This window comes from Triticum aestivum, chromosome 2D (genome assembly GCF_018294505.1).
Source record: "Triticum aestivum cultivar Chinese Spring chromosome 2D, IWGSC CS RefSeq v2.1, whole genome shotgun sequence".
Lineage (NCBI taxonomy): Eukaryota > Viridiplantae > Streptophyta > Magnoliopsida > Poales > Poaceae > Triticum > Triticum aestivum.
In genome coordinates this window covers 113,669,174-113,738,752 of record NC_057799.1, presented here as the reverse complement: position 1 = coordinate 113,738,752, position 69,579 = coordinate 113,669,174, and the positions used below count along the sequence as shown (strand labels likewise).

At 45.2% G+C, this 69,579-nt stretch overlaps 6 protein-coding genes across 17 annotated transcripts; 3 read left to right on the top strand and 3 right to left on the bottom strand.

Annotated features, from left to right (window-relative positions):
- Window positions 1-21,313: 21,313 nt before the first annotated feature.
- LOC123052018 (heavy metal-associated isoprenylated plant protein 23) lies at window positions 21,314-23,915 on the bottom strand. The gene is made up of 2 exons (XM_044475054.1): window positions 23,103-23,915; window positions 21,314-21,874 (listed from the first exon to the last, which is right to left on the bottom strand). The coding sequence occupies exons 1-2, from the start codon at window positions 23,284-23,286 to the stop codon at window positions 21,570-21,572; spliced, it is 489 nt and encodes a 162-aa protein (XP_044330989.1). The 5' UTR covers window positions 23,287-23,915; the 3' UTR covers window positions 21,314-21,569.
- A 1,644-nt stretch (window positions 23,916-25,559) lies between these two features.
- LOC123052017 (mitochondrial import inner membrane translocase subunit TIM44-2) lies at window positions 25,560-32,113 on the bottom strand. Its single transcript, XM_044475053.1, has 14 exons — window positions 31,773-32,113; window positions 30,691-30,797; window positions 30,395-30,469; window positions 30,183-30,258; window positions 29,494-29,538; window positions 28,997-29,407; window positions 28,820-28,921; window positions 28,672-28,736; window positions 28,363-28,431; window positions 28,219-28,291; window positions 27,607-27,711; window positions 27,319-27,390; window positions 27,163-27,225; window positions 25,560-26,148 (listed from the first exon to the last, which is right to left on the bottom strand). The coding sequence occupies exons 1-14, from the start codon at window positions 31,833-31,835 to the stop codon at window positions 26,014-26,016; spliced, it is 1,461 nt and encodes a 486-aa protein (XP_044330988.1). The 5' UTR covers window positions 31,836-32,113; the 3' UTR covers window positions 25,560-26,013.
- Window positions 32,114-34,105: 1,992 nt separating this feature from the next.
- LOC123052016 (50S ribosomal protein L7/L12) lies at window positions 34,106-38,425 on the bottom strand. Of its 11 annotated transcripts, none has more exons than XM_044475044.1 (3): window positions 37,876-38,425; window positions 34,498-34,523; window positions 34,106-34,412 (listed from the first exon to the last, which is right to left on the bottom strand). In XM_044475044.1, exon 1 carries the CDS (start codon window positions 38,376-38,378, stop codon window positions 37,890-37,892), a length of 489 nt encoding a protein of 162 aa, XP_044330979.1. In that variant the 5' UTR covers window positions 38,379-38,425; the 3' UTR covers window positions 34,106-34,412; window positions 34,498-34,523; window positions 37,876-37,889. The 11 variants fall into 11 exon arrangements, with proteins under 11 accessions (XP_044330979.1, XP_044330986.1, XP_044330981.1 ...); XM_044475051.1 differs by having other exon boundaries at window positions 34,498-34,519; XM_044475046.1 differs by having other exon boundaries at window positions 37,881-38,425.
- A 114-nt stretch (window positions 38,426-38,539) lies between these two features.
- LOC123052015 (apoptotic chromatin condensation inducer in the nucleus) lies at window positions 38,540-43,638 on the top strand. Of its 2 annotated transcripts, none has more exons than XM_044475038.1 (6): window positions 38,540-38,725; window positions 39,037-39,114; window positions 39,797-41,532; window positions 41,942-42,130; window positions 42,218-42,369; window positions 42,766-43,638. In XM_044475038.1, exons 3-6 carry the CDS (start codon window positions 39,813-39,815, stop codon window positions 43,240-43,242), a joined length of 2,538 nt encoding a protein of 845 aa, XP_044330973.1. In that variant the 5' UTR covers window positions 38,540-38,725; window positions 39,037-39,114; window positions 39,797-39,812; the 3' UTR covers window positions 43,243-43,638. The 2 variants fall into 2 exon arrangements, with proteins under 2 accessions (XP_044330973.1, XP_044330974.1); XM_044475039.1 differs by having other exon boundaries at window positions 38,627-38,942.
- Window positions 43,639-46,964: 3,326 nt separating this feature from the next.
- LOC123052014 (uncharacterized) lies at window positions 46,965-51,251 on the top strand. Its single transcript, XM_044475037.1, has 12 exons — window positions 46,965-47,260; window positions 47,391-47,478; window positions 47,759-47,858; window positions 47,945-48,018; window positions 48,222-48,290; window positions 48,408-48,485; window positions 48,779-48,903; window positions 49,372-49,444; window positions 49,833-49,891; window positions 49,982-50,359; window positions 50,590-50,692; window positions 50,781-51,251. Exons 1-12 carry the CDS (start codon window positions 47,157-47,159, stop codon window positions 50,991-50,993), a joined length of 1,464 nt encoding a protein of 487 aa, XP_044330972.1. The 5' UTR covers window positions 46,965-47,156; the 3' UTR covers window positions 50,994-51,251.
- A 255-nt stretch (window positions 51,252-51,506) lies between these two features.
- On the top strand, window positions 51,507-54,896 carry LOC123052013 (uncharacterized J domain-containing protein C4H3.01). Its single transcript, XM_044475036.1, has 5 exons — window positions 51,507-51,860; window positions 52,193-52,267; window positions 53,149-53,288; window positions 53,903-54,040; window positions 54,103-54,896. Exons 1-5 carry the CDS (start codon window positions 51,632-51,634, stop codon window positions 54,325-54,327), a joined length of 807 nt encoding a protein of 268 aa, XP_044330971.1. The 5' UTR covers window positions 51,507-51,631; the 3' UTR covers window positions 54,328-54,896.
- Window positions 54,897-69,579: the final 14,683 nt, after the last annotated feature.

The window sequence follows — 69,579 nt, the reverse complement described above, 5'->3', positions numbered from 1 at the left end:
TGGTGTTTATCCCCCACTTCCTCCGCAGACTAGGGTTTCCCCTTCACCCCTTTGTCCGCGTCCTCATGTTCTACTACAGGCTGGATTTTCACGATCTAGCCCCAAATTCCTTCCTCCACATCTCGGCGTTCATCGTCATGTGCGAGGCGCTCCTCCGCATCACCCACTCTTCGGCCTATGGCTCAAGGTCTTCAACGTGAAGCCGAAGGTGGTCGACGGGCAGCATGCGAACTGCGATGGCGCCATGGTGAGCAAGCTCCCCAACACCACCTAGCCCAAAGGGGCCTTCGTGGAGACCGTCAAAGTATGGCAGCAGGAGTGGTTCTACATCACTGAACCTCGTGGCACCACATGGGCGGCCACTCCTGCGTTTAGATCCGGACCCCCAATGCGGCTAGCATCATGGACCAACAAGGGTCTGAACTGGGGGTCGACCGACAAAGTGATGATGTTGCAAAAGTGCATCAAGAATATGATAGAGAAGAAGACCAGTCTCACTGATGTGATTCAGGTGATGCTTTTCCGCCGGACCCTCCCCTGCCAGCGCTGGCCTCTCCATATGTGGGAGTTCAATCCGGAAGGGCCGCGAACCCTGCAGTGATTCTTCGGCACAACGTACGAAGAGATCTGGAAGCTGCTCTTCAAGGCCCAGAAGACGTGGCTGGAGAAGACCGACGACATCAGCCTCGACAGCACAAATCCGGCCACCACGGTAAGCATTTAGTTTCCGAACATAACTTTGGTTCACAAATCAAAGGGTATGCTGAGCCTTCCATCCCTCATTCAGGGCTGGACAAAGAAGGCAGAGCGGATCAAGTGTCCGGCTTCGCTCCCCGAAGACCCAGCCATTCCTCTGCTAACGAGGATGCTGGTCCCGGCGCCATATCAGGCGCCGGAGAAGAAGGCCAAGAAGAAAAGCAAGGAGGCCAAAGGTGGCCTCCGCCGTAAAGGTACTTCGGACGCAATGTCCGGAGAGACCGAAGCTCCTTCCTCCCACGAGGGAGATGAAGACGATGAGGAGGAGGAGGCAGAAAGCGATTCTCCCCTTAAGGGGAGGAAGAAGAAAAGGGCGGCCTCCGTAGACCCGGAGGCGGAGGCGTCCAAGAGGGGGTAGGTATCCCTCTTGGACGGTTCGGACACGAATGCCGAACACTCCCCCACGTGGCGCCCCTGGGAAAAGCCCCTGGCCACATCGTAAGTGCAAAAGGATACTCTAACGCTATCCGGTCTTTTATGATTGTAATTATAACACATCATGTTATGTGTTGCAGTCCGGCCCGTGGCCTCCCCCAACAATCGTCATCCAAGGGGAACTCCCTGGCACCGGAGATGGTGGAGAGCGAGTCGCCTCCGCGAGCCTCTCCGCCTACCACCACGGATGACACCAAGGTGTTGTCCCAAAGGGCCTCTCCGGGCCACGGAGAGGTGAAGGAGGCCGCCAAGATGGCGCCAGAGGGTAACGCCTTGGCTGCCGAGAACATGGGGGGTGGAACCCCCATGGAGACTGACGACGGGGGCCCTGACCAGTCCGGGCCCTAGCCGAACACCATTTCGGAGACCCATGTGGCTCCGGAATCAAGCGAGCAGCCCCCTTTGAAGGAGGGGGAGCAGCCACTCCGACGGTGACCTCCACTAATCCAGAGGCGCCGAACACTCTGGTGGAAGCACTGCAATGTGCTTCCGTCGTGGAGGAGCACCGTACCCTGATGGGTACGGTGGTTGAGAAGGTTCAGTCCGCCAAGAGCGGGCTAAACGAAGCCTTCACCAGCCTACTAACAGGCTTGGAGGTATGCGATGTAATATTCTTAGCCGCTTTTATATAAAAAATATGTCTGCGTATAGATAGTAGCCCCTGAGACTCTGTTCGGTTTTGAAAAACAGCCGAACAGAGGATCAAATAATAATCGTAGGAGGTAACGTACTATTCTTTTGGTAAACATTCCTCCCTGTTAGCAGCGACTGCCCAAGCCGCTGAAGTGTCCGAAATTCAGCGAAAGCTGAAGCTGGCCGATGTGGATATCGTCCGCATTAACAAGCCGTTCGATGAGGCGCAAGGTATGTTTGAAAAATTATTTACACACCTGAAGTAATATGCCAATGCGGAGTTTAAGCTCATGCGTTGCCTTGATCATTATTGCAGGTAGTGCGGCCGAGGTCGAGACCCTGAAGAGCGCCCTCGCCCAAGCCAAGGAGCAGGCAAGGGTGAGCAAAGCGGCCACTGATAAAGCGGCTGCGGATTTAAAGGCCGAGTAGGTCGCCCGCTGCCAGTATGAGGAGCGGGTGACCGAAGTGGAGCAAGAGCTTAAAGACGCCGCCGGCAAGTGCGAGGCCTTAGAGGAGAAGAATAAGGCTCAAGTGGCCGATCTCTCCAAGGCCCTTCAAGAGGTGAAAGAAGCATGGTCCGAGTCTCGGGCGGCTCGTGAGGAGGTCCGGCAGGCCAAACAGATAGCAACTGGTAAGCCCTTTCTTTTGCAGAGTATTTTCGACGGTCAAAGATATGCCTTGCTCACTCGGCTGTGGAGTTCTCCGGACGCCTTTGCGGATCTTCCGAAGAGTGCTGCCAACGCTGCCCAATTCTTCCGGGCCCAGGAGGGGCACACGACGGAGAAGCTCTTCTGGTTGCAGTACCTGGCACTGGAGTGCCCTGCATTATTGAACAACCAGATGATGCAATGGGCGGAGCTGCATAGGATGTCTGGATTGGCCATGAAGGACCTCATAGTCCGGCTATGGCCAACCGAACCCATTCCTAGCAGCTACTTCGGCCTGGTGAAACAACTCGCCGACACCCTGCCCCGAGTTGAAGCTGTGAAGCGCTCGGCGTGCATAGAGGGCGCACGGATGGCCTTTTCCCGTGTTAAGATGCACTGGGCGAAGATGAAGGCCGCCGTTGTGTCGGTCGAGGGCCCACCCGAAGGCAAGCACCACCGCAAGCCGGAGCGGTATTTTGAAGACGTCCTAGAGGGTGCCCGTTTAATAGAGGGTCAATGCTCGACGGATATCATATTTGAGTGAATGTATCCGGGCTGCCCAGACGTTGTTTTATGAACCAAGGCTATGTAATATATTTGTGCCTTTTATTTGAAATTACTTTCCTCCTGTGCGGCCGTTTATTAATATTGAGAGTTTGCCAGTCGTCGACTTCAGCCCCCACGTAGATGCTACGGGGGTGTTCGGATTGGTGCATGATCACACTTGACCCAACGTCTTGGTCCGTAAAGGAGGTGTCTGCGCAGCGAACCGGGCAATCGGACTATGTGGCTTTATCACTTTCACTTAGCCATAGGAGTTTGACGGTGGGGCTAAGGATTAGCCCCTGGTGCGTATGCGGCTATCCCAAGTAGGAAGCCTTAGACGCGTGACTGTACGAAGGCCAGTCCTTTGTATAAGACGGAAAAAATCACAAGAGATTTATATCAAGTCGCCGAATTGATGACCAGCTCTCTCCGCATCATGACAATCAGTTTTTGGCTTTCTCTACTGAGGCGTTTGACCGGACAAACTGGAAACACAGTCGCAGTAGTTCTCCCTTTACTACCTTAGCCGAACGAGCGGAACGTAAGGTAGTAACCACAGGAGCCGGGCAACCCAACTATTGACCAAAGACATGATTCGGAGCCGATGAATATAATGCAGTATTCGGGACGCCGAAGTATACTCTGAAAGGGTTCAGACTTTTTTTGGAAAATATATGTGGCCGAATAGAGCCCCTGGCATTTTAAATCATGGCGAGGTGTATATGCCAATATGACGTGAAGAGGGAATACAGATTATGAAATAAACCAATACCGAATAGGGTTGTACAAAACTGTTTCCATTATAGTCTGATTGATACGTCAAAGTGTGCTCTTACAGAGAATGCCATAGGCATCAAGGCTATTTTACATGCCAAGAATTTGTAAACAAGGGAAAGCTGTATATATGTCCTAAAGAAGAAAAGGTGGTCTTGAAGATCCTTTGGACACCCTGCCGCACGTCTGCGCTGCTTTTCGCTTTGTTGTAGGATCCTTTGATAGGATCGATGGTCGTGTATATAAAAGGGGCCTGGGCAAGGGCCCTTGTACCACCAAAAAGTGATTTAGGTTTTAAAGAACCTGAAATAAAAAGAGAGAGAAAAGAAGAAGATTAAGGTCCGAATAGGGCCGAGCCGCATTATGGACCTTGTCCTCCGTGTGCCTCCGTCCTTGCCCAAGGTATTTTGAGTGCGTAGTTATGCACGCGCGGTACATATGCCTTGATTAGATGGGGGACTGACGGAGGCGAAATTGCTAGTCCAGCTCTGGATGGACCGAGCTGTCGTTCTGCAGGGTAGACCGGACTCGTTTGACAGTGTTCGGGGGATTGATGGCCGATGAAGTGTTCGGCTTGATAAGGTCGCTCTGTATCTCGGCTGCGAGGCTGCAGTCTGCTCCTCGGTATGGAGGGAGTGCTCCATGTTTCCATTGACTATGATAACGCCGCAGGGTCTAGGCATTTTGAGCTTTAGGTAAGCATAATGCGGGACCACATTGAAGCAGGCAAAGGCGGTTTGTCCGAGCAGTGTGTGATAACCACTGCGGAAGGGGACAATGTCGAAGATCAAGTCTTCGCTTCGGAAGTTATCCGGCGAACCGAAGACTACTTCCAATGTTATTGAGCCCATCCAGCGGGCTTCTACGCCGGGTATCACTCCTTTAAAGGTGGTGCTACTAGGCTTAATTCTTGACGGGTCAATACCCATTTATGGATGGTGTCTTGATAGATCAAGTTAAGACTGTTGCCACCGTCCATAAGGACTTGGGTGAGATGGTATCCGTCAATGATTGGATCGAGGACCAGAGCTGCCGAACCTCCATGACGGATACTGGTCACGTGGTCCCTGCGATCGAAGGTGATCGGACAAGCCGACCACGGGTTGAATTTAGGGGCGACAGGCTCTACGGCGTAGACGTCCCTTAGCGTGCGTTTGCACTCCCTCTTGGGGATATGCTTGCCATAGATCATATTCACTGTTTTCACCTCAGGGGGAAATTTCTTTTGGCCCCCTGTGTTCGGTGGGCGGGACTCTTCATCGTCCTCGCTCGGCGGTCCTTTCCCCTTATGTTCGTATTTAACTTACCGGACTGTTTAAAGACCCAACAATTTCTGTTGGAGTGGTTAGCAGGCTTGTCAGGGGTGCCATGAATCTGGCAAGGCCGATCGAGTATTTTGTCCAAATTGGATGGACCATCTTTGTTTCCTTTGAATGGCTTCTTCCACTGACCGGATTTAGAGCCACTGAATCCGGCGTTAACTGATGTGTCTTCAGTTTCTTCATTGTTACTTCGACGCTTATGTTTGTTGCGTCGTGGCCTACCATTGTCGTCCCTGACTTCGGAGGTGCCAGGGTCACTGGTACTGTTGCTTCTACAAGCCAACCAGATGTCCTCTCCCGCGTAGAAACGGGTCATGAGTGCGGTAAGGGCTGCCATGGACTTCGGCTTTTCTTGGCCGAGGTGTCGGGCGAGCCATTCGTCACGGACGCTATGTTTGAAGGCTGCGAGGGCTTCGGCGTCCAGACAATCGATGATTTGGTTCTTTTTAATTAAGAACCTAGTCCAGAGTTTGCGGGCTGACTCTCCGGGTTGCTGGACTATGTGACTAAGGTCATCGGCGTCCGAAGGCCGGACATAGGTACCTTGGAAGTTGTCTCTAAAGGCGTCCTCCAGATCTTACCAGATACCAATGGAGTTCTCTGGGAGGATGTTTAACCAGTGTCGTGGTGGTCCTTTCAGCTTTAAGGGGAGGTATTTGATGGCATTGAGGTCGTCGCCGCGGGCCATGTGAATATGGAGAAGTCTTCAATCCATACCGCGGGGTCGGTCGTTCCATCGTATGATTCAATATTTACGGGCTTAAACCCTTCTGGTAATTGGTGCTGCATTACCTCATCGGTAAAGCATAATGGGTGTGTGGCGCCTCTGTATCGGGCAACGTCACGACGGAGTTCGGATAACATCCGTATTCGGTTTTCAGCCCGGGTGAGGTTATGCATGTCGCGCCAGGCTTGATGGTTGTCGTCTCGCGTTGGGGCACGCCCCCTTGATCCATAGATTGATCTGGCCTGACCGGCTCTATTGTCCAGGTCCTGTCGTAGGTCGTAGGTATAGCCCGGAGCTGCTACCTCTTTGCCTCGACGGCGAGGTGGTAGGGGTTGGTGTTCGGCATAAGCAGTCGCTTTGCCTTGCCCACGTGGTGGTCGGTCTGGTTCATCAGCGCGGTCATACTTGACGGTATTGGCTCAAGGGCCTCGTCGTCGAATTGTGGTAGTAGCCGACGCTTCGGATAACTCTTTGTTGGTCGCTCGAGGCCATATTCTTCGGCGGCTAGGACCTGGGTCCATCTGTCATTGAGGGTATCCTGTTCGGCTTGGAGCTGTTGTTGCCTCTTCTTTAGGCTTCTCGCAGTTGCGATTAGCTGGCGCTTAAGGCGCTCTTGCTCGAGGGGTTCCTCTGGCACGATGAAGTATTCGTTGCCGAGGCTGACATCATCTTCGGAGATCGGTAGATAGTTACTATCTTCCGAGCCTCATTTCCGACCGGCTCGTCGGGGTTCACTTGTCCCTCCTCCCATTCGTCCGGTTCGACCGTGGGCTCAACGTGGTCTTCGGGGTCTTCGGCATTGTCCGGAGTGTTATCGTCTCCGGTGCCGGTATCACTTTCCTTTTCGCGACGTGATTTTGAGCGGCGTCGCTGACGTCGACGTTTTGGTGGTGCATCCTGATACGTCCATTTTGCATCATGCTTTTATATTGATATTTATTGCATTATGGGTTGTTATTACATGTTATGTCACAATACTTATGCCTATTCTCTCTTATTTTACAAGGTTTACATGAAGAGGGAGAATGCCGGCAGCTGGAATTCTGGGCTGGAAAAGGAGCAAATATTAGAGACCTATTCTGCACAGCTCCAAAAGTCCTGAAACTTCACGGAAGTCATTTTTGGGATTAATAAAAAATACTGGACGAAGAAAATACCAGAGGGGGCCACACCCTGGCCACGAGGGTGGGAGGCGCGCCCTACCCCCCTGGGCGCGCCCCCCTGCCTCGTGGGGCCCCTGGTGCCCATCTTCTGCTATATAAAGTCTTTCGTCTAAGAAAAAATCATAAGCAAGCTTTCGGGAAGAAACTCCGCCGCCACGAGGCGGAACATGGCGGAACCAATCTAGGGCTCCGGCAGAGCTGTTCTGCCGGGGAAACTTCCCTTCGGGAGGGGGAAATCATCGTCTCGTCATCACCAATGCTCCTCTCATCGGGAGGGGGCTAATCTCCATCAACATCTTCACCAGCACCATCTCCTCTCAAACCCTACTTCATCTCTTGTATCCAATCCTTGTCCCAAAGCCTTAGATTGGTACGGGTTGCTAGTAGTGTTGATTACTCCTTGTAGTTGATGCTAGTTGGTTTATTTGGTGGAAGATCATATGTTCAGATCCATTATGCATATTAATACCCCTCTGATTATGAACATGAATATGATTTGTGAGTAGTTACGTTTGTTCCTGAGGACATGGGAGAAGTCTTGCTATTAGTAGTCATGTGAATTTGGTATTCGTTCGATATTTTGATGAGATGTATGTTGTCTCTCCTCTAGTGGTGTTATGTGAACGTCGACTACATGACACTTCACCAGTGTTTGGGCCTAGAGGAAGGCATTGGGAAGTAATAAGTAGATGATGGGTTGCTAGAGTGATAGAAGCTTAAACCCTAGTTTATGCGTTGCTTCGTAAGGGGCTGATTTGGATCCATATGTTTCATGCTATGGTTAGGTTTACCTTAATACTTCTTTTGTAGTTGCGGATGCTTGCAATAGGAGTTAATCATAAGTGGGATGCTTGTCCAAGTAAGGATAGCACCCAAGCACTGGTCCACCCACATATCAAATTATCAAAGTACCGAAGCGAATCATATGAACGTGATGAAAACTAGCTTGACGATAATTCCCATGTGTCCTCGGGAGCGCTTTTCTCTATATAAGAGTTTGTCCAGGCTTGTCCTTTGCTACAAAAAGGATTGGGCCACCTTGCTGCACTTTATTTACTTTTTTTACTTGTTGCTCGTAACAAATTACCTTATCACAAAACTATCTGTTACCTATAATTTCAGTGCTTGCAGAGAATACCTTGCTGAAAACCGCTTATCATTTCCTTCTGCTCCTCGTTGGGTTTGACACTCTTACTTATCGAAAGGAATATGATAGATCCCCTATACTTGTGGGTCATCAAGACTCTTTTCTGGCGCCATTGCCGGGGAGTGAAGCGCCTTTGGTAGGTGGAATTTGGTAAGGAAAAATTTATATAGTGTGCTGAAATTTACTGTCACTTGTCACTATGGAAAGTAATCCTCTGAGGGGCTTGTTCGGGGTATCTTCACCCCGACCAGTAGAGCAAAGAGTTGCTCCTCAACCTAGTGAACCTACTGAAAATGTTTACTTTGAAATTCCTTCGGGTATGATAGAGAAACATCTAGCTAATCCTTTTGCAGGAGATGGAACATTGCATCCCGATTTACACTTAATCTATGTGGATGAAGTTCGTGGATTATTTAAGCTTGCAGGTATGCCCGATGATGTTATCAAGAAGAAGGTCTTCCCTTTATCTTTGAAGGGAGATGCATTGACATGGTATAGGCTATGTGATGATATGGGATCATGGGACTATAAACGATTGAAATTGGAATTTCATCAGAAGTTTTATCCTATGCATCTTGTTCATCGTTATCGTAATTATATATATATTTTTTGGCCTCGCGAAGGAGAAAGCATCGCTCAAGCTTGGGGGAGGCTTAAGTCAATGTTATATTCATGCCCCAATCATGAGCTCTCAAGAGAAATGATTATTCAAAATTTTTATGCTCGGCTTTCTGACAACAATCGCTCCATGCTCGATACTTCTTGTACTGGTTCTTTTGTGATGAAGACTATTGAATTCAAATGGGATTTATTGGAAAGAATTAAACGCAACTCCGAAGATTGGGATCTCGACGAAGGTAAGGAGTCAGGTATAACACCTAGGTTTGATTGTGTTAAATCTTTTATGGATACCGATGTTTTCTGTAAATTTAGCACTAAATATGGACTTGACTCTGAGATAGTAGCTTCTTTTTGTGAATCTTTTGCTGCTCATGTTGATCTCCCTAAGGAGAAGTGGTTTAAATATCATCCTCCCATAGAAGTAGAAGTAACTGAACCTATTAAAGTTGAACAAAAGACTATCACTTATAATGATCCTATTGTTCCTACTGCTTATGTTGAGAAACCACCTTTCCCTGTTAGAATAAAGGATCATGCTAAAGCTTCAACTGTGGTTCGTAAAAGCAATATTAGAACTTATACACCTCCTGAGCAAGTTAAAGTTGAACCTAATATTGCTATTGTTAAGGATCTCTTGGCTGATAATATTGATGGGCATGTTATTTATTTCTGTGAGGAAACTGCTAGAATTGCTAAACCTGGTGCTAAAGATAAACATAGACCTGTGGTAGGCATGCATGTTATTTCTGTTAAAATAGGAGATCATTGTTATCATGGCTTATGTGATATGGGTGCTAATGCTAGTGCAATACCTATTTCTTTGTACAAAGAAATTATGCATGATATTGCACCTGTTGAGTTAGAAGATATTGATGTTACCATTAAGCTTGCCAATAGAGATACTATATTACCGATTGGGATTGTTAGAGATGTTGAAGTCTTGTGTGGGAAAGCTAAATATCCTACTGATTTTCTTGTTCTTGATTCCCCACAAGATAGTTTTTGTCCCATTGTATTTGGTAGACCCTTCTTGAATACTGTCAATGCTAGGATAGACTGCGAAAAGGATGTTGTTACTATTGGTTTGGATGATATGTCTCATGAGTTTAATTTTTCTAAATTTTGTAGACAACCTCGTGATGAGGAATTGCCTAGTAAGGATGAAATTATTGGTCTTGCTTCTATTGCCGTGCCTCCTAGTGATCCCTTAGAACAATATTTGCTAGACCATGAAAATGATATGTTTATGAAAGAAAGAAGGGAAATAGATGAAGTATTCTTTAAACAGGGACCTATTCTGAAACACAACTTGCCTGTTGAAATCCTAGGGGATCCTCCTCCACCCAAGGGTGATCCCGTGTTTGAGCTTAAACCTTTGCCTGATAATCTTAAATATGCTTATCTTGATGAAAAGAAGATATATCCTGTTATTATTAGTGCTAACCTTTCAGAGCATGAAGAAGAGAAATTATTGAAAACTCTGAAGAAGCACCGTGCTGCTATTGGATATACTCTTGATGATCTTAAGGGCATTAGTCCCACTCTATGTCAACACAAAATAAATTTGGAGAAAGACGCCAAACCAGTTATTGATCATCAGCGACGGTTAAATCCTAATATGAAAGAAGTGGTAAGAAAGGAAATATTAAAGCTCCTTGAGACAGGTATAATTTATCCCGTTGCTGATAGTCAATGGGTAAGTCATGTCCATTGTGTCCCTAAGAAGGGAGGTATTACTGTCGTTCCTAATGATAAAGATGAATTGATTCCGCAAAGAATTGTTACAGGTTATAGGATGGTAATTGATTTCCTCAAATTAAATAAAGCTACTAAAAAGGATCATTACGCTTTGCCTTTCATTGTTCAAAAGCTAGAAAGTTTATCCAAACATACACAGTTTTGCTTTCTAGATGGTTATTCTAGTTTCTCTCAAATACATGTGTCAGCTGATGATCAAGCAAAGACCACTTTTACTTGCCCTTTTGGTACTTTTGCTTATAGACGTATGCCTTTTGGTTTATGTAACCTGTTACCTTTCAAAGATGCATGATGGCTATATTCTCTGACTTTTGTGAAAAGATTTGTGAGGTTTTCATGGATGATTTCTCCGTTTATGGATCCTCTTTTGATGATTGCTTGAGCAACCTTGATCGAGTTTTGCAGAGATGTGAAGAAACTAACCTTGTCTTGAATTGGAAGAAGTGCCACTTTATGGTTAATGAAGGTATTGTCTTGGGGCATAGAATTTCTGAAAGAGGTATTGAAGTTGATAAAGCTAAAGTTGATGCTATTGAAAAGATGTCGTGTCCCAAGGACATCAAAGGTATAAGAAGTTTCCTTGGTCATGCCGGTTTTTATAGGAGGTTCATTAAGGACTTCTCAAAAAAAATTCGGACCCTGACTAATCTATTACAAAAAGATATTCCTTTTGTCTTTGATGATGATTGTGTAGAAGCATTTGAAATACTTAAGAAAGCATTAATTTTTGCACCTATTGTTCAGCCACCTGATTGGAATTTACCCTTTGAAATTATGTGTGATGCTAGTGATTATGTTGTAGGTGCTGTTCTAGGGCAAAGAGTTGATAAGAAATTAAATGTTATTCAATATGCTAGTAAAACTCTAGACAATGCCCAGAGAAATTATGCTACTACTGAAAAAGAATTCTTAGCGGTTGTATTTTCTTATGATAAGTTTAGACCTTATATTGTTGATTCTAAAGTAACTATTCACACTGATCATGCTGCTATTAAATACCTTATGGAAAAGAAAGATGCTAAGCCTAGACTTATTAGATGGGTTCTTTTGCTACAAGAATTTGATTTGCATATTATTGATAGAAAGGGAGCTGAGAACTCCGTTGCAGACAACTTGTCTAGGTTAGAAAATGTTCTTGATGACCAACTACCTATTGATGATAGCTTTCCTGATGAACAATTAGCTGTCATAAATACTTCTCGTACTGCTCCATGGTATGCTCATTATGCTAATTACATTGTCGCTAAATTTATACCACCTAGTTTCACATACCGGCAAAAGAAAAAGTTTTTCTATGATTTGAGACATTACTTTTGGGATGACCCACATCTTCATAAAGAAGGAGTAGATGGTGTTATTAGACGTTGTGTACCTGAGCATGAACAGGAACAGATCCTATGCAAATGTCACTCCGAAGCTTATGGAGGACACCACGCTGGAGATAGAACTGCACATAAGGTATTGCAATCCGGTTTTTATTGGCCTACTCTCTTCAAGGATGCTCATAAGTTTGTCTTATCTTGTGATGAATGTCAAAGAATTGGTAATATTAGTAGACGTCAAGAAACGCCTATGAATTATGCACTTGTTATTGAACCATTTGATGTTTGGGGCTTTGATTATATGGGACCTTTTCCTTCCTCTAATGGGTATACACATATTTTAGTTGCTGTTGATTACGTTACTAAGTGGGTAGAAGCTATTCCAACTAGTAGTGCTGATCATAACACTTCTATTAAGATGCTTAAAGAAGTTATTTTTCCGAGGTTTGGAGTCCCTAGATATTTAATGACTGATGGTGGTTCACATTTTATTCATGGTGCCTTTCGTAAAATGCTTGCCAAGTATGATGTTAATCATAGAATTGCATCTCCTTATCACCCACAGTCTAGTGGTGAAGTATAATTGAGCAATAGAGAGCTCAAATTAATTTTTGCAAAAGACTGTTAATAGATCTAGAAAGAATTGGTCCAAGAAACTTGATGATGCATTATGGGCCTATAGAACTGCATATAAAAATCCTATGGGTATGTCTCCGTATAAAATGGTTTATGGAAAAGCATGTCACTTACCTCTCGAACTAGAACATAAGGCATATTGGGCCATCAAAGAGCTGAATTATGATTTCAAACTTGCCGGTGAGAAGAGGTTATTTGACATTAGCTCACTTGATGAATGGAGAACCCAAGCCTATGAGAATGCCAAACTGTTTAAAGAAAAGGTTAATAGATGGCATGACAAAAGGATACAAAAGCGTGAGTTTAATATAGGAGATTATATGTTGCTATTCAACTCTCGTTTAAGATTTTTTGCAGGAAAACTTCTCTCTAAATGGGAAGGTCCTTACGTTATCGAGCAGGTCTATTGTTCCGGTGCCATAAAAATCAACAACTTCGAAGGCACAAATCCAAAGGTGGTCAACGGTCAAAGAATCAAACATTATATCTCAGGTAATCCTATAAATGTTGAAACTAATATTATGGAAACCGTAACCCCGGAGGAATACATAAGGGACACTTTCCAGAACGTTTCAGACTCCAAAAAGGAATAGGTATGTGGTACGGTAAGTAAACCGACTCCAAAACAGTTCTAATGGCAATTTTTCTCCGTTTTGGAATATTTAAGAAAATAGGAAAATAAGAAGCAGTCCGGGAAGGACACGGGGCCTCCACAAGGGTGGAGGGCGCGCCCTACCCCCTGGGCACGCCCCCCTACCTCGTGGGCACCTCGTGTGCTCTCCAGACTCCGTTTTCTTGCACGATACTTCTTTCGGTCGGTAAAAATTCATTATATAATCTCCCGAAGGTTTTGACCACCGTACCACGCAATTATCCTCTGTTCTTGTTTCGAGCTGTTTTCTGTCAGGGTTGTCAAGGCCAGGCATCATGTCGTCCCCATCCTCCAACAATGGTGACAACGATGCTTGGCTAATGAAGATAGAGCTGAAGAGGGAAGAACCCATGGAGATCAGCATGGATGAAGGGATCAAGAAGGCCATGGAGGACCAAGTTCCAGCAACAGAAGTCATCCTTCAACTTGATTACAATCTTCTTACCCCAACTGAGATCGAAGCTTTCAAGATGATTGAGTTAGCTCGTATACAAAACAAGTATCTCACACGTGAAAATATTTTGTTGAAGGAGCATATCTTCGCACTCAAGGGCATTATCCGCAAGTTGGAGGATCTCTTACGCTCGATGTGCGACTACCCATCATCACCACCATCTTCTTCACCAGCAAAGGAGACATAATCACATGGGTATGGGCACTCCCCTTGGCAACTGCCAAGCTTGGGGGAGGTGCCCCGGTATCGTATCACCATCACACTCCTATCTTTACCGTTTTTCTTAGTTCGATCCTTTTAGTAATATCTTGATCTAGTAGAATAAAATTTTAGTATGATTTAGTTTTGAGTTTTGCCTTATGATCCTTCTATGTAATCGAGTCCGTGAGCTATATATAATAAAGATTAGTGTTGAGTCAAGGGGTTGATTATTTTGCCTTGATCTTGAGGGAATAAAAGAAAAGATAAAGAATAAAAAGAAATAAAGAGATCATATTGATCTTATGGAGAGTAATGACTTCACATAGAAAGAGTATGATGATTAAAAGTTGTTGAGAGTTGACAAACATAGTTTTGGTCATCGTTGCAATTAATAGGAAGTAATAAAGAAAGAGAGGTTTCACATATAAATATACTATCATGGACATCTTTTATGATTGTGAGCACTCATTAAAATATGACATGCTAAAGAGTTGATGTTGGACAAGGAAGACAACGTAATGGGTTATGTTTTCTTATATCTGAAATAAAGTATATTGTCATGGATCATCCAACATGTTGACCTTGCCTTTCTCCCTCATGCTAGCCAAATTTTGTGAACCAAGTAGAGATACTACTTTGCTTCCAAACTCCCTTAAACCCAGTTTTGCCATGAGAGTCCACCATATCTACCTATGGATTGAGTAAGATCCTTCAAGTAAGTTGTCATCGGTGGAAGCAATAAAAATTGCTCTCTAAATATGTATGATTTATTAGTGTGGAGAAAATAAGCTTTATACGATCTTGTGATGTGGAAGAAATAAAAGCGACGGACTGCATAATAAAGGTCCACATTACAAGTGGCAATATAAAGTGACATTCTTTTGCATTAAGATTTCGTGCATCCAACCATGAAAGCGCATGACAACCTCTGCTTCCCTCTGCGAAGGGCCTATCTTTTACTTTTATCTCTTACCGTTATGCAAGAGTCATGGTGATCTTCACCTTTCCTTTTTACATTTTATCCTTTGGCAAGCACCTTGTGTTGGAAAGATCCTGATATATATATCCAATTGGATGTAAGTTAGCATGAACTATTATTATTGACATTACCCTTGAGGTAAAAGGTTGGGAGGCGAAACTATAAGCCCCTATCTTTCTCTGTGTCCGATTAAAACTCCGCAACCATAAGTATTGCGTGAGTGTTAGCAATTGTGAAAGACTAAATGATAGTTGAGTATGTGGACTTGCTGAAAAGCTCTTACATAGACTCTTTCCGATGTTATGATAAATTGCAATTGCCTCAATGACTGAGATTATAGTTTGTTAGTTCTCAATGAAGTTTCTGATTCATACTTGACATTGTGAATAGATTATTACTTGAGCATAAGAAATCATATGACAATATCCATATATGTTGTTGTTATAAGAATGATCATGATGCCCTCATGTCTGTATTTTGTTTTATCGACACCTCTATCTCTAAACATGTGGACATATTTATCGTTATCGGCTTCCGCTTGAGGACAAGCGAGGTCTAAGCTTGGGGGAGTTGATACGTCCATTTTGCATCATGCTTTTATATTGATATTTATTGCATTATGGGCCGTTATTACACGTTATGTCACAATACTTATGCATATTCTCTCTTATTTTACAAGGTTTACATGAAGAGGGAGAATGCCGGCAGCTGGAATTTTGGGGTGGAAAATGAGCAAATATTAGAGACCTATTCTGCACAGCTCCAAAAGTCCTGAAACTTCACGGAAGTCATTTTTTGGATTAATAAAAAATACTGGACGAAGAAAATACCAGAAGGGGGCCACGCCCTGGCCACGAGGGTGGCAGGCGCGCCCTACGCCCCTGGGCGCGCGCCCATGCCTCGTGGGCCCCTTGGTGGCCCTCTGGTGCCCATCTTCTGCTATATGAAGTCTTCCGTCCGAGAAAAAATCATAAGCAAGCTTTCGGGAAGAAACTCCGCCGCCACGAGGCGGAACCAATCTAGGGCTCCGGCAGAGCTGTTCTACCGGGGAAACTTCTCTCCGGGAGGGGGAAATCATCGTCATCGTCATCACCAACGCTCCTCTCATCGGGAGGGGGCTAATCTCCATCAACATCTACACCAGCACCATCTCCTCTCAAACCCTAGTTCGTCTTTTGTATCCAATCCTTGTCCCAAAGCCTCAGATTGGTACCTGTGGGTTGCTAGTAGTGTTGATTACTCCTTATAGTTGATGCTAGTTGGTTTATTTGGTGGAAGATCATATGTTCAGATCCATTATGCATATTAATACCCCTCTGATTATGAACATGAATATGATTTGTGAGTAGTTACGTTTGTTCCTGAGGACATGGGAGAAGTCTTGCTATTAGTAGTCATGTGAATTTGGTATTCGTTCGATATTTTGATGAGATGTATGTTGTCTCTCCTCTAGTGCTGTTATGTGAACGTCGACTACATGACACTTCACCATTGTTTGGGCCTAGAGGAAGGCATTGGGAAGTAATAAGTAGATGATGGGTTGCTAGAGTGACAGAAGGTTAAACCCTAGTTTATGCGTTGCTTCGTAAGGGGCTGATTTGGATCCATATGTTTAATGTTATGGTTAGGTTTACCTTAATACTTCTTTTGTAGTTGCGGATGCTTGCAATAGGAGTTAATCATAAGTGGGGTGCTTGTCCAAGTAAGGATAGCACCCAAGCACCGGTCCACCCACATATCAAATTATCAAAGTACCAAACGTGAATCATATGAACGTGATGAAAACTAGCTTGACGATAATTCCCATGTGTCCTCGGGAGCGCTTTTCTCTATATAAGAGTTTGTCCAGGCTTGTCCTTTGCTACAAAAAGGATTGGGCCACCTTGCTGCACTTTATTTACTTTTGTTACTTGTTTCTCGTTACAAATTACCTTATCACAAAACTATCTGTTACCTATAATTTCAATGCTTGCAGAGAATACCTTGCTGAAAACCGCTTATCATTTCCTTCTGCTCCTTGTTGGGTTCGACACTCTTACTTATCGAAAGGACTACGATAGATCCCCTATACTTGTGGGTCATCACATCCGCGGGCTTATCCTCGATCGGATCTTTCCTGCCTTCGTCGTCGTGCTCTTTGGGTGTATCCACCATATACACACCATATGTGGAGGTAGCCGTCCAGCGCCCGGTGAATGGCGGGTCTTGGCTTTGTTTGTCTCTGGCATCGTCGTCCATGTCTTCGGAGGCATAATCTAGCATGTCGGTCAAATCCTCGACGGTGGCTATTAAGTGGGTGGTGGGTGGGACGTGAAATTCCCCGCTCTCAGCCCCTAGTCCGGGCTGGGCGTAGTTCGGAAGCGATACTTCCGTAATGGCGAGGGACCGCATTAATTCCAAGGCCTCGCTTAACAGCGCAGGCCAGACGGGGAACCGGGGGCCTGCGGGGCTAGGCATGGCAGATTCTACCAGACTGAGCTCACTAGACGCAGACCTTGAGGGTTCGGTGTTGGCATCCCGAGGCGAGTTCGGCTCTCTGATGACAGGGAGAGTCCTGCTTAATTCCAGGCTCGTCGAAGACATAGTTGCCTCCACGTCTTCGAAGAAAAGCTCCATAGTAGGAGAGAGTCTGGTGGGTTTCAGACACCCATCTTCGGATGAAGTAGTCTGCTCTGGATCTAAGGCCAGGGCAGGGATGATAGTTGGTCCTTGAGCGGTGCCTGGTGACGGATCTGATGGGTTTCCTTCTTGGAGATGAGGAACAGTGGTCGAGGCCGTGAACCCTTCGAAGATCAAGTCTCCTCGGATGTTGGCGACGTAATTTAGGTTCCCGAATCTGATCTGATGACCAGGGGTGTAGCTATCGATCTGTTCGAGGTGACCAATCGAATTGGCACGCAGAGCGAAGCCGCCAAACACAAAAAGTTGACCGGGGAGGAAAGTTTCCCCGAAAACGGCATCGTTGTTGACGATCGAATGAGCCATCGAACCTTCTGCCGACGACACAGTGGAACTCTCAATGAAAGCACCAATGTCGGTGTCAAAACCGGCCGATCTCGGGTAGGGGGTCCCGAACTGTGTGTCTGAGGATCGAAGGTAACAGAAGACAAAGGGGACACGATGTTTACCCAGGTTCAGGACCTCTTAATGGAGGTAATACCCTACTTCCTGCTTGATTGACTTTGATGAGTATGGGGGTTACAAGAGTTGATCTACCTCGAGATCGTAATGGCTGAACCCTAGATGTCTAGCCTATGTAAATTCTGATAGCCTCTACGGACTAGCCCCTCCGGTTTATATAGACATCGAAGGGGCCTAAGGTTGTACAGAGTCGGTTTACAGAGAAAGGAAATCGTACATCCGGATGCCAAACTTGCCATCCACGCAAAGGAGAGTCCCATCCGGACACGGGGGAAGGCCTTCTATCTTGTATCTTCACGACCCATCAGTCCGGCCCATGTTACATAGACCGGAAACCCGAGGACCCCATAATCCAGGACTCCCTCAAGGACTCCGAGAGGGAGTACAAACGATGCCAGGAGGCGCAGTGGGTGTGGGTATGGAGGAGATGCTGGCGCTCTCGGCCCCCGGGGACATCTATGTTCCGGAGCTGGACGTCAAGAAGGAGGTGAAGGAGGAGGCCATGGAGGACCGACCGCCCACCCCGGTGTGAAACGAGGGGTTGTACGGGCAGTCATGGTCGTGGACGACCATGGTGCCATGCAGCCCGCCGTAGTCGCCGCCACCAACACCGCGGGCGGCGTGGGCGTCGTGGTCACCACCACCGCAGTGTGCACAGGACGCCGAGCCATTTTAAGGGTCGCCGCCCCACCTCTAGACGCCGCTTCCCTACATCGACCTGACCAAGGACGATGACGGCGAGGACGGTGGCGCCTGAAGACGGCGACGCGGGCGGCCAGCAGATCTACCGATTTTTAAGTATTATGTGCAGGCCGTGACGAAGACATGGACTGTTTAATTAATTTTATGTTTTTAGTTATTTTTGCAATGCCTTTTTCGATTATTTTTTAAGTTGCAATGCCTTTTTTGGGATTTTTTTGGTGCAACACGGACAATGTTTGGGATGCGGTCGCACATTGGATGCACGGACTGCCGGGCGGCCCAAACCGGACATGCGCGTCCATTTTGCCGACCCAAGCGGACGAAACAAACGTCCATTAAGGGTCGTACGTTAGAGTTGGCCTCATAACTCATACCGGTGACTTTGTCTAAAAAAACTCATACCCGTGACAAGTCCGAGGGTTGGATTGTCAACACGGATCCTAATCAGCACTCCAAACTACTCCCTCCGATTCTTTTTTCTCTACGTATAAGCTGAGATCCGGATACCAAGGAGAGCTTGGTTCGTTTTCTTTTGGACAATTTCACCCCTGCTTGCATGCGAGGAGGCGCGTTCTTTAATCGCTGCATGTAACCGATTGGCTGGTGGTTCGGTTTCCACTTTTCTCTCCCCACGGGCCCCAGTGCATGGTCTGCTGGATTGGTTGGCTTCTGCATGCATAGGACTAGTTACTGTTGTAGAGGTCATAATTACCGTGGCAGAAGCGGGGTAGGGATGGAAATCGTAGCAGAAAGAGGGAAGTGCGCAGACTAACAAGGGAAAAAACGGAAAAAGTTATGCGCAAAGAAAAAGGGAACGGAGGGAGTACTAGTAACGCTTCAATACTACTACCACTTGAGATGAACTTGCAAACACCAACACTTCCTTACAAGGATCAGCACAAATTTTCTTTCCTCTCATCACATCACATGACGGCGCAGGAGTTTGGCGTTGTCGTCGTTGAACATGTGGGTGAGCTGGTCGTCCTGCCTGCTGACCTGGCCGGACACGTTGCCGTAGCCAGGCTCCTGGCTCCTGACGTAGCCGGCCGGGGCCCGCTTGTCGTAGGTGCCGGCGACGTAGGGCTGGCTGCCCTGGCTGTAGGGCACGTAGGGCCATATCTCGGCCTTCTTGCCCGTGGACTCAGCCGGCCGGACTTGTCGACCACTGGTGGCGCCTGAGAATCGAAGGGGAACGGGCCTAGTTGGGCCTCAACCGAGTTTTCCAGGGTGGCCGACGCGGGACGTGAAATTCACCGAGCTAATCGCTGCGCAATTAGTACCGTAGGAGTTTAATCAGGATGTGACCGGTTTATTAGGCTGAATTCTACGGACTGCATCGCCAACACAGGGATATGCACGTCTGTCACAACTGCGAAAGATGCCAAAGCGCACAAATAAAAGAGGCCTCCGAGCCCAACCCGTGACCCAGCATCAAAAGGTGCGCACGGACGAAAAGATGGCCTCCGAGCCTAGCCGTGACCCAGCATCGATAAGTGCGCACGGACCAAAACAAATGCAGTAAAAGATCCCCTATGAGGGCACAATCGAAAAGAATAGCGCAATTGCATCACCTGGGTTGGCATGTGCTAGACATTAGCACCGGGCTTTTTGTTCAAATTCCTTTTTTTTTAATGCCTTGGTGGGCTTCTACGCCCTCCCGGAGAGCAGGTTCGGCGCTGGCCGCGCCCTGTTGTCCAAGTGGTTCATGGAGGGCATGGTCGTGCAAGGGTTCGAGGCGATGAGAGGCGCCAGCTGGATGGTGACTGCGTGGTCTATTTTGGTCAAGATCGATGGGGTGCTCTTCACCATGTGGTCACCATCGTTGCTGGAGGGTGAATGTGTGGTCTTTTTTTGGTCGCAATTCAAATTCCTTTTTTTTAATGCCTTGGTGGGCTTCTATGCCCTCCCGGAGAGCAGCGCTGGCCACACCCTGTTGTCCAAGTGGTTCATGGAGGGCATGGTCGTGGAAGGGTTCGAGACGATGAGAGGCGCCCGCGGGATGGTGACTGCATGGTCTATTTTGGTCAAGGCCAGTGGGATGTTCGTGGTCACCATCGTTGCTGGAGGGTGTATGTGTGGTCTTTTTTGGTCGAAATTCAAAGAAGTTGATGACGTGCTTCCCAGTGTTGCCAGCGTGCTCACCATCGGCGTCCCTTGCCACAGAGGCGCATCACAAGTGTTCGATGAAATGTTTGAACCTAATACAAGTTTTACTTCGGCTAGGTCCAGACAAAACTTAGTGGAGTAAAAATACTCCACTAACTTCTCGTTTGGTCCTTCCAGAGTTAATAACCAAGGGACAAAAACCACGGGAGAGATTTTTCTGACGCACCGGAATCCACGGATGTGAATGTTCCCCGTCGTCATTTCACGCAAAGAAAGAGGTGAAAAAGTCTTCCGTCCAACGAGAATAATCCAGATGCAAAGGACGCGGTGTAGGAGCGGAGGTAGCGGCCAAGTTTCTCCGATGGGAGGAGGCGATGGTTTCAACCCAGGGAATTGGAGCACATTGGGGACTGAAGTGACACTCCCAGCTGTCATCAAATGGGCCTGCAAGAAAACCAAGCCGAAATAAACTCATGGTTTACTCACTCAGGGAAACGACGGGATCCCTCGCAACCAAACAAGGCCTAAGTTTTACTTTAATTTTTAGAAGATCGGCTAGAGATGCTCTAATAAACTGAGGCGCGAAGAGAGAGGATCAGGCCATTGAGATGTCTTTCTGCAGGAGACCAAGTTACCCAAACGATCCATGGGTTTCTCGACTCATAAGTACCCGTGACAGTCCGAGGGTTGGATTGTCAACACTGATCCTAATCAGCACTCCAAACTACTACTGGTAACATTCATACTTCAATACTACTACTTGAGATGAACTCTCAAACATTGTCGAACACTTCCCAGGGATCACTAGCCGCATGCGTGCAGAAGTTATTTTTTTCCTCTCATCACATCACATGACGGCGCAGGAGTTGGCGTTGTCGTCGTTGAACATGTCGGTGAGCTGGTCGTCCTGCCTGCTGACCTGGCCGGACACGTTGCCGTAGCCGGGCTCCTGGCTCCTGACGTAGCCGGCCGGGGCCCGCTTGTCATAGGTGCCGGCGACGTAGGGCTGACTGACCTGGCTGTAGGGCACGTAGGGCCATATCTCGGCCTTCTTCCCCGTGGACTGCGCCTTCCTCAGCACCTTGCTGGGCTCCACGTACCCCGCCACCGTCACCTTCTGCTGCTTCCTGTTGATGTTCACTGATCGGACCCCTGAAATTACAGAGCTCATAGTTAATCCAAGTGCTTATCCACTAGTGTGAAGTTGACGTTATTGATTTCCTTTAGATTTGCCAATAAGAACGGTAACAGAAGTCCTAGTCCAAGTGATGTTGTAATGTTTCAGAAAGTAAAGATGCAAAATTAGTGCGAGAGATGCAGCTTCTGCATGTGGAAACATCATTCATGTGTCCGTAAAGTAAATACTCCATGTTCATTAAATATATTTTTCTTGATCAGAAAAATCCTGCTCATATTTGGTAAACTTAATGTGTGTAGCATTCTTACAAGACTTCTTTTTGCTTCAGTAAAACTATAGAGTCCAGACTTCAGACCATGAGTATGTTCGAAAGAAACACTTGTGTTCTAGTGCATATTTACCTCAGGGAGCATGTTACTCAGATGATCTCTGCCGAAGATTTAGGGAAGAAAAATGTGTTATAGTGCATTTGTGCTATGAATAAAGACAAATGCGTTACGACAAGTTTCATCATGAAACGTGCACACGCCTTATCTGTTCCTGTTCTAACTAGCTGAGCAAAGGAGCAGAGATGGAAGTAGAACCTTTCAAGGAGCTGAAAACGCAGCTCATAATAAATTGAAACTCAATCAGTTTTTTTTGTCTAAACGTGCACATAAGAAATGATGTCCTGCTCAAGTGAGGCTGCAACTAATGTTTCAGACTCCCCGCATAAAAAAAAACTGAAGTTTCAGACAGTAAAGATGCTTGAAAGGACATTTTTTGTCTCCCATGTTCAGCGAGGCCACGGTGCTAGATTGTTTTTTTTCCTTTAGCTTGGCAAACTAAAACCTCCATCAAATATATAGGCCTCCATTTTGTTCAGTGAGGGGTTTTACCAAACTAAATCCTACTGTACATTCTTGGGCAAAGAGCATTCTTGTGAGGTCGACACAACTATTTCCAGTAAGGCCCTAATCATATCAAAACCTCTTTTGCATCAGGGCGTATGTGTAGAACAACAGATCAAAGCATTTATAAGAACATGTGGTTTAAGCAGTTTTTTTTTTTTGAAATATGGTTTAAGCAGTTATGAAACTCTGTTATTGCACTTCAACGAGCATGCATGCTTCCTGTTGTGAGTACTACTATTGGATAGATCAAAATGTGCTGCAACAAGATGCACTATGAAGCGTGCGCAACTGCGCATGCCTTGTCTGTTCTTTCTAAGAAGAGGAGCAGAGGAGCAGAGAGAGGCCGAACCTTTCATGGAGGAGAGCGCGTTCTTGACCTTGCGCTCGCACCCCTCGCAGTCCATGCTGACCTTGAGCTCCACCGTCTGCATCTGCTTCCTCCTCCTCCTGTTGCCGTAGCCGTGGCCATGGCCATGGCCTCCGCCGCCCCCCAGCAGCCCGGACAGGTACTCCAAGGTGCCCCCCACTCCCATCACAAGCTCTCTCTCTCTCTCTCTCTCTCTCTCTCTCTCAGCAACGAGAGCAACAAGCTGATGAAGAAGAGGCTCACAAGAACCGAGTAGACCCCTGACCAAAGATGTTTCTCTCAAAGATGGTTCTCTCAGTGTCACTGACCGAAGATGTGAGATATGGGTGGAAGCAAGGCCGTCATTTATACGCAGCCAGTGCAGCTGCTGCGTGTGCTGCCCCTTGCGCAGTGACAGACAGCAGACGACGGGGGAGGGGAGAGGCTTGCAAAAGGACCATGCGAGACCTTTTTCTCTCGCGCGACAGTGGTTGCGTTGATGTTGATGTGACCAGGACAAGGAAGAAGAGATGAAATCAATGGTGCGAGGAAAGGGATAGGACGGGGGCTAGCCGCGTAGGAAGGAAATCAATGTCGAAGGGGAGATGGTTCTTGGAAGTTGGAAGCCACAGTGGCCTAGGGTGGCTGGCTATGCCTCTGTCTATGGCCTGCCTGTCTTGACAGCCATGTGTGCATCAGTGCATGCATGCGTGCATGCGCTCTCCTGGCCCTGTAGGCCTTTGGAAAAGCGCATAGCCATAGCCAGGACCAAAGCTGCAAAGAAGAAGGAAAAAAGGCTCTCTGGGCTTCTGAAAGAGCAGATTCAGAGAGGTTTTCAGAGATGGTAATAAATAAAGATAGAAGGGGAAATAATACTTAGTAGAACCAAAAACAAATAATGGCAATGTGCTTGGATGATAATGGCTGTGTACTTGGCCCCAAGATATTTCTTGAAGAGCTTCCAAGAAGAGCCTACCTGCTCCCTCACCAGCTGTGTTTTGTTCAAGTGTTGGTAGTGCATCGACGGGTCCTGGAACGGGGCACGCCACCCAGACGTGGAGCAAAAATGAAATGGGGAGGCGCGTCCCTGTCGAACCCAGCGTTGCGCGCAGCATGTAGCCGACTGGTTGGTGAATGGTGACGAGACGCCCCCCCCATCCCATGTCCTGCTGGTTGGTTCCAGTGGTGGACGGTTGCGTGCTCCGTGCCATGGACACCGCGCCGTCCATGACGACGAGGGAGCGGCACGGCACGGCACGGCACGGCACTGACGCTGCTGCTGCTCCACGTCTGCTCTTTGCTCTACTCCGGCACGGCGGCACCCCAGCCCAGGTTTCTGATTCTTTTCCGTGGGTTCAAAAATGCGTGAGAGATAGATACTCTTTTCTGTGTGCTAAAAAATGCGTGCAAAATTCTTTCAAAAAAAAAAATGCGTGCAAGATACACGTGATCTATGGCCTTTGGCCGCCTCTAGCTTCTTTTTTTTTTTAAGGGACCTCTAGCTTCTAATGGTAGGGCGCTGTCGCGATGGAACCGCCTGCAGTTGCCCGGGTTGTAGTACCAAATGATCGGTCGGTTGTTCGCAACCAATTATTGGCATTTGGCGGCAACAATGCCGGGCGTGAACTGAATGGAGAGATTCAGGCGTAGTGCATGGTACATTGGTACGTACGTCGATTATTGCAACACATCATGGACATGACGGGGCAAACGGCCCCGGGAGAAGCATTGTATCGCCACCTTTGGTTGCACTGCAGGCCAAAGAGAAAAAACACAAGGGGGCTTCACGGCCGTGTCGACATAAAATTCCAAGAAGCAGAGCGGAACAGCGCGCCAGGGATGGTAGATAGGTTTGGGAACGAATTGACTCCGCACCAACCGTGACGCAATTGCGCCCGAAACCAAAACCCACACGGACACGGTACATCACGCCACACCACTCGCTCTGCGGTTGCATCGCATGCACCTTTCTTTTTGAACCTTTCTGCAAAGGAACAGATCAGATCAGATCGGCGCGGTGCGTCCACGAGGAGACGCAGCGACTGGCGAGATATCACACCGCAGTGCATTTCGATGCGATGCAGCAACTGGTGAGTGAATGCACACACCTATTACTTTGGATAGTTTTCCGCTAGTTTACAAAGCTGGCACCTGGCAGAAAGATCTGGCTGGCTGGGATGGACACAGCAATAATATCCGAGGGGCGCCCAACATACCACACCAATACCAAACAGAAAGTTGAGAGGGGCGATGGAGAGAGAAAACAGACAGGTGATCAGGGAAGCGACAGCCTATTTGAACACGATCATCAGCCTAAAAGGGGTAGCAGAGGCTTGAGGCTGTCACGCACTCATGTGCAATGGTATCTTATCACAATGAAATGAAATGTCTCTGGACTTCAACGCTTGGAAACGAAATGTCTTTTATTCCAACAAAACCTTTCACCAGCACCCAGCAAGATGGCACTCACCAACCAAACGCTAGCTTAATTGCAAATTTATCGACGGGATACTCAAATGTGGTTCCTTCCCTTCAAAAATTATTGCTCACCGGCAACGTTGTTTGCCAGTGGAAAGAGTAATCAGCACTTTTTGTTTGGTGCCTCTGGCTTCTCCGACTCAGAACAAGAACAATCTGAGCACTACAGCCGTTCTCGGCTTCTAGTAACTTGCTAAAAGGGGGAGCTGATTTTACGGATGCCGTACACATTAGATACACATCATCAAAACAGAACGGGACAGGAAACTGGGAGGTTGGCTGTCATTAGTATTTAAAACTAGAGAAACAACTTATGGAAAATTGCCTGCATAGTTTGTCGGGCGGTGAGACTTGGAACATTTAGGTTCTTCCATTCCGAACGGCAATGCACCAGTGGCAATGGCTAATCCGAACGAAGAAAGAGCGAAGAGCTACTCTATATAAGGGCCTTGACACCAAGTTGATGCATCTCACGCAACCGCCAAACTGCGTAGTATGATTCTTCTTCTGGCAACTCATCGCTGTCCATGAGTTGCATTGCCCATTGATAGTAGACGGTTCGAATGGAATCCTGGAATAATTCGAGACAAAAACAGGTGTATCACTTCATCTATCAACAGAAATGGACTAGGCTGTCGCCACATATTAAGAGAAACTAAGGAGAGCACTTTATATGCACTTTGAATTGCTTGAGTGCAGCCCGATCATGTGTGACTTGTGCTAATATATACTTTCAAGTATCCGCATATTAGAATAAATGAAAACTTAAGACTACCACATACTCAACAAATTGCTTGCGCCTATAAAGCTCTAGCACTAGCTCGAAAATTGAAAGAAACGTCTATGAAATGAAGTACTAGTCAGGTCCAAGTTCAAGTTATGGAGACATCATGAAACTATTTCACCTAGACAACTCTAGTGACACGATTTGCTCTCTAGCCTTGTTAATAATAGTTAGTTGCACATACTCAGGCATTACAGGAGATATTCAACAAACTGCTAGCGACTATAACATCAGCTTGAGAATTGAAAGAAATATCTAAGAAATTCTAATCAGGTCAAAGTTCAAGTTTTGGAGCTAACATGAAGCTATTTCACCTAGACAACTCTAGTTACACGACATGATTTACTCTGTAAGCTTGACAATAATACTAGTTAAAAAGATTGTACACACTCAGGCATTCCAGGAGATGTTGCCTCTGTCATATACTTAAATGCAATAAAAGGTCGCTAACCACTAACTGAGAAAAAAAAATCCATGCACAAGTAAATTCAATCAAGCATGTTAGTTAGTATAATACGAATGCTAAAGGGCGGCGTCTTCTGAGTTAACAACGGTGTTACCTTCTACTCCCTCCGTTCCTAAATATTTGTCTTTGTAGAGGTTTCAAATGGACTACCACATACGGATGTATATAGATATATTTTAGAGTGTCAATTCACTCATTTTGCTTCGTATGTAGTCACTTGTTGAAATCTCTAGGAAGACAAATATTTAGGAACGGAGGGAGTATGAGCTTACCACACATAAAAAATACATACAAACAAAGTGCACAGCTACATATGGCCCTAGTAAATAGCCTACCTGTCCTCCTTCTGTTACTTGTCCTTCTTTATCACGAATACAATGAATCTCCTGTGTTCGGAACTGAAATGGAGTTTGGAAACAAGGATACACTGTAAGCAGAACAGATAACAAGAATGAAAAAAACAATGAATCAATATGCCACTAGGCACTAACCATCACGAGAATGATGGGTGCTGATCCCAACATCTTTGTTTCCCTTACGTCAGCATCAGATATGTGAAGAATCTGCAAAGGCAGTAGAAATTCAGAAGAAAAAAATGTTATTTTTATTTTACAAAGAGAGGAGCTATTTTGCAGTTTTTTCTTAATATATTCCAGCTTAGGAGCATCAAACTATAGTGTTGTGAAGAACATAGTTTGTACAAGTGAACTAAAATCTACAGAGGGGCTGACAACATTTATAAAGGAATCAAAGAAAAATATAGATAAACGTTGACCTACCTTGTGATCAAAAAACATGCCTTGTGATGCATATCCTTTCCTCTCACCTTCGCATCGTTCAAGTATTTCCTTGGTGCAGTACTTTTTTAAAGTCTTCAGATCACCCTGAAATTATAACAAGTAACTTTGAGATAATAAAATCGCTATATATTTACCAATGTGCGCATTATTTCGTATGTAAATTAGACAACATGTAATGAATAGTTTGGCACCACTTTATTCCATGCTTATACACATAATTAAAAAAAAAGCTAACATGCTCCATCAATGGTTGGTGGAATCAAAATCTAAACAAGATTGCAAGCAGCAAAAAAGAGGCTTCCGTAGCATTCTCATCAACTCGTTTATGTGATGGGTGTGTGGAAAGATATAAATCAAAAGTTTTCCAGAGCAAGGCAAAGAGCACCAAGGGGGTTGCCATGCTCATCCAGGGGAAAACTGGGCATAAATCATTCATTTGTTCAAACATTTGTGAGATTATCGCCATGAGGTAAGACTTGTTCTGGTAAATGTTTGTGACTTTCTTTCCAAGCTATATGAATAACAGAGCACCTAATTATTTTCTCAAGAAAATGATGAGAGATTGTTTTTCCTTGGCTAGATGAAGGTTACCTTTGAATATGCGGTAAGAACAGGCTTGATCATTTCTTGAACATCACCAATAAAATCGGATAATGAAAAGGATCTGTGGACAAAATGGTGGAATACAGTTCAGCAACATTCTGAAACTTCTCAAAGTAGAGTTGCATGTCTTACGGGTCACGTCGCCGAATTTCCCTGAAAGATGCTGCAGTAGCTGTCTCTTCAAAAATAGTTTCATTAATACTGCATGGAAGGAGCAAAGACAAATCAATCAGATAATCAATAGATGCATTAAATATTACAAATGAAGAGAAAAGATATCAAGTGTTTTGCAACAACAGGAATAGATAATCACATTAGGTTTCAAGCCCTATTTATGCTACAAGTGGAAGCACGGAGTTTAAAAAAAAAGAAATGGGATAAAACAAATATCATACAGTCAAGGTTGAACAAATAAAAGTTTATAATGGAGTGCAATCATACTCTTGAATTTTCTGAACTACTGGATGGTCACTTGTCTCCCATCGTTCTCGGACATCCTCAGCTACCTGCATTTGTAAGTACACAACATAAAAGTGAATACACATGACCCACAGTTTTAATTAAAAAAACTGTGGTTTTCTGATGGTACCTCTTGTCCCTTTGTTACAACAGGTTTGGTGTACTCGTTCACCTTTGTTACGACAGGTTTGGTGTACTCATTCACCCTCTTATAGACTGGATGACCTCGCATCTTTACACAGAGAAAATGTTTTAGATGGAAGACCGGTGTGAAAAAATAAGGAGGCGGAGTCTCCACTTATGATACCTTATTCTTGATTGCTTCCCATTTTTCACCCACCACTGACTTCTTTGTTGGTACAATAACTATATCAGTTCTTGTACTCTTCTCTACAGCTGCAGAATAAGCTTGCCTAATATGGTTTTTCTTTTTTCTGCTAGAGCTAGAGCTTAGTTCATCTTTGACAATTTCATATCCCTGCTTAGCTAAAGTTGAGACTCTTGTGTCCTTCAATTTTGCAAATGCACCAGACACAACTGGTGAAGCTGATGAAAATGTTGACCTTAATTTATCAAACAACATATAGGCACTTGTGGCATCTTGGGACTTGTCATCTGAGTGTGAGGACGCCTCAGTTTTCCCGTGATTTGAAGTTCCATGTGAACCATCTCTGAAGCTTGAAGTTCCTTCCTTTCCTAGTCCAAAGCTTTCCTTCACCTGTAATGATTTCCACTAAATAAAAAAAACCTTCTCTGATGGAAAGCAACATCCATATTGGATTACTGATATTCACTTAACACTACCTCTTCTGTAGCAGCAGACATTTTTTCTTTAACATTTGCAGTAACCTGCAAGAGAACAAAACAAAATTCTGAACATGTAAAAGAGAAAGAAATGAAAACATGTTTTGCAAGATCAAATGATTGTCTTTGAAGACAAATAGACAATTGTGGCTGACAAGGTGGCAATGGGGATTACCCAGGCGGGTATTGGACTCACATCCCTGTCCCCGCGACAGCCCTCCCATGCCCATTCCCATCCCCATACCCGCATGCGGGGATGAAAATCTACCCATCCCCATCACCGTCCGGTTTTTTATCCCCATGGGGAAACCCATACACGCAATCAACAACAACCTTCGCTAGTATTTCAATGTAAAAAACAACATTTCAGCATAATAAACAATATGTTGTGGCTAGGTTAGGGATTTCTTAGGGCTTTGGGGGCCAAAGGGACGGGATGGGTGGAAATTTGGGTGGGTAAGGGCGGGAATTACCTTGGGTCTACTAGTTTCAGAGCCCGCATATAAGGCCTACACGGGTAAGGCGGGGAATGGGCAATAATACTATCCCGTCCCTGTCTTGCGCGCTGGGTAAGGTATTTGACCCACCAGCTTCCCCGTGGGCATTAAAGCTAGCACATCCCCATCCACTAATAGAGTAATTAACCACGGGGACGTGGGTAACAGTTAACCATTGCCAGCTCCGCTTACCTTTTTGGATGTTGCCTCAGCTTCAGTCATAACATCTTCAACACTCTTGGAAATTGTCTCGGCTGTTTTCTGAGTTCTGCATAGGGCATTTTATAATATGTTCAAAGAAGCCTCTAAAATATATAGAACTTATTACATACAAAGGTTTCAATGAAGTGCTATATGTATACAACTTAAAATGAAAGAAGTGCAGTCTTTTTATCAACTTATACCTTACTTTGAGATCTTCCTTTACCACACCAAGTTTCTCACTGAACTCCTTCATGGATTTCTGGAATTCAGGATTACTGCAGTTGAAACATTGAAGTAATAAAGAAAAATGCAAAGAAAAGAGCAGAGTGTTGACAAGCATAATGGCTCATCATGGTTGTACATAACCAAAGGCGCAAGTACAGTAAGTACATACCATGCTAGCCACAAGTACAGTATGTGTTAAGCATGCTGCTAAAATAATTAAATTTTCCTTTTAATTTTGGTGGCGGTGAAGACCATAGAGAGTAAAGCATACCTCTTAGCCTCACCCTTCAGCTGCTTTGAGAACTCGTTGAACACACTTAGATTCCGATTATTCAGATGCCTATATCCAGTAACGGCTTGCACATTGGCAGTCGTTGCCTATACCACGTTAAAGAATAGATGGCAGTCAGTTAACCACATGCAATAATATAGAGCGATGAATACAGTATGAAATAGAGTGTGCACTGTGCAGGAAACAGAATCCAGAAACATTCTATATTGACTACATTTCATATTGGAGAACAAAGACACGGAACTATTTTCAGACTTCTACATCAGATTAATTACTTATTCATTTGCTACTGCACCATAGAAAATACTCTGGTATGAAGCCTTAATGAAATGAGATTCCACACACAGGTACTCCCTCTGTCCCATAATGTGAGACGTTTTTTGACACTACTGTGGTGTAAAAAAACGTCTTACATTATGGGACGGAGGGAGTATTTAACTAGGCACATATGAATGTGACATGAACGACAAGAAACAAGGTTCCTCTGTTTTCCTTTTCCTTTTTGTTGAAACCATAAATAAATAATCGTAAGTCTTTTGCCTCCCTGACAACTTTAGTCCGTAGTGGTAACTATAACCCTTGATGATCCTATAGACACGCCAGGCTATACTCCATCGGTTCTGAACTAACAATACCAAGAATCGCGGGCTGGAGGTCAGAAGGAAATGTGCTTCATCTAAAAGCAATATCCTTGTTGATCATCCCAGCGTTCTCTATTCAGTGATCACATAAAAAAGAATGCGCACAGTTCAACACTACCTTCCACCTTCCGATGTGTACAATATCAACTGAAAGAACACAATCAATTAGAATGAATACTGGCAACAAATATGCACTAAAACCACAACCTCGATCTCATCCAAATACTCCCATATATTTCTCCGATACACTGAAGCTACAATTTCTGCCCCACCCCAGTGCTCTCCCTCTCTCCCATGCCTCCACCACGGACAAGCAATTAGAACGGAACAAATCGAGCATATTATCCCAAAAACCTTCGCTAGAACCCCAATCTACGTTCCCCTCGCTCAATCCAATGCCCCCAGGAGAATCGAACTCACCAATCGCAGCGCGGCCACCGACGAGGGCCGCCTCAGAGCACGCAGCAGCGTCGAGGTCGCCATCCCGGAAGCAATCAGCGGGTCACCGCGACGGACTGGTAGGATCCCGGCGGCCCCTTTGAGCGGCGGCGGCGGCTCGCCGGAGGTATGGGAGGCAGGGAGGGGGCAGAAGGAGGTGGGTCCGGAGCCTGGAGGCGGAGAGGCGTGGAGGGGGAGGCGCGCCGGGGAGGGGGAGGCGCGGCGCTGCTGGCTGCTGGCCCCGGCCGCCGCGGCTGCTAGGGTCTGGGGGGAGAGGCGGAAGAGAGAGGGAGAAGGTTTGAAGGACGGAGAAAAGAGGAAGAGGCTGGACCGGATTGTAAATAACGAAAGTTGCGCGTTTCCTCGTAGCGCCACGAGGTAAATTGTTCGCGAGACGAGAGGGGGTTAGTCGTAATAACGGATTGTTAATTAACACGTCGGATTGTATGCTAGGGAGCAGGACGATATTTTCTTGGGGCAAAAGAAAGCCCTCCTCGTCCACGACTTTGAATTTGCTCTCCTTATTTTAATTGTTTGCTCATTGGAAATAAAATAAGAATAAATGACACCCAAAAAAATGACTTGTTCCACAAGTATTTTTTTTATTTACGAACATTTATTAAGAGAGAACCCGGCAAGGCCGGGCAAATACAAGGGGGTACAAGAAAGAGATCGTATCACATCGAAAACAACACAAGATCTACAAAGATAGAACGCGCATAGCTTGCTATCGCAAATCTCGCCCGCCCAATCAACATGAAGGAGAACTACAACTTTCATCTTCGAGTAGCCAAGCAAGGCAAGAGAGCTTCGAGCTTGGGCGTCTCATTGCCATCGCACAACACCCCTCAAATAGGGGGGCACGTGTTGAAAGGCAGATGGGCGATCAACATATTGGATGAACCGCGACATCACATGATGTATTTTAGTGACAGAAAATAAGTTGCGATAAAATTGAAATGATGGACACCCTCTAAAGCTTCTAGGAATCAATTGGCGCTCTTCCTTGCAATACTTTGGGAAATAAAAAGAGTTTGGGTTATGCCACTAATTGAAAAGGATCACCAGCAAGCTTAAGCCATATGAAGGGAAAGCTTACAAACCAAACTGGAAGACTAGTGCTCATCGATATGGTGCTTACATTCTCAACGACTTACTTCTTGACTAGTTTGGTCCTCAACGTGTGGGCGGTCAAAAAGGTTGGCAAATTCATGAGAGGATTCCTCGGGTCTGGAGATGAAGAAGCTCACGTGGAAAATGCATGGTCAACTCGAGGCATATGTGTTCACCGAAAACTATGAGATGACCTGGAATCAAAGACCTGGCATGCTTTGTAAGAGCTTCCCGACTAAGGTGGCTCTGGTCTGAATGGGAAGACTCAGCCAGACCTTGGAGAGGTTCCCCGGTTCCCGGCGATCACACAAGTAGATCCATGTTTGCTGCTTGCACAAGTATCATTATCGGTGATGGTAACAAGGCCAGGTTCTGGCAAGATGATTAGGTGGATGGCCTCTCTCCGGTCCAGATGGCGCCCTTGTTTTTCAATATACCAAGGAAGAAACCCATTTTTTTGTCAAGGATGCTATGAACAATGGCTTCTGGATGCGGGGTGATAGGGTGAAGATGGCCCGATCTTCCAATGAGATGATGACTATTGATTTAGTGGAGTCGACTTTGATGATCCGACTACAAACGTGCAATAATGTTGCACCTTAGAAATCGCTAAATCAATCTCCTAAAGTTTACTAACCATGCTAGAAGCACGATCAATCTGACCACGAAAGTCGGAGTCTGCTTCCATTTGTGGCTGCTCCTTAAGAATCATAAGTGGATGGCGGACAAACTGCTTATGAGGGAGTGGCCTACTGAACCCATGTGCAAATTATGCGATCAACATCCTGAGTTGGCGGTCCATATGCTGCACCTTTGCCTGTCCGCCCGACATGTTTGGTTTTTGTTCCAAAGTTCTTACCATGAGATGGCAACAATTGGAGCCTTGACCATGACCATCGAGGCGTGGTGGAGAGGACTGCGGTAGTTAACGCCCAAAGCCAAGAGAAAATATAGTCTTTGTCAGCAGTGTGCTATGTTGCCAAGTACCCCTGAAAAGAGCGAAACCTAAGAAACTTTGATAGAAAATCATCCTTGGTGATTACGGTGGTAAAGTTGATTGTAGATGACTTATGCTCCGGATGGAGACGAGCAAGATATATACTAGCTTAGAGGACAGACTATGTCGTTCCTTATTTATGTTTCCCCCCTTCCTTTTGTTTCTATCCCCGGCTATCCTCAGTCATTGTATTTTTCTTTCCTACTATCGAAGAAGGTTCTTACCCCATCTTTATAAATAAAGCAAACACCACCACAAACAAGTCTCATCCGAAAACTGGAAGTTCACAACAACAACAAAAAAAAGGTACAAAAGGAAGAAGAGCTAGTTTGGACAGGACCAAACAAATTAAAAGGTACCAATTGGGGGCAACAACAACTCAAGCCTACTAAGAAAGACACGCCTCAAGGAGGATAGGTAACCATAAGAGGGCATGCAACAAGCTCCTTGTACTTGCTCGTCAAGGGGTCGATGGCCGTCCACTCATGCTCCTTGCTCACGGGCTTCCATGGCTGCAAAAACCCACGTAGTTTGAATATAGCATCAGTGGCACCTGTGAGGGGAGTCCACGTAGTTTGAATATAGCATCAGTGGCACCTGTGAGGGGAGTATGCTCCTGCTGGCTACGTAAAAAAAAAGAGACAAGATAATAGTAAAGAGAAAGATACCCATTGTCAAGAAAAGCAAGTACGCATTCACCGAAGACAACTATTTTACTTCTAGAACTTTGTCAATTCTGAGTTAGTACCCCAACTCAAAAATCACCTCTAAAAAGTTCTATAATTTTCGTAGATAGAACATGCATCCACCATGGCACAGAAAAATCAAATTTTAATTCGATCTAAAGCAGTAGCTAGAAACAAAAATAAGATAAATTCAGTATTCCAAGCCCAGTGTGATTTGGTACTGTTCAATCACAACAAATCTTGTATTCAACTTTTTAAATCTGAAATTTTGTGTCATGGTAGAACTTTACCCATATGGTAGAATTTTTTTTGAGGATTCTTTTTTATAACTACAATGGTATGATTTTTTGGGTTGCGAGTACTGGGAGCATCCTGGTGACAATTGACAGGCCTAACTGATCGCCCTCCTGGAATACCTGTTTTCGATGAAATTCCAGCATTTCAAACATATTAAAAATCTCATATCTACAGTACATTATACGTGCTAGACTCCATCGCCACTTTGCGCTTACCACGTAACAAGTTTGTTTAACAAGGCACGCATGGCATTGGGAAGTCAGAATTTTTTGCACTGCGGTGTCACAAAGACAAAAATATAGTTTGCATGATGTTCCCCGTTTGGCTCCATCAGAGATATTTGATTTTGCGACCTTGAAATCGGAGATGTTCAATTTTGCAACTCTGTATTTTGGTATGAAGGATACTATCGGATCACTATGTCTCTATCGTCTGAAGACAAGAATACATCTCTGATTTAGTATGGAGAATAGCAGCCGCAGGCAACACCCCGAAAAGAAAATCAAGTACAGCAACGGGCAAACAAAAAAACTCCAACATAGATGAACAGCTAACAGGCAGGCAATGTTACCTAACGTGACAAAAGCACAATGTCTAACCAGTTTCAATAGATTCTCAGTGAAAAGGAGCTAAAGCACAATGCTGCAAAAACAGCTGACCAGTTTTAATAGATTTCCAGTGAAAGGAGATCTCAAACAATGGCAGAATAACTTGTAAAAGCTGGTGTCATGGATCAACATAGCTGGCACACACACTCTCAGGATTAACATAGCAAACCTTTGGCCTTAGCGCCATACTCACATGAACATGTTGATGCAAAGTGATCCAAGACAAGCAAACTTTTGCTAATTTCAAGGTTTTACATCCAGAAATTACCTTACATCAACAGATTGGCAGCTCAATTTTTGCTGCAGAGATTATGTAGCTTAAATATTCACCCACTAGCCCCTACTTTAAGCATAAATAATATACAGTTGAAATAACCATTGTAGCAATATAAGAAGTTTATAAACAGCAGAGGGACTAATCTCATTCAACACTCTTAATTTCGAGCTATTATAACATGCACTATGGGAATTTACAAGTCACGCCGCAAGCCATGCTGTCCATACAACTTATTCAAGAAATTTAATTCCCATTCATATCGACATCCAAAAAGTATGTTTGTGTATGAAATCAACTGTAAGAAAATCAGCTTTGAAGATTCCACTAGTGGATGCTTGAATCTACAAAGTCTTTTGTTCTGTAAGACCCCTGCTGTCTAGCTTCTAGACCCGACAATGTATCATCCAGCACCAAAATGATGCATTTACTTAAAATGTTTCCCTTGTAACATAATAGTCATACAACTAAAACTCTTACAAGGACATCTTTGATGCCAAGTGGTCTAAAACATGCAATTTTTTGCTAATTACTAAGATTTGACATAAAGAAGTGACCTTACAGTTACAGATTGGCAGCTCATTTTTTGCTGCAGAGATTATGTAGCTTATATATTCACCCATCAGCCCCTATTTTCAGCATATACAATATGTCATTGAAATAACCATTCTACTATCAGAAAGTTTGAACAACAGAAGGATTAATCTCAGTCAACATTATTAGTTTTGAGCTTTTATAAAGCACATTATGGAAGTTTACAAGAAATGCCACAAGGTTTGGTTCTCCATGCTGTTCATACAACTTATTCAAGAATTCTGATTTCCCTACATAACTACGTACAAAGCTTATGTTCGTTTCTATGGAATCAACTGTAAGAAAATCAGCTTTGAAGATTCAACTAGTGGATGCTTGAAGGTACCAACTATTTTGTTTTGTAAGCTCCCTGATAGGCTGATAATACAACCATGAAATCTGGTCCACATATCAGCTTCAGCTGACAGTGTATCATCCTGCACCAAAATGATGCAGATGCTTCAAATACTCGCCTTGTAGCAGAACAAAAACACAACCAAACTCTTACGAAGGATAACTTCATATATCTACATTCTACGGAAACATTTTCAGTTAGCCATTTCTAACTACTAAATCCCTTGCCTTTCAGGTTAATTCATTATAAGACAACGGCTAACGACTTAGCATTCGATTTTGAACAACTTCTTACATGCCGATACTCTACAACGCGTCAACACCTATAAAGTGGCAAACACCTATAAAGGGATAAACATTTTATGATCAAAATAAGTGGTCAACGAGACCTTTATCAATTATACATCATCTTCATGATTACAATCTCTTGCTTTATTGTTTCACAGCAGAACCGTAAGTCATGGGTCTTTGGACTGATTATCCAAACTGTTCACAGTTGCTAAATTTAAGATACTGGCCATGGCATCAGATGTCTTAGATTCAAGTGCGCTACTACCAAACTTCGCTACCCATACCTCCATCCCCAATCAAAGTCCATCCGTTAAAGAAACAACACATCTCAGTTTCGTGGGTAAATAACCATGCAAAGCATATGAACTTCACCTTCACAAACATCAATTTCAAGCAAGTGAGCACATCTTGTCCATCCAGACGAATCTACGCTTCGTCCTCACCAATGTGCTCATGATAATGTTTCATGCACTTTGACATAGAATGGATGCCATCTCATGTTGGCATCATTCCACATCAACAAATAACAGAAACTAGCATATTCTAACCACCAGATACAGTAATGCCAACAAGAATGGCATCCCAGCTACAGTAACCAGCAAGAATGGCATCTTCGTACACTTTCACACTAGTCAATGTAGCTATTGAAATGTTTAATCCAGACTAGTAGGATAGCGCACAACACAGCAACACCTTATTGCGTGATCCAGGAAGATATACCAGTGATTATGCTTCGAGGCTAGTCATAAGCTACAACAATGCAAGCAAACCCTGCATCTTCTTATACCCCTACCTAATTGCTCCAATCCCAACAAACTCCAATTCAAAACAAATTAACACACACATAAGATTTGCATCATCTAGGAACGGTAGGAATCGAAAATGGGGACACCTTACGGCTCTGGATCACTCGAGCGCAACGGCAGCTCCGGCGGCCTTGAGCTTGGCGGCGAGAGCCTCGGCCTCCTCCTTGGGCAGCCCCGCGCGCACCACGACCGGCGCCTTCTCCACCAGCTCCTTGGCCTCCTTGAGCCCCAGGTCCGTCATCGCGCGCACCTCCTTGATGATCTTGATCTTGGCCGCCGCGTCGTACTTCTCGATCTTGACGTCGAACGCCGTCTTCACCGCCGCGGCCTCCTCGGCCCCCGCCGACCCGGAGGCCGCATCCCCGGCTGCGCCAGGACCTAATCCGGCAGCTGGGTTGGAGGTGAGCGAGAGGCGTAGCTTGAGGCGCATGAGGGCCGAGTAGTCATCCAGCTCGGCCGAGGAGAGCGCCAGGAGCTCGTCCGCGATGCGCGACAGCTTCGGGTCCTCGCCGGCGGCGGTCGCCGCCGCCGTGGAGAGGCGGCGGAGGCGGGGGATCAGCGGCGCGAATTTGGAGGAGAAGAGTGGCATTTTGGTAAATTTCGGGAATCGCGGGGTGGGCGGTAGGGTTTTGCCTCTTCCACGAGAGCATTATAGATAGATCAGGAAAACGGAAACAAATAGTTCGCCCACTCACAGGGAAAGCGTATTTTGTAAAGGATATGAGAGGCGTTTTCACCCATTCGCAGCCCCACCTGTCAGCGACCATCGAGCACCCGCTGGCCGCTGCTCTTCCAAGATAGCAACTGCCCATATGACCCCACCAGGGAGGCACTCTGCGCAGCGCCAACACCACGCCATTCTCTTCTCTCTCTGGCCGCGGCGCGGCGGGGCGAAAGCAAAACCCTCGTCGGAATCGACGCCGCGGCGGCCGGCGGGTAGAATCACGGGTCCCGATCATGCGAAAATCGATTCCGCACTCCGCCTCCTCTCCTCCCCCTCCCATGGAGTCGTAGTCTGCTAGATTCTCCCGCCCGCTCCCTTTTGCTGCGGTTTTTTTTGGGACTTTTTTTGCGAGGTTTTCGGCGCTCCTTTTTTTTTGGGGGGTTGTTTCCTTCCGGGGGGCGCGCGGTCTCCGGGGGTCCGCGGCGGCCGGTCCGTGCAGTCGCCGTCCCGTCGCGTGCTTTGCAAAATTCCAGTAGGGTTTTGTGGCTTGGGGTTTTGATCTGGTGCGCCTGCATGCCTGCAGGTTTCTGAATTTCGAGGCTCGCTGAAGGGCGGTCTGCGGCCGGCACCGTTGGGGATCTCGCGGCGCGGCCGTCGCTAGGTGAGCTCATCACGCCCGTCCACGCCTCCTAGGGTTTTGATGCGCCCGTGCGATTCGGACATTGTTCAGATGGTTAGGCATTAACACGCTGGATTTGAGGGGGGTTTATGAAGGGTTTAGGCGTAGGTCTGTTCTGTGAGAGGAAATCATAGTGGCCATTGTCGTTTTTCTGTTCGGGTGTTTTTTGTGGTTTCGTTATGCTCTGGAGTAAATTCTGTGGTTTTGATATAATAAATTCTGTGGTTTCGGTATGCTGGTTGTGTGCATGAATGGCCTATGCAATTTTGTTTTATGGTGGATGAATGTCCTATCCAGAATTTTCAGTTTTGAGGACTGCAATTGACAGTTTTTCACACTTATGACTTATCACACAGATGCATAGTGTGAAACCTTTTCTTTCTACATGGAGCACTTAACTTGACTATAATTTTACCCACCAATCGCCTGGTAGCTATATGTCTCTGAAGAATATTTTTGTTTAGCATGTAAATTGCTACTCTATCAGGGTTCCTACTCCCTACAATGCAAGAACATATGCATTTCATGTCTTCTGACAGTTTGCAGCAACTTAAGAAGGAGGCAGTTTTGCCTACTTCATAAATTGAAATTTGTTAACATTTTTGTTTTATTATGCTGGTAAAAATTCATGTTTAATGGTTTAGCTGATTTCTTGAGACTGCAGGATTTTTTCAGCCACAATGTCGACGTATCCTGTGCTGAATGACCAGCCAATTGATCAGTGGAACTTCACGGAACTGAAGGATGAGCTCTCTAGGAGGAACTTACCTACCGATGGCTTGAAGGATGATCTTGTGAAAAGGCTCTTTGAGGAACTTCAGGGTGATATACTTAGTGGAGAAGGGCCAGTTGGTGGATCTCCTCCCGATGATGATCTCAAAGAGGACGAAACCCCTGGTTCGGCTGATGCATCTGTTTGCCAGGCTGCGGTGGAACAAAATGTTGATGAAGGTCCTCAGGTTGCAACCCTGGAAGGATATCCTGTTGGTTCTGTTACAGAGGCTAGTGAGAAAAGTGCCGATGCTACTACAGAGGTTATTCAGGATGCTGTAGTTACTACCGAAGAAGTTAGTCGGACAACTCTTGTTGCGGAGGCTAGTGAGAAAAGTGCTGATGCTACTACAGAGGTTATTCAGGATGCTGTAGTTAGTACCGAAGAAGTTAGTCAGACAACTCTTGTTGCAGAGGCTAGTGAGAAAAGTGCCGATGCTACTACAGAAGTTAGTCAGGATGCTGTAGTTAGTACCGAAGAAGTTAGTCAGACAACTCTTGTTGCAGAGGCTAGTGAGAAAAGTGCCGATGCTACTACAGAAGTTAGTCAGGATGCTGTAGTTAGTAACGAAGAAGTTAGTCAGACGACTCTTGCTGCTGCTACTGAAGTTAGTGATGCTCCTCTTGTTGATATGGCAAAAGCTGATGAAATTTCTCCAAGTGACGCAGTGGCAACCAACGGAGATCACCTAGAATCAGCTCCAAGTGGCAGTAATGTAGTTGAGGAAGCATCTCCACAAGCTGATCGTCATAGTGAGATTATTGCAGAGAAGGCTCCAGAAGAAGGCACCATCAAGAAAGTGATTGCTAATTATCTACCATGTGACGTTGCCAGTACTGATGTCAAGTTGGATGCAACTTCTGCTAAAGACAAGTTAGATGCTGATATTGTAGAGCAAGATGCAGTATCATCGCCTCCAGATGCTAGTGTTTCACATGTTGATCCATTGGATGTTGATGCTGTTGCAGCTGCACCAGGACAAAATGCTGAGACCCTGGTTCCTGTGATAGATTTGAGTGATAATGCTTTGATGAATGGCAAGGACCTCGAAGATTCTGGGCGCACAAACAGTACCTGCAAACCAACCGTGGAAGGGACAAAAGACCAGGTAACCGAGGCCAATCCTGTTCTAGGTTCTCAAATCAAGTGTGTTCCGATTCCGCATGACAATATATCAACTAATGTAAAAGGTGACCTGAATGCTGACAATTCTGATTTGGAAATAGAGGTTAAGAGGGATATGGTCAAACCAGCATGCAACATTCCCTCCATAGGTGATGATTTGCAGGCATTGGACGATGACAAAGAGTTGTCTAAGAACGGGACCCCATTGCAAGAAATAGAATCTAAAACCAATATGATCTTGGACAAGAAAGAGGACAGTCCTGATGGCGCTTTTCCTGAAAAACTAAATTTAGACAGGAGCTCGATGGAGGAGGATGTGATGGAAAGTAAGCATGTTGATACCATTATCAGATCTGGAGTAAAGACTGCGGTTACCTCAGACCATGAAGAGGTAAAAGAGGTGATCCTCTTTAATACTGTTGCCAATGATTCATCTGTGGAGACAATGGATATTGTTCATGAAGAGAAGCTAGTAACTTCATCTGAAAAGAGGAAACTTGGAGGTTTGTCTTCATCCCCCTACGCATACAGTGTTGGATCATTTCCTGTATACCTTTCCTATATGAATATCTTGAGCGTTTTTGTTTTCTTCATTAAAGTATTTCATTTTCTGTGGCATGTTTTATGTATCAGTATGTGTGTGCATGTGTAAAGTTCATTGTCTGCATTACGTAATCTTTGTCATTGTGGATTTTCTGTCTTTGGTAAATCTTGCATGAAACAGTTGTACCTCACATATTCTGCTCTTGTACGGTTTTGGGAAATAGGACAATTTTTTTTGTAGTCCTTTAGTAAGATTTGTGGCCTTTGTTTCACATTGTACATTCCTCAAATAATTTTGATAACAATTTATCAATGGTTTAAATGGAGAAATCATGTCATGTTTTTGTTCTAACTCACTGTTAAATGCAGACCAAGAAGTTGTTGCGGATGAGCCCATCAAACGTCAGCGCCATGTGGATACTCTCAAAATTCCTAAGCAACAAACATCAAAACTAAGTAGCTCTGATTCTCCAAAGGTTGTGGTTCGGCCTGCTCTAAAACATTTTGTTGGCAGGTCTGATTCAACAGCAAGTGGAGGTTCTCAGAAAGAGCGGATAGGTGAGGTTTCTCGACTCTTTTAGTAAAGTAGATTCACTAGTGTACACATCATATCTAATTTTTTTCCCTTCTGTATTCATCGTTCAGTGCCACTTCCTCAGAAGCCTGCAACAACTTCCTTGAGAGTTGATCGATTTGTGCGCCCATTTACTTTGAAAGCTGTGCAAGCGCTTCTTGGTAGAACTGGATCTGTTTGCAGCTTCTGGATGGATGATATCAAGACCCACTGCTATGTTACAGTATGTCGCTAACTTCATCGTCTTATTTTACCTGTGCAGAATATTGTTAGAGGTGCATTTCAGCATTTGTTTACGCCTTCTATGACCTTTTCAGGCCTTCCCAAGTTTTGCCTTTCATGTGTTACAGCTAAAATTTGCTAAATGGTAACAAAACAGTTTGTGCTTTAGCCTGTGGCTGCTAATAAATATTCTGGTGCTTTTTTACGTGGCCCTGGTAGGGATTAATTTTTGGCTAGGTATTCTTCTGTATGATGGATGCAAACCTGAGATGTTAGCATTGTCGTGCCTTATTGTTGGTTCAGAGAATCTCGTGATGCATTACTTGTTTTACTGCTATTTCAAATTTGATAATGTCATGGTGTTGACTTGCCTGCTTGTCCTATTTCTGATCCACAGTACTCTTCAGTGGATGAAGCTGTGGCTACCAGGAATGCTGTTTACAACCTCCAATGGCCACTAAACAATGGCAGTTACTTAGCTGCCGAATTTGTTGATCCACTTGAGGTGAAGCTCAAAATCGAACACCTTCCCCCACCGCCACCGCCTACCAGCCTCAGCAAGGATACAACTCCAAATGCAGCAGCCATCCAACAAGCGGAGGCTAACCAAACCATGCTTCCCCATGGCACTGGTACCACATGGGGTCTGTCACCTACTCCACAGCCTCATACAAAGTTGTATCCCACATCTAACCCCAGGCCGGAAAGGGAGGTGCTTCCACCTCCTCCAAAGCAACCGGAAACAACTATCAAGACACTTGATGATCTCTTCAGGAGGACACAGGCATCTCCGATGATCTACTACTTGCCCTTATCGGAGGAGGAGGTGTCAGCCAAGCTTGCAGCACGCCGCAGGCGAAATTGGAGACGGTAAGGGACTCAAACCTGCTGCTCGCGCCCGGTATGTTGGTGCCTTGCTCATCTCTTATTCAGGCACAACTGGCGTGGCCAGCGGATTCTCTTCCCAGCGTGTTGCAGCAGTTAACATGAAGGCTGTGGCTACTGCTTGTAATGGTTGGTGATATTTTGCGAAGAAGCTTTGCACGGTCTTGGTCTTCATAACTGAGTAGTCCTATTGTAAATTGATCTAGCTCTATTTTCGCTTGTCCGCCTGGCTGTTAACATGCACACGTGGATTTCGATCACCGACTCAGTCATCCTTTGGATCAGTTGAGCAATGTGTTGCGTGTATGTTGATGAACCCTTGATGCTTAGGAAGTTATGAGTCCTGCTGGTTGCTCTTGTTGCGGTATCAAGTCAGCATTTCTCATGTAATCGTGAGTTTCAGTCATGTATGGTTCTGAAATTTCTTTTTGAGGGAACTTGGTCTCTTTATTTACTACTCCCTCCGGAGGGAGTATAATGCTCAAATGTACAATGGCAGTGTCCCACGGCTGTAATAGCCACACATATCGACCACGATCTAGGGATATGACTACTGTAGCACTAGGTTTTTTGAGGGGGTAAGCTAAATTTCATTGATCAAAAGTAGCATGGAGAGGAATACAAATTGGATCGTGGGGGGTGAACCAAACATGGTGCCCCTTGTCCAAAGTTTTCGCAAATTTAGCTAAACTATCTGCATCTGTGTTCACAGCTCGCCCTTCAAAGTTCAATTTACAGTTGTAGTTTGTTGCTCGGTGCTGTATTTCCTTAATGGTATGCCCATATCTGCTGTCCGTTCGCTTCTCAATATCGCTAACCACCTGCTTCGAGTCCGATGCAACAATGAAATTTTGAAGGAGCAAGTCATCGGCAAGGCACAAGGGTTCACAACAGGCTATCGCTTCCGGTGCTGCAACCTCGTTAATTCCATGGGTGGTAAGGGCCGGACTGCCAAGGAAAAGGCCAGTTGCATCCCTGCACACTGCTGCTGCAGAGCGCGCTATGCCATTGCGAGCCAGACTGGCGTCTATATGGATCTTCGCATATCCTGGCGGAGGTGCCTTTGGTCTTTCAGCAGCGACCCTAGGTGCAACTCGGTTTCTTACCACCTTTTGCGGGATTAACTCGAGATCTGCTATGAACCTGTTGATGAAAAGGTGTGTGGCCGAAGGGTGTTGACAAACTTCCTCATGGATAATCTGTCACCGAGAGCCTGACGAAGGATCCATGTGATAGTGTCTCAAACTCTCAATCATCGAAAACAACCATTGCCTTGCACTAGGCTCCGTTGTGTTCACACAAGTGTTCCGCTAGCTCCCCATTGACGAGTGCCCAAACACACCTCGCCATGGTACATTCAAGAAAAGAATGTCTCAAAGAATCCACAACTCCACATAATGCACATGAGTTTGTAGTGGACATTTTTCGATGAGCTCTAACATCCTCTGTTGGCAGCGAGTTCTTTGCTAGCCTCCAAAGAAACATACGTATCTTTCCGGGGACTGGTGTTTTCCATAGCAACTTCCATGATGCCGCATCTCGGTCATTACTGGACGATCCAGAGGAACCATCTAGCCAAGCTTCTCTCCTTAACTTTGTTGCATCTCGGTCATTACTTTTTTTTTGAGACTAACTCGCAAAGCCTTTATTAAACCGTCACAATGTTTACAGGGACGAAAGAAAGATTCCCGGGATGTCCTAACCAAACATGGCGGCCAACCTCGAGAGAAAGTGCGTGCTTTGCAAGTTTGTGAGTTTCAAAATTTGAGCTCCTAAATTCATGAACTATGTTACAAAAATGAAAATCTGAAGACCTATCTATAATTTCTTTGATGACTGATCCATAAGCTGCAGACGTGCCATTCCTCACATCATCTATCACCACCTTGCAATCTGATGCAACATGGATGTTCTGGACGTATAGATCTATTGGATGCATCTCGGTCATTACTATAGCACTAGGTAAGGGCTTGCCAACTGGCGGTCCTACTTGGGTTGCGGTCCACTAAGCACCCTGGTCGCTTTTTCGTAACCTGGAGCTGTTCGCGTCCAGAACTAGGAACCATTTTGGGAATCTTCCCGAAAGTTTTTATCTTCTCTTTTTTTCTGCCTTTTCACATTTTCTTGATTTTTGAGTTTATTAATTCATGAAAAAAATTCAAAATATTTTTTTCATATACATGTTTTTATTAATTCGAAGATATTTTTAAAATTCGTGAATTGTCTTGAATTTGTGCACTTTCTAAATTTTGAGATTTTTTCTGGATTCAATAATGTTTTCATATTTGCGAACATTTTTTTCTTCTGAATTTGTGTTTTCTGTTGAATCCACGAACAATTTTTATATTCTCAAACATTTTTGTTCACAACTTTTTTGAATTCATGAACAAAATTTTATGTTCGTGAATATTTTCAAATTCACAAACAAAATTCAATTATGCAAACAAATTCCAATTCATGAACAATTTTTATATCCACGACCCTTTTTTTGTTTCACGAACTTCTTTAATAATTAGAAGTATAAACCCAACTTATTTTGTTTTTTAGAGCAATCCTGAAAATAGAGAAAGCACAAATTAATATGTGAAAAAGAAACGAAAGAAAAAGATGTCCCTGTCGGACACCCTGCACGTGACTCGTTGGGATTGAGAGGGTACCGTGTTCCTGACCAGGCGCATGAACGGGTCGATGTCCTACAGTAGGTGTGTTGCGCTCCTATGGCGACCTGTTCGTGAGCCTGGACAAAGATTTTAAGAATAATGTTCCTTATTTTTTTTAAATGTAGGAAAATATGGCGACCACTTCCCTCATATCTCTCTCTCATACACACGCATATCTGGCGTTGCTCTCTCGCATCCTCACCATCACGCCGACAAATCCATTCATGTCCAGATCTAGCATGCATAAAAAGATAGGAGGGAGAAGGACTGCATGTATCGACTATAGAGGGGAGGCGACTATAGACAATATTTAGGGGAAGCATGATGCGGGGATACCAATATCAAGAGTACCAAGATACGGATCACCCAGGTAAAGCAAAATGTTTTGTGTGCGAAAGGTTATATCATTGGCAGTGAAAAGGATGTTACTATATGTTGTCATCGGACCAGTGCCTAGGGAAAGAGCACATACTCGCTGCCGCTGTACCAACACTGCCGAGTGAGCACTCCCACATCGCCACGTCGCGGTCACACGCCGCCTCCTGCTCATCGACCCACATGCCAACAACAACATGATCCGACCATGGAATGACAACACAAGGAGCAGATGCCCTACTGCCGCACGGGCTTTGCCCCGACGATGGCAAGAATGAGTTGGTTTCCCAGTGGAGGCTAGGGCTCACCACCCGCGTCGCTCGTGCGGAGCAATGCGGGGCCGGCTAATTTTAGCAAGTCGGATTGATGAACGTCTTTCAGTGATTTACCAACTTCATACTCCCTCCGTTCCCAAAATAGATGACCCAACTTTGTACTAAAGTTAGTATAAAGTTGGGTCATCTATTTTGGAACGGAGGGAGTACAAGGGAGTTCACAATCTGCAAAAGATGATCATTCTCTTTGACATTTTTTTGAGGGATTGTCCTCTCACTCAAGAAGCAAATCTGTTATTTTAGTGGCAAAACACGAGTCATGTTGGGCCAAGAAAAGTACTCGTTCACGGGCCACGGCGCGTCATATTAAATATCAGCCCAATACCAGTTGTAACAGGAAAAGGCTTTGTCCTCGTCGCCGACTCTTTCTCTGTACACCCACGCAAGTTAGCTCTCTCTCTCTCCTCCACCCCGCATCCCCTTCCCCACGCACGCAAACGGCTTACCCCCGTCACGACCTCGCCGTCGCCTCGCCGCCACCGCGCACCGGGCAACCAGGAATCCGCGACCGCCGCCCTTCGAATCGCCGCGAGATGATGACCTCCCGGCGGGCCAGCAGCGGCAGCACCAGCAGCAGCTGCGCGCTCTGCGAGGGATCCAACCTCCCCTCCTGCTGCGCCGCGTGCGTCAACACGAGGTACGCTCTTCTCCGCCCCGCCCCGCCGCCCGTCCGTCCAACCCCGATTCGATCGAAGCTCGCCCTCTCCCCGGCCTGACCCTCGCCCGCCCCCCGCCTCCGCGTCGGATTTTTTTTTTGGTCTGCGCAGGCTGTTCGAGTACCACGCGACGCTGCGCCTGAGGAGGAACCTCCGCGACACCCTCCAGTCTCGCATCGCCGCGCGCCTCGAGGCCAAGGTTGATCCGTCGCTCTCGCTGTGCCCGACTCGCCCGTCCTCTCCAATTCAGTACTAAAACTAGTTTGGGTTTCGGTCTCTCGGTTTGGCAGTCTCCTTGTGTTTGTGCCTCGGGTCTGGAATCTATTGCCCGTTACATGGCTGGACCTAGAGTGATTTGTAGCTCACATTTTATCATTTTACAATTGGTGTTGGAGAACGGTACAGAAATATTATATGTTTCGAATGAAAAGTAGCACAGACAGAGTATAACTTTGGCCTGTTTCGTCTATTTCTGGCAGAGGAAAGCGGAGGAGCAGAGGATGTGGAAACTGAGCAAAGCTCACGACATCAAGGAGCTGAGGGATCGGCTCAGCGAGTTAAAGAGTCGAACTGCGTTAGGTTAATCTCTTTTACTCTTGCGGATTGTATCTTGTTACCAGTTGCCAGTTTGCGGTACTGAGTTGTGGTAATTAATGTGTTTGCAGAGAAGATGAAGATCAAGCAGGCATCGAGTGATCTCAAGGTGAAAAGTGGTACATTGAATGTGGCCTTTATCACGGTAAAATTATTTCTTTCTCAGTGTTTCTCTTTGATGAAATGTGAAATTCACTACTCCCTCCGATCCATATTACTTGTCGCTCAAACGGATGTATCTAGACGTATTTCGGTCCTAGATACCTCCGTTTGAGGAACAAGTAATATGGATCTGAGGGAGTACTAAGAAATTACTGATCCTGAATGTATCTTTTCCACCATCTTCAGCTAAAAACGAAGCAAACCGATTCATCAACGATGCACACCAATGCCATGAAAGCAGCACAGATGGGTCTTGTAAGTCCTAACATGCCTCTTCATTTCTTACTTATTATTCAATATCCATCATTTATGCGATTATGTCTGTCTGTTTTGGTATTCTCTGTAATTGAAATATTTACACTTTTGTGGCAGATGGCAACAACCTCCGAACGTCTGAAACGTCAGTCCAAAGCTGTAAAGCAGCTTTGCAGGTTGTTCCCAATGAGGCGAGTAAGTATTATGGTCTTGTCTGTTTTAGTGGCTTTGTGTTTTCTCCCTATATATGTATATTTTGAGATTCCTAGTGAGAACTTCAGTTGCATTCAACTTTGCTCATATTTAGAGCATGTGACTGTAACTAATTTACTTCTACATATTTCACACACTAGCTTTATATGTTAATAATTTAATTGTTGCATATTCACCTACTAAATTTTTCACATAAAAATGATTAATTTGATATTAATGCTACCTGAATTACCATGCATAGACAAAGATTTATATACCCAATTTTCAATTTGTAGGCTATTATAGATGGAGAAAAGAAGGATGGTCACAGTGATCCGTACGATGTTATATGTGGTGTTCGTCTACCTCGTGGTCTCGATCCACATTCAGTTCCATCAGAGGAGTTATCAGCTTCCTTGGGGTTATACTTCTTTCCTCAAACTACTACTTATTAGTTGTTCTGATATTTATAGTCTCCAATTCACCTTTTTACCTAGCTGTAACACTATGCTCTTGATTACCAGAATGATTAAATGAATGTCCATTCTTTTATGATTCATGGTCGTAAGTAAATTGCACCCTTCCGCATTCTGTTTAATCATGTAAATATCTTATATAAGATTGTTTGTTTCTAAAAAAAATCAGAGCGTAGACCATAGAGAAATGCATTTGATTTTCATTAGTTTATGCAAGTGAAAAATCAGGGCAAGAAGTTACATATGGAGTCTAACAGTCCTATTTGTGAGTTGTGACCAACAAGACTAACATGTTTTGTGTTATTGTAATATTATTTTATTGGGCTAGACAGATTGTTTGAGAACAGTTTGCATTTAGTACTGTGTGCATTTGGTTCTGAATGTTGGGTAACATAATTTTCCTTTTGTGACAGGTACATGTTGCAAGTCCTCAGCATTGCAATTCATATCCTATCCGCACCAGCCCTTCATGTAGCCGGTTTTGGGGTAAGATCCAACTATGTGCTCTTAATCTGTTGTCATAAGCTTGCTCTTGAAGTTAGCATGCTACATCTGAAGATACAATCATTCAATCCTGTCGGTCAAACAATATAAACTTCTAAGTAGTATGAATAACAACGGTCATTCTTGTCCTGTAATTGTAGTTATTTTGCCGAGAATATCTCTGTGGATATATAACTTGTATAAGCCGAGCGTAGAACCTTATACATAGTCAGCGCGATCCTTCATGTGTCATTTGTATGTATGCAAAGTATGTACATATTCTGTAAGTTAAGCCTGGTTAGATTTCTAATAGCATGAGTAGCAACATGAGCTTTCTATTGGTTATCCAGTATCTTTGTGCGGCTAATATATTATATATGCTTTGTATTAGGCTTCTTGTTCACGTGTATGGCAGCGGAGTAGCTACTGGAGCACACGACAATCCCAGAGGTACTCTGTCAAGAAAAAGGCGACATATCTCTGTCTCATTAATAATATTTAAAATCTTTATTGACGTGAGACTGTTTTCTTTTTTTCCAGCAAGGTTTACCCACTTTTTGTGCCAAGGCAAAATAATTGTTCTGTTGGAGAGGAAAATTCATGGACAGAAAGTGGTTCGGGTAGCTTTGGTGTTGATTCTGTGGACTCGGATCAGAAATCCCTTTTTGACTCCAAGAGAAGCAATAGCTTCAACTTCTCAGCCGCATCTTCTCACTCCATTGAGAGGCATCAAGACTTGCAAAGAGGGATATCTTTACTAAAAACAAGTGTGTCTGCCATCACTGCCTACTACTATAACTCATTGGGCTTGGATGTGCCACCCAATCTTTCTACTTTCGATGCATTTGCAAAGATGCTCCATATGTTGTCATCTTCAAAGACCCTTCGAGCTGCTCTTGAATCAAATATCGCCTCAAGGTACGATTTATATTGTTCTAGAGAATGGAAAGTGTATTCTGGTTCTCGACAGCGCGTACTATCTTCCATAATCTGCTGAAATTTGCAAATTATATTCATGTATCTTCCTTACAACTGCCGGAAATGTACAGCTAAAGATGTCGCAGCACTATTTGCATATAATAAAAGCCTGTTTAAAGGGGGCACGTTGAGTAAAAAATGGTTAAATGATCCTTACATTCTGTTTGCAGATCAGAAAAGCAGGCACAACAGCTAAACAGATCAATATGGAAGGCGAGTTCGGCCATCTCATCCAACAGCAGTATGCTGGACAGCACGCACACAGCTATCATGGTAAACTCCCACTTAGAGTTCTTTTTTGTTTGCATGGGATCTACTTTCAGCGCATCGCATTGCCTAATACAGTCTCTGTTTTAACCAGCCGAGCTCTCTAGATAACCTCCTCCTGAACTCGAACACGAGTTTCTTGTACACCGGTAAGCCGCCGAAGCACGGTGGAGCACAAGACAGCATTGTCGACGGGTGGGATATGGTAGAGCGTGAGATCCTGCCGCCGCCGCCGTCCCAGATCGAGGACATCGCGCAGTGGGAAAGAGCCCACACCTACGCCCGCAGTGGTTCTAAAAAGAAATGACTTGCATAATGTAAGCTTTTAGAACACCGCAAGAAGCTTCAGCTAGATGGATAGATGGATGGATGTCTGATCATATGGTTTTGGTTTGTGTATGTATAGAAGAAAGCTAACCATGGCCTATGAGTTATGCAGAAGAAGAGAAGGGCATTGTAGGGTAGAACCGATCAGCTCTGCCCCCCTGTACAGCACCTGTAATTTGTAAATATACCTGTATACATAGCATTTACTGGCAATGAATAAATATGGTACTAGCTGAAATGTTACTGCTCTTTCCTGTATCAGAAATTGAAGACTCTATGTTGCTGTACCTCTCTACAAAAGCATCTTCTGCAAAGTGAAGTACTGTAATTATTTGCTTTCAGAAAGTGTTTAACGACATCATGCCAATGTTGAGAAATGACTCGGAAGATTTGGAAGATGGATTATTTGTGTTTTAGCAACGTATAAGTGTCACTGACGAAAAAGATACCCCACCGGCAGTGTGTAAATTTTTGAGACGAGAATTTATCAACGTGTCACCGTCGGGAGGCGTTCCCTCCCTTCCAGCTTCCACCACACAACCGCCCGCCGCTCCGAGCTCCGGCTCGCCCCCTCCTCCTCCACGCGCGCCCTAGACCTGCGCCCCAGGGTCGCCGGCGATGAGCAGCCTCCGAGCCACCTCCGCCCTCCTCCACACCTACTACACTTCGTCCGCCGCTGCCTGCCGGGTCGGCGCCAGGCGGCTCGGCGGGAGCTTCCGCGTCCCGTCCAAGGCGTCGTCCGCCTTCGTGCTCGACGAGGTCGCGAGGGCGGCCGGGGGCGTGCGGAGGAGGGCCGCCACGCGCGCGGCGAGCTGGGATTCGGAGAAGTCCCCGTACGAGACGCTCGGTACGACGAAGCCATGGCCTATGATGCTAGTGAGAGAAGCGCATGGATTTGCAATTATGATTGGCGTCTCTGTTTTTGCTTTTTTATATGGGATGCTGATGATCAGTTGACCTGCCAAATCCTTTGATAGTACTGGGCCTCGATTGTTCGAATTTTGGGAATTTGTTGCTAGATTTGATCGTTGGAGGAGCTTGCTGTTGTGGTGGCTCTGTAGTTCGGTCCAAAATTGTGTGTTTCTCATAGTAGTAGCACTATAGTGTGTCCTTGTGAGATGGGTAGAGCGGTCTTAGAATTTTCTCTGTGAAACTAATGTGTGTTGTTGTGGTTTGTAGAGCTGGAAAGGGATGCCGACGAGGAAACCATAAAGGTCGCATACAGGAGATTGGCCAAGTTCTATCACCCTGATGGTTTGCTTCTTTACCCTTTTATGTATCCGCACAATGTGGCCGTTCTATTCACTGCGTTCCACACATTAACTTTTTTAGGTAGTGTTTCCTTGCTTACAATTCACACGATTCAGACAAATATGTTGTTTGTTAATTCATACGCCTTTACTATTCAGACTTAAGTAAATAGTAAGCGTTGTGTTATTGAGTAAAATGTGTGTGTATTCACAAAAAAAGGAAGGATGTGGGCATATGCTTGTTTTTCAATGAATTCTGTTTGCCAGAGTGTAAGCTTCACACATAGGCGCACGATGATGACTATTTATTAGTTTACAGTATTTGACTCAGTAAGTTTAATTATTTGGTTGTATGCTGTGGATTCAGTCATAAAACAACAATTGCACCATGTACTGGTGATATCATTTTTCATGCAGGATTTCTGTTTCGCTACATATCAACTTAAATGTGCTGGAAGAGTGTAAAAAGGTGTATTTGTCTTAGAACCGTGTTTTGCACAGCATATAGCTGTGTTGCCATGCACAAGTATCTATCACGTTGATAGTATAATAGGGTCCCATATTTTGGTGGACCAACAGTCGATTCCTCCATTCATAGCTACTACCTCCGTTCCAAAAATAAGTGTCGTGCTTTTAGTTCAAATTTGAACTAAAACCACGACACTTATTTTTGGAACGGAGGGGTATTTATCTTCTGACTGGGAAATGTGTACCAAACTACACAAACACAAGTTGTGATAGGCTTATAGTTTACCTACAGCTGTGGAGGAAACTCTTACCGTCAGAATATAGTAGACACTGTTTTTTAAGTAAATCATGCTATTTTGCATGCATAACCAAATAATAAGCTAATTTGTTCTATCTGATTATTTTGTCGTCTCAAAGTTTATGATGGTAAGGGAACCCTTGAGGAAGGAGAGACTGCTGAAGCCCGTTTCATCAAAATCCAAGCAGCATATGAGCTGTTGATTGATGACGAAAGGAGAAAGGCATACGATAAAGAGCATTTTGTGAATCCAATGAAGGTCTGAATTTCCATGCTCAACTACTTTACTTATTGTGATGATCTGATGGTACATGGCAAGAAGTTGCATGTTCATTAATTATTTTTGCTACTCCCTCCGTTCGGAATTACTTGTCACAAAAATGGATGTATCTACAACTAAAATACATCTAGATACATTCATTTCTTGGACGAGTAATTCCGAACGGAGGGAGTACTTGTCTTAAATCCATGTAGGTCTGCTAGTGTTAACCACATAAACGAGTTACATAGCAGATTTTTCTTCTAATATGAGTCTGAAAAAAGGAATTTATTAAACCTAGCATCTCTTTATCCTTGTGAGCAAACCCATATATACCCTTGGGTTGGGGATTATCATCCAACACGCTGTTCCTGGACTGGGCCAGCGGTAACGGAATTCAGGAACAACCAATGGATGTCAATACAAGTCAGATTCTAACTGGAACCTCCCATGTATCACAATTAAATAATTAAACATTCTACAGTATTGTGTAACTATAGGAGAACATAGAGAGATTCAAAAGTCTTGTATCTCTATGATAACTTGAAATTGAGAGTGCTGAGGTGAAAAAAGGTATTCCTGCAAATCCTGAAAAATATATTTCTGTTGATCAGGCTTCTCAGGCATGGATGGAGTGGGTGATGAAAAAGCGAAAAGCTTTTGATAAACGTGGCGACATGGCAGTAGCTGCTTGGGCCGAGCAACAGCAACGAGAATTGACGCTTCGGGCGCGACGTCTCTCTAGGTCGAAGGTAATTATAAGACACTAATCCTGCATGGTGTACTATGGTTTACTTAGAACTGCTGGATCCAGGTTGACCCAGAGGAGGAAAGGAGATTACTCGCCAAGGAAAGGAAGGCATCGATGGAGTTCTACAGCACAACTCTAAAAAGACATACCCTCGTATTACGGAAGAGAGACATCATGCGCAAGAGAGAAGAGGAAGACAAGATGAGTGAGATCAGTAGACTTCTAGCTGCCGAGGGGCTTGAGTTAGATACAGACGAAGATGATGATGACACAACTTTCTTGAAGTAATTCTATCCAGTATTTACCCCAACCCTCGTCCCAGAAAGCCCTGCAAGGTTTCGCTGAAGTTACTTCCATCCATCGAGCTGCAGTATATAAGGCTAAGTGAAACCCGGCCTTGTTGGACACGATTAGTCGTACACTGTTAACTGTTGGATCAGGAAATCCTATCTGCGCTGATGTAGGATTGTCCCATGGAGCAGAGAGAGGAGGGGAGTGAAGTGATTCTTCAGTGCTGATTGATACAGTTCCGCAGTGTAATCGGCGAAGGATGGATGCAAGACTTGCAATAGCTACGACTATCAGATGTGTATACTTGTTACATGCAAGATGTAATTATGTTAAGGTGGTATCCAGGCGCTGTTACCAGCTGCGTGTAACCGTGGCCCTGTGTTATACTGTAGAAGGCAGATGAAGCAGCCAGGTTTGTGTTTCAGCCTAGATTCTTCCCGTGGCTGGGCACTGTTTCATTACCTGTTATACTACTACAATGCATGATTCGCTTGTCGTCCTTGTTAAAATCTGAAGGCTCCTGAATGATGATGAATACTACCAAGTGATTGCTAGTAACGTGGATATACACATTGTCGCATGCCTGTCTGATGGTGAAACCTCCTACCGCTTCTTCCAATTCCTCTCAAATTTTCTGATTGATTTTATTTTGACACAAAGGAAATATATTTATATCGCGGAGCCTCTACGAAAACGCAATGTGCTAAAAACATTATGGATGCACACAACCCAAAAAAAAGAAGAAAAATCGAACGATCCGCCTACAGTGATCAATTCTTTGAAAGCCCAAATTCTTCACAAGCGACGCCTTCAGAAAGGAAACAGTGCACAAGCGTCGTCGCCGCCCAATCATAGGTGTTTTCACCCTGGAGAAAATCCGCGCTCTAAAAAACAATGCCTTCAACAAGGTCAACACCTGAAGTCCAAATTCTCCACAAGTGTCATTGCCGCCCGATCATAGGTCTTAAGTTTTCACCCTGAAGAAAATCCGCGCTTAAAAATACAATGCCTTCAACAAGCTCACTGCCAGACACAACCAATTAAGGTCAAACCTTGGGTTTTCACCCTGAAAGCTAAGACTCTGTACTCCTCCTGTGTGGTTGCCCCCACTTACCGATGCCGTTGCTACAAGTCACGAAACACCAAGCAAAGTCATCATCGCCTGGAAGATTCGATCCTCCATTACTAAGCGTCAGACCTTAGCCACCATGACCTTCTCCGCTACTGTCTTCACCATGGAAATCGAAATACCGACAATGTCCCATAATGTTAATAGACAACGAAGCTTTGTATCATGCCCTCCTAAAGCCACACAGGTTGAAATAGGGGCGGGTACGACCAAATCCAATCTGATCCAGCAATCTACAGGCGTCAAGCACCCAAAGAAGATCTCCGGCAGAGCCTTCCGGAACTCATCAATGACTAGATCAAAGAGGGCCGGCATCAAGCAGAACACCGTCTTGGCGCTAGAAGAACCCTAGGACCGCCTCCATTATTGAAGCAAACTAGTAGGCCCCCACGCCGCGGGTCCGAACAAATGAGGAGAAGGCAACTGCGGCGCCGCTTGCGCGAACGCGCCACTCGCCCTGCCTCGCCGCTTCGGCTCGCGCTAGGACACGACACGAAGGGACACGACAACCATCACCACGATCTCCCAGCGGCAACCGAAAGGTAGCGGTGAGCCACAACCTAGGGTTTCCAAAAGATCCCCCAAATCCACGCACCTCTGCCGCCATCTCGTCGTCACGGGGACCTCCTTCGACGAACCCGGGCTCAGGATTCCGTGATCCACCGCTCCTAGGCACCGCCACAAGGAGCCTCCTCAGATCCATCATCCCTGGCGGAGGGGGCGCAATCACCGCCATGTCCGGAGCCGTCGTGCTACTTGTGAGCTGCGTTGGGATTTTCCCTGAAGAGGAGAGGAGATACAACACAGTAGAGATAAGTATTTGCCTCAGTGAGAACCATGGTATCAATCTAGTAGGAGAATCACGCAAAGCCTTGTGAACAACACCTGCACACACAAAAATCAATACTTGCACCCAACGCGGGCAAGAGGGTTGTCAATCCTATTGAACTCGTTACTTGCAAGGATCAAATCTCGTATAGGTAGATGGATAAATTGCAAAACAAAATAAAAAGAAATAAAATTGCATCGAAGGAATTTAGATTTATATATATGATTAAAGTAGGTCCGCGGGCCATAGTTTTCACGAGAGGCTTCTCTCTTGAACACATAGCATACCGTGGGTGAACAAATTACTGTTAGGCAATTGATAGAAAATCACATAGTTATGACGATATTCAAGGCAATGATCATGTATATAGGCATCACGTCCGAGACAAGTAGACCAACTTATGTCTGCATTTACTACTATTACTCCACCAATCGACCGCTATCCAGCATGCATCTATGGTATTAAGTTCATGAAAAACAGAGTGACCCCTTAAGCAAGATGGCATGATGTATACAAAGTAAACCCAATCAATATGAATAAACCATGTTGTTTTACCCTTAATGGCAACAATACAAGTACATGTCTTGTCCCCTTCTGTCACTAGGATATAGAGCACCACAAGATTGAACTCATTACAAAGCACCTCTCCCACTGAAGATAAATCAATCTAGATGCCAAACCAAACCGATAGATCGGAGAGAAGTACAAAGCTATAAAAGTCATGCATAATAAAGTTCAGAAAAGACTCCATTACTTATCATAAATATTCAGATCATAAACCCACAATTCATCAGATCCCAACAAACACACCGCAAAAGAATATTACATCGGATAGAACTCCAAGAACATCAAGGAGAACATTGTATTGAAGATCAAAGAGAGAGAAGCCATCTAGCTGAAGGAAATATGCCCTAGAGGCAATAAAGTTGTTATTTAAAATATTTCTTTATATCATGATAAATGTTTATTATTCATGCTAGAATTGTATTAACCGAAAACTTGATACATGTGTGAATACATAGACAAAAACACCGTGTCCCTAGTAAGCCTCTACTAGACTAGCTCGTTAATCAAAGATGGTTAAGTTTCCTAACCATAGACATGTGTTGTCATTTGATGAACGGGATCACATCATTAGGAGAATGATGTGATGGACAAGACCCATCCGTTAGCTTAGCATAATGATCGTGCAGTTTTATTGCTATTGCTTTCTTCAATGTCATATACATATTCCTTTGACTATGAGATTATGCAACTCCCGGATACCAGAGGAATACCTTGTGTGCTATCAAACGTCACAACGTAACTGGGTGATTATAAAGATGCTCTACAGGTATCTCCGAAGGTGTTTGTTGGGTTGGCATAGATCGAGATTAGGATTTGTCACTCCGAGTATCTAAGAGGTATCTCTGGGCCCTCTCGGTAATGCACATCATAAGAAGCCTTGCAAGCAATGTGACTAATGAGTTAGTTGCGGGATGATGTATTACGGAACAAGTAAAGAGACTTGCCGGTAACGAGATTGAACTAGGTATGAAGATACCGACGATCGAATCTCGGGCAAGTAACATACGGATGACAAAGGGAACAAAGTATGTTGTCATTACGGTTTGACCGATAAAGATTTTCGTAGAATATGTAGGAGCCAATATGAGCATCCAGGTTACCCTATTGGTTATTGACCGGAGAGGTGTCTCGGTCATGTCTACATAGTTCTCGAACCCGTAGGGTCCGCACGCTTAATGTTCGATGATGATTTTATATTGTATGAGTTATGTGATTTGCTGACCGAATGTTGTTCGGAGTCCCGGATGAGTTCACGGACATGACGGGGAGTCTCGAAATGGCCGAGAGGTAAAGATTCATATATAGGACGATGATATTCGGACACCGGAAGTGTTCCGGGATGTACCGGGTACATATCGGGTCACCGAAAGGGGTTCCGGGCACCCCCCGGCAAAGATATGCGCCTATGGGCCGAAAGGGACAGACCAGCCCCTAGTGGGCTGGTGTGCCCCCATATAGGCCGAATGGGAGGAGAAGGAAGGAGGGGAAGGAAGAAGGAAAGGGGAGGATTCGGCCTCCCCTTTTCCTTCTCTCCCCCCTCTCTTTCCTTCCCCCTCCGACACTTATGGAAGGGGGGAGGCCAACTTGTGGGAGGGGCCCAAGTAGGATTACTCCTACTTGGGGCGCCCCTTGCTGCCCCTCTCCCTCTCCCACCTATATATGTGTGTGTGTGTGTGGGGGGGGGGGCACCGCTAGAATACATAACATTGATTCCTAGCCATGTGCGGCGCCCCCCTCCACAGTTTACGCCTCCGTTCATATTCACGTAGTGCTTAGGCGAAGCCCTACACGGATCACTTCACCATCACCGTCACCATGCTGTCGTGCTGACAGAACTCTCCCTCGACACTTTGCTGGACCAAGAGTTCGAGGGACATCATCGAGCTGAACGTGTGCAGAACTCGAAGGTGATGTACGTTCGGTGCTTGATCGGTTAGAACGAGAAGAAGTTCGACTATATCAACCGTGTTATCAAACGCTTCCACTTTCGGTCTACGAGGGTACATGGACACATTCTCCCCCTCTCGTTGCTATGCATCTCCTAGATAGATCTTGCGTGAGCGTAGGAAAATTTTGAAATTGCATGCTACGTTTCCCAATAGTGGCATCAGAGCCAGGTCTATGCGTAGATGATATGCACGAGTAGAACACAAAGAGTTGTGGGCGGTGATAGTCATACTGCTTACCACCAATGTCTTATTTCGGCGGTATTGTTGGATGAAGCGGCCCGGACCAACCTTACATGACCACGTTCATGAGACCGGTTCCATCGACAGACATGCAACTAGTTTTGCATAAAGGTGGCTGGCGGGTGTCTGTTTCTCCTACTTTAGTTGAATAAAATTTGACTGTGGCAATCCTTGTTGAAGGTTAAAACTGCAAACTTGATAAATCACCGTTGTGGTTTTGATGCGTAGGTAAGAACAGTTCTTACTAGAAGCCCGTAACAGCCACGTAAAACTTGCAACAACAAAGTAGAGGACGTCTAACTTGTTTTTGCAGGGCATGTTGTGATGTGATATGGTCAAGACATGATATACGTTATTGTATATGATGATCATGTTTTGTAAAAGTTATCGGCAACTGGCAGGAGCCTTATGGTTGTCGCTTTATTGTATGAAATGCAAACGCCATGTAATTGCTTTACTTTATCACTATGCGTTAGCGATAGTTGTAGAAGCAATAGTTGGCGAGATGACCACGATGCTACGATGGAGATCAAGGTGTCAAGCCGGTGACGATGGAGATCATGACGGTGCTTTGGAGATGGAGATCAAAGGCACAAGATGATGATGGCCATATCGTGTCACATATTTTTATTGCATGTGATGTTTATCTTTTGTGCATCTTATTTTGTTTAGTACGGCGGTAACATTATAAGATGATCCCTTACTAAAATTTCAAGGTATAAGTGTCCTCCCTGAGTATGCACCGTTGCGACAGTTCGTCGTGCTGAGACACCACATGATGATCGGGTGTGATAAGTCTACGTTCACATACAACAGGTGCAAGACAGTTTTGCACATGCGGAATACTCGGGTTAAACTTGACGAGCCTAGCATGTACAGACATGGCCTCGGAACACTGGAGACCGAAAGGTCGAACATGACTCATATAGTAGATATGATCAACATAGAGATGTTCACCATTGAAGACTAATCCATCTCACGTGATGATCGGACATGGTTTAGTTGATTTGGATCACGTAGATGTCTATCTAAGTGGGAGTTCTTAAGTAATATGATTAATTGAATTGAATTTATCATGAACTTAGTCCTGATAGTTTTTGCATATCTATGTTGTAGATCAACGGTCCGTTCTACCGTTCCCTTGAATTTTAATGTGTTCATAGAGAAAGCTAAGTTAAAAGATGATGGTAGCAACTTGTCGGAGTAATTTACCGCGGGTACCCCGAAGACGGCGAGACAATATTTCAAGACATCGGAGCTAGCAAAACCCCTCAGTCCGATGATACGTCTCCAACGTATCTATAATTTTTGATTGCTCCATGCTATATTATCTTCTGTTTTGGACATTATTGGGCTTTATTATTCACTTTTATATTATTTTTGGGACTAACCTATTAACCGGAGGCCCAGCCCAGAATTGCTGTTTTTTGCCTATTTCAGAGTTTCGCAGAAAAAGAATATCAAACGGAGTCCAAACGGAATCAAACCTTCGGGAACGTGATTTTCGGAACGAACATGATCCAGAGGACTTGGACCATACGTCAAGAAAGCTACCAGGAAGCCACGAGGTAGGGGGGTGCGCCTACCCGCCGGGCGCGCCCTCCACCCTCGTGGGCCCCATGTTGCTCCACCGACGTACTCCTTCCTCCTATATATACCTACGTACCCCCAAACATCAGATACGGAGCCAAAAACCTAATTCCACCGCCGCAACCTTCTGTACCCACGAGATCCCATCTTGGGGCCTGTTCCGGAGCTCCGCCGGAGGGAGCATCAATCACGGAGGGCTTCTACATCAACACCATAGCCTCTCCGATGAAGTGTGAGTAGTTTACCTCAGACCTTCGGGTCCATAGTTATTAGCTAGATGGCTTCTTCTCTCTTTTTGGATCTCAATACAATGTTCTCCCCCTCTCTCATGGAGGTCTATTCGATGTATCTTCTTTCGTGGTGTGTTTGTTGAGACCGATGAATTGTGGGTTGATGATCAAGTTTACTAGATTGATCTTTCTTGCAATGGGAGAAGTGCTTAGCTTTGGGTTCAATCTTGCGGTGTCCTTTCCCAGTGACAGTAGGGGCAGCAAGGCACGTATTGTATTGTTGCCATCGAGGATAACAAGATGGGTTTTTTTTATCATATTGCATGAATTTATCCCTCTACATCATGTCATCTTGCTTAAAGCGTTACTCTGTTCTTGTGAACTTAATACTCTAGATGCATGCTGGATAGCGGTCGATGTGTGGAGTAATAGTAGTAGATGCAGGCAGGAGTCGGTCTACTTGTCTCGGACGTGATGCCTATATACATGATTATACCTAGATATTCTCATAACTATGCTCAATTCTGTCAATTGCTCAACAGTAATTTGTTCACCCACCGTAAAATACTTATGCTCTTGAGAGAAGCCACTAGTGAAACCTATGGCCCCCGGGTCTATTTTCCATCATATTAATCTTCCAACACTTAGTTATTTCCGTTGCTTTTATTTTACTTTGCATCTTTATCATAAAAATACCAAAAATATTATCTTATCATATCTATCAGATCTCACTCTCGTAGTGATCGTGTAGGGATTGACAACCCCTTATCGCGTTGGTTGCGAGGATTTATTTGTTTGTGTAGGTGCGAGGGACTCGCGCATAGCCTCCTACTGGATTGATACCTTGGTTCTCAAAAACTGAGGGAAATACTTATGCTACTTTGCTGCATCATGCTTTCCTCTTCAAGGGAAACCAACGCAGTGCTCAAGAGGTAGCAAGAAGGATTTCTGGCGCCATTGCCGGGGAGGCTTAGGCAAAGTCAAGTCAAGATTTGGACTCCCGACAACGAGCCATTTCTGGCGCCGTTGCCGGGGAGGTCTACGCAAAAGTCAACATACCAAGTACCCATCACAAACCCTTATCTCCCGCATTACATTATTTGCCATTTGCCTCTCGTTTTCCTCTCCCCCACTTCACCCTTGCCGTTTTATTCGCCCTCTCTTTTTGTTCACCTCTTTCTCGCTTGCTTCTTGTTTGCTCGTGTGTTGGATTGCTTGTTTGTCACGATGGCTCAAGATAATACCAAATTATGTGACTTTATCAATACCAACAATAATGATTTCCTTAGCACTCCGATTGCTCCTCTTACCGATACTGAATCTTGTGAAATCAATGCTGCTTTGTTGAATCTTGTCATGAAAGATCAATTCGCCGGCCTTCCTAGTGAAGATGCCGCTACTCATCTAAATAGCTTCGTTGATTTGTGTGATATGCAAAAGAAGAAAGATGTTGACAATGATATTGTTAAATTGAAGCTATTTCCTTTTTCGCTTAGAGATCGTGCTAAAGCTTGGTTTTCGTCTTTGCCTAAAAATAGTATTGATTCTTGGAATAAGTGCAAAGATGCTTTTATCTCTAAGTATTTTCCTCCCGCTAAGATTATCTCTCTTAGAAACGATATTATGAATTTTAAGCAACTTCATCATGAACATGTTGCACAAGCTTGGGAGAGGATGAAATTAATGATACGTAATTGCCCCTCGCATGGTTTGAATTTGTGGATGATTATACAAAATTTTTATGCCGGATTGAATTTTGCTTCTAGAAACCTTTTAGATTCGGCTGCGGGAGGCACTTTTATGGAAATCACTTTAGGAGAAGCTACTAAACTCCTAGATAATATTATGGTTAATTATTCTCAATGGCACACTGAAAGATCTACTAATAAAAAAGTGCATGCGATAGAAGAAATTAATGTTTTGAGTGGAAAGATGGATGAACTTATGAAATTATTTGCTAGTAAGAGTGTTTCTTCTGATCCTAATGATATGCCTTTGTCTACTTTGATTGAGAATAATAATGAATCTATGGATGTAAATTTTGTTGGTAGGAATAATTTTGGTAACAACGCATATAGAGGAAACTTTAATCCTAGGCCTTATCCTAGCAATTCCTCTAATAATTATGGTAATTCCAACAACAATTCTTATGGAAATTTTGATAAGATGCCCTCTGAATTTGAGACTAGTGTTAAAGAGTTTATGAATTCACAAAAGAATTTCAATGCTTTGCTTGAAGAGAAATTGCTTAAAGTTGATGAATTGGTTAGGAACGTTGATAGAATTTCTCTTGATGTTGATTATTTAAAACTTAGATCTATTCCTCCTAAGCATGATATCAATGAGTCTCTCAAAGCCATGAGAATTTCCATTGATGAGTGGAAAGAAAGAACCGCTAGGATGCGTGCTAAGAAATATTGCTTTATGAAAGCGTGTTCTTCTAGTTCTTATGGAAATAATGTGACGCCCCCGATTTGACCGTACACTAATCATGCACGCAAATGTGTACGATCAAGATCAGGGACTCACGGGAAGATATCACAACACAACTCTACAACATAAATAAGTCATACAAGCATCATAATACAAGCCAGGGGCCTCGAGGGCTCGAATACAAGTGCTCGATCACAGACGAGTCAGCGGAAGCAACAATATCTGAGTACAGACATAAGTTAAACAAGTTTGCCTTAAGAAGGCTAGCACAAAAGTAGCGACGATCGAAAAGGCAAGGCCTCCTGCCTGGGACCTCCTAACTACTCCTCGAAGCCGAACTCCATGTAGAATCATCCTCGGGATCTCTAGCTCCTGGACTCCAGCATCTAGTTGCGACAATCAGGTATAGAAAGGGGAAAAGAGAGAGAAAAGCAACCGTGAGTACTCATCCAAAGTACTCGCAAGCAAGGAGCTACACTACATATGCATGGGTATATGTGTAAAGGGCCATATCAGTGGACTGAACTGCAGAATGCCAGAATAAGAGGGGGATAGCTAATCCTGTCGAAGACTATGCTTCTGACCATCTCCATCTTGCAGCAAGTAGAAGAGAGTAGATTGAAGTCCTCCAAGTAGCATCGCATAGCATAATCCTACCCGGGGATCCCCTCCTCGTCACCCTGTTAGAGAGCGACCACCGGGTTATATCTGGCACTTGGAAGGGTGTGTTTTATTAAGTATCCAGTTCTAGTTGTCATAAGGTCAAGGTACAACTCCGGGTCGTCCTTTTACCGAGGGACACGGCTATTCGAATAGATAAACTTCCCTGCAGGGGTGCACCACATAACCCAACACGCTCGATCCCATTTGGCCGGACACACTTTTCTGGGTCATGCCCGGCCTCGTAAGATCAACGCGTCGCAGCCCCACCTAAGCACAACAGAGCGGTCAGCACGCCGGTCTAATCCTAAGCACGCAGGGGTCTGGGCCCATCGCCCTATGCACACCTGCACGTTGCGAACGCGGCCGCGAGCAGACCTAGCAACCCACACGATCACGGCGGTTACGTCAAAGCGGTCCAACACGGCGCGCGCCACTCAGTCGCTGACGTCACGAAGGCTTCGGCTGATACCACGACGCCGGGATACCCATAACTACTCCCGCGTAGATGGCTAGTGCGTATAGACCAAATGGCCAGACTCAGATCAAATACCAAGATCTCGTTAAGCATGTTAAGTATCTGCGAACGCCGACCAGGGCCAGGCCCACCTCTCTCCTAGGTGGTCTCAACCTGCCCTGTCGCTCCGCCACAAAGTAACAGTCGGGGGCCGTCAGGAACCCAGGCCCACCTCTACCGGGATGGAGCCACCTGTCCTTTCAGCCCCCTCATCAGAATCACTTGCGGGTACTCAACGAGCCGACCCGACTTTAGTCACCACATGTGTCATGTATATAATGTATATAGTATATACCCGTGATCACCTCCCGAAGTGATCACGGCCCAGTAGTATAGCATGGCAGACGGACAAGAATGTAGAGCCACTGATGGAACACTAGCATCCTATACTAAGCAGTAGGATAGCAGGTAAGGGTAACAACTGTAGCAACAATGACAGGCTATGCATCAGGATAGGATTAACGGAAAGCAGTAATATGCTACACTACTCTAATGCAAGCAGTATAGAGAAGAATAGGCGATATCTGGTGATCAAGGGGGGGGGGGCTTGCCTGGTTGCTCTGGCAAGTAGGAGGGGTCGTCGACTCTGCAGTCGAACTGGGCAGCAGCAGTGTCGGTCTCGTAGTCTGCCGGAAAGAAGAGGGGGGGAGAAACAGTAAATACAATGCAAACATAAGCATGACGATGCGTGACATGACAATGAGCAGTGCGAGGTGTGTCCTAACGCGACAGTAGGTGGTACCGGCGAAGGGGGGGAACATCCGGGAAGTATTCCTGATGTTTCGCGTTTTCGGACAGACGGACCGGAGGGGGAAAGTTGCTAGTTCCATAGGTTAGGGAGGTGTGGTGGACGAACGGATTGCGTATTCGGATTCGTCTCGTCGTTCTGAGCAACTTTCATGTAGAAAACATTTTCATCCGAGTTACGGTTTAAAAGATATGAATTTTCGAAGATTATTTGAATTTCTGGAATTATTTGAATTTAGCAAAAATGAATTATGACGTCAGCATGAGGTAATGCTGACGTCAGCAGGTCAACAGGTCGGCTGACTAGTCAAACCAGACAGGTGGGTCCTACCTGTCATAGACAGTGGACTAATCAGAAGATTAAATAAACTAAAATTAGATTAATTAACTACTGGACCCCACCTGTCATAGTCTAATTATCTAAACTAATTAGTTTTAATTATTAAAATGTTTAAATTATCGGATTAAGTGGTGGGGCCCGCACGTCAGTGGCTGGGGCCTGCCCAGTCAGCAGTTGACTGGGTCAACCCAGTCAACTGGGACCCACGGGGCCCACTGGCAGTGGCTCTGGGGTGGCCCCAGGCCAGCCACGTCGGTGGCCGGCGCCGGAGCGACTCCGGCGACCAAAACAGAGGCGGCGCCTCGCCGGAGTTGGCCGGAATCGCGCTACGGGGCTCGGGGAGGAGCGGGGCTAGGCTCATTCAAAGGAGCTCGCAGCGCCGCATCCAGTGGTGGCCGTAGCTTCGCCGGACTTGGCCGGAATCGGCGCCGGCGAGCGGCGGAGGCGGCGGCGCGCACGGGTGCCCGACGGAAACGGGGCTACGGCGTGCTATCGAGCAAGCGGAGGGGCTGGGGAGCATCTACACGCTGTGGGGAGTGCAACGGGCTTGAGCCCGTGACCAAAAGGTCACCGGAGACCCGCCGGCGACGAGCTCCGCGGCGCTGCGTTCGGGCGCGCGTGGGGAAGCAGCTAGGGGGCGTGCGAGAGCGAAATGACAAGGGAGGAGGGGGAGAAGCTCACCGCGCGGCACACGGAGGCCGGTGAGAGGCTTAGGAGCAGCAGCAGTCGCCGGAGTCGAAGAAGACGGCGGCGACCCGAGGAAGAAGGCGACGGCGTTGGGGGTGATGTAGGGGGTCCCGGCTCGAGCAGGTGGTCGGGGAGGACGGGCTCGACGCGGCGGAGCTCGTGGACACGTCGGGGAGGGGAACGGGGCTCGGTGGCCGCGTGAACGACGGAGAACGGCGGCGACCGCGTCGGTCTCCTCTCCAGAACGAAGGAGAGGGTGAGGGGAGAGGTGGATCTGGGGGAGGGGGCGCAGAGGCCGAGAGGGGCAAGTGGGAGGGATGGGCGGAGGCCGAGGCGTCGGGGCGGCCTTATCCTCCTCCGTCGCCGACGAGGTGGTGCGGCGGGGACCTGCCCCTGTTCCGACCCCGGTCGGGGGAACAGGGAAGGGGAGGGCGACCCGGGGAGGTGGGCTAGGCCGGCTGGGCCTGGGGTCGGCCCAGTTGGGCCAGGGTCCAGTGGGGGGGAAGGGGGTTTCTCTTCTTCTCTTTTTGTTGTTGTTTTCTCCCCTGTTGCATTTTCTTTTCTTTTTATTTATTTTCTTTTCTGTTTTAATTCATTTAAAAGTATTTAGGCATTTTATAAAAATGTGTTTTCTCCACAATAATTATCAGTGCAATATCTGGCATGGCCCGAACATTTTTGTTTAAATTTTTGAAAACTTTTATTTTCCACTTTAAATTTAATTAAGTTTGAATTAGGAGTTGAAAAGAAATGTGATTCCAATGTGATCAAGCCCTGTTTAGCAACATGATTAGCTTAATCACAGAGAGTTACTGTAGCATGATTCTCGGGGTGTTACAAATCTCCTCCACTACAAGAAATCTCGTCCCGAGATTTAAGCGGTGGAGTAAGGGGGGGAGTGTTGGTAGCGAAAATCTAACGAGTCTTCTCGGTCTTGGTTGCCCTTTCGAAGAGGTTGATCCCTTTCGTTGATGTCTTCAATTCTCTGCTTCAAGTCACCATGATCAAGTCGTCATCCTTTCTTCGGGATCTCCAACGTACTTACGAATAGGTAAGGGGCAGCTCGGCTATGACAGAATGCTTATGAGGGAAAACAACCTGGGGTTAACCCATGAATGAGCATAAGATTATCTCTAGAGTTGAACATATAAAATACATCGAGAGTAAGGTACGAAGGTACAATAGGAGGTTCCCAGCGGATAGATAGTTGCTCGAAGTCTGAACCAGAGTGAGAAAGGGGTTCAGAGCGGCGAGAGTAAGTATTGCGTCTGATACCAGAATAGATTACTAGGCATGTGGCCCATGAATTACACATGAAGTCAAGCTCGAGGAATAACTTTAACAACAGGGTGTACAGAAGAGTTAGGTTTCGATCCTGTGGATCTATGGGTTATGGGCCCACCATGTGGGTTAAAAGTAGGAAGGGCGGTGACGTCTTGCACGATCATGATAGCAAGGCATGTCAGAGGGTAGCCTGTCAGTTATATGTCAGCAACATCGTCGGTACCAAGGGCGAGGGACGAAGAGAACCATTTTCCTGCTTGTTGAAACGAGGCGGACCATTAGGCAAAGTTCTCGTCCATCGGTGGTTACCGAAATGTCACCAACAATAGTAACAGGGTCTTACTGACAGAGTTGTACACCGAGGTGTTTACATAAGCAGGAGAATATTACTGCTTAGATCATATAGATCACCAGAAAGGTTAAACCAAACAATGGAAAGAAAAATATGATTATCAGATTAAACAGAAGAATGGAAAGGAAAATGTGTCTAAACACATATTCAAGGGTATATCCTTCCCAAGGACAAGCTGAGCATGATATCCATGACATGATATAATGTAGAAAACTCTTTAGGTAGGGGAGAGAAATTTCATGACATTACCCATACAATGGTGTTTGGATAATTGAGCAAGAAACATTTAGCATTGGGCTTCAAATGATCCCGTTGAAAATCGGAGTACCATAGACATGCTTCGAGATAGCATTGACATGGTCAACAGGTGAAGATCAGACTCTGGAAACAAAAAGGATCCATCAGGAACAACTTATAGAATAAGTCTTACGATTTCCTCCTGGAAGAATAGCTAACCTTGCTGAAGAGGAATCTATAACAATAGGGCCTCCGGCCAGGTGTGCTGGGTATCATCACCTTACCGGGTCATAAATAGGCCAATGTTATTACTCTTGGAAATATGTTCCAACCATCATATCTGACCGAGATTCAGATCTGATTGGTGTCAGGATAACTCAGACTCAGGATGCCTGAGAAGAAAGGTGCAACACAAATTGTCGAAACGACATCGAAGATTCTCGGGAGATGAACTATGGAAGCGAGTTCCGATTAAGGGTTCATCATTAAATCAAGGGGAGGTGAGGAGGTGACTGATTGACTCAGCGACAATCCGTTGAGATCTCCAAAAGATGGATTTCCCCAACTATGTGAACAGGGAGATAACATAGCTAGATCGAATGACTTAATGACGTATGCTCGAGGAAAACATACACAGTTAAACATTGGTTGAAAGGTGCACCCGAAATATGGGCTAGGTAGCACGATCAATGTTCGAATGATGATCCATTAAGCCATAGGCGTAGAATGAAACTATAGGCCAATAACTTCAAAGCATTAGGGTTGCTAGAAGTTTAGAATCTACACATCACAGACCATTGGTCGGTATTCCTTTTAGAAACAACACGGGGACCAAGAAAGAATGGTGATGGGGAGAAGTATCACTGTACCAAGATGTCATACGAGGTGGTGAAATTCTTACGACATACTTGACATAAAAGATGGTAATACTCCAAGGTAGAACATATCATAAGCTAGATAGCAAGGAAATCAAGGTACAACACAAAACACGAACAGTTTGTGTTGAACAGAAGGCAATCGAGTGGTCGATGATAACACAAATCATCGAGGGCAAGGATGGTATTTCTCATCATGAATTCAATTGATATCCTTGAGGAGCTCGGAATGTTGATGATGATCATGACACATTTGTCGAGAGGATCCACGAAGAAGCAATTGATCAGCGACTGCATCAAGCAAAAGGACTGATGCAACAAAAGATTATTGGAGCCACAGATACTACACAAACTCGGGGCCAATTTTGTTGTTCGAGGTGAAACGATATGACGAGGAAAGTCGACGTAAGCTTAGCTCATTGTCGAAAGTGGTGCTCCGGGAATAAGGACCAGGTAGCACAGTTACAATCATCAAGATAATGATATAGCCAAACAGGCTAGGAATGGTGCGATCGGGTACCAACTCACACTTAAAGAAGATTACTAAGAGTTGTTGAATCGTAGTGCGGACTCGATTCAGTTA

What these genes read in the sequence shown, in the direction of transcription:
- LOC123052016 (XM_044475041.1), bottom strand. Translation starts at nt 38,378, where the DNA reads ATGCCACTCTTCTCCTCCAAATTCGCGCCGCTGATCCCCCGCCTCCGC.
- LOC123052014 (XM_044475037.1), top strand. Translation starts at nt 47,157, where the DNA reads ATGATGACCTCCCGGCGGGCCAGCAGCGGCAGCACCAGCAGCAGCTGC. An exon ending in TTCATGTAGCCGGTTTTGGG is followed by an intron (nt 49,445 to 49,832) that starts GTAAGATCCAAC and finishes GCTTTGTATTAG; the next exon opens with GCTTCTTGTTCACGTGTATG. An exon ending in GAATCAAATATCGCCTCAAG is followed by an intron (nt 50,360 to 50,589) that starts GTACGATTTATA and finishes TTCTGTTTGCAG; the next exon opens with ATCAGAAAAGCAGGCACAAC.
- LOC123052015 (XM_044475038.1), top strand. Translation starts at nt 39,813, where the DNA reads ATGTCGACGTATCCTGTGCTGAATGACCAGCCAATTGATCAGTGGAAC. An exon ending in TGAAAAGAGGAAACTTGGAG is followed by an intron (nt 41,533 to 41,941) that starts GTTTGTCTTCAT and finishes TGTTAAATGCAG; the next exon opens with ACCAAGAAGTTGTTGCGGAT. An exon ending in AGACCCACTGCTATGTTACA is followed by an intron (nt 42,370 to 42,765) that starts GTATGTCGCTAA and finishes TCTGATCCACAG; the next exon opens with TACTCTTCAGTGGATGAAGC.
- LOC123052013 (XM_044475036.1), top strand. Translation starts at nt 51,632, where the DNA reads ATGAGCAGCCTCCGAGCCACCTCCGCCCTCCTCCACACCTACTACACT. An exon ending in GTCCCCGTACGAGACGCTCG is followed by an intron (nt 51,861 to 52,192) that starts GTACGACGAAGC and finishes TGTGGTTTGTAG; the next exon opens with AGCTGGAAAGGGATGCCGAC. An exon ending in ATTTTGTGAATCCAATGAAG is followed by an intron (nt 53,289 to 53,902) that starts GTCTGAATTTCC and finishes TCTGTTGATCAG; the next exon opens with GCTTCTCAGGCATGGATGGA.
- LOC123052017 (XM_044475053.1), bottom strand. Translation starts at nt 31,835, where the DNA reads ATGGCGACCTCGACGCTGCTGCGTGCTCTGAGGCGGCCCTCGTCGGTG. An exon ending in AAGGAAGATCTCAAAGTAAG is followed by an intron (nt 30,259 to 30,394) that starts GTATAAGTTGAT and finishes TGCCCTATGCAG; the next exon opens with AACTCAGAAAACAGCCGAGA. An exon ending in GGGAAGCAATCAAGAATAAG is followed by an intron (nt 28,922 to 28,996) that starts GTATCATAAGTG and finishes CTCTGTGTAAAG; the next exon opens with ATGCGAGGTCATCCAGTCTA.
- LOC123052018 (XM_044475054.1), bottom strand. Translation starts at nt 23,286, where the DNA reads ATGGGAGTGGGGGGCACCTTGGAGTACCTGTCCGGGCTGCTGGGGGGC. An exon ending in CGCGCTCTCCTCCATGAAAG is followed by an intron (nt 21,875 to 23,102) that starts GTTCGGCCTCTC and finishes CTGTAATTTCAG; the next exon opens with GGGTCCGATCAGTGAACATC.